Raw genomic sequence first — 72,089 nt, 5'->3', positions numbered from 1 at the left:
TTTTCTTGATACTTTACATACATTATTCCATTTAATTCTCACAGCGTAGTAGTCATTATCATAAGTGTGAAGAGAACATAGTTCAGAAATGTTAAATAGCTTGCCAACTCTTCATAGCTAGCAAAGTTCAACCTGAGTTATATAACTCTAAGTCATGGGCTTTCTACCTCAGCATATGAACGGTCTTTCTTTCTCCCTCTCTTTTCCCGCTGATACCAGAAGGAGTTGAGAAATCTGCATTCTAAGAGACCTATTCTAAGAGGCCAATTAAGAAGGTAAGGAAGAGCAAGTTTTATTGCTAAAATTAAATAAATTGCATTATGCGAAGGGTCTCGCATTGATGAAATCTCACATCGCTTCCCCCAATAATATGCCGTCATTTATTTCACCAAGCTTTTCCAATATACACTGGTCGTTTATAAATTTTAGGATCCTCTTAATAGGATTCAAATGGTAAAATAAACTATCTCAGCAGCTAAAAACACCACTGGCATAGGCAGTTATTGTTTATTTATTTATGTACTTATTTATTTTGTACTGAGGATTGAACCCAGGGAGTTCTTCCACTGAGCCAGAAACCAGCCTTATTTTATTTTATTATCTTAAAAAGGGTCTTACTAAGTTGTAGAAGCATGCCTCAAACCTGCCATTCTCATCCTGTCTCAACCTCCCAAGTACTGGGATTATAGGTATGCACCACCACACCTGGCTAAGTAGTTGTTATTATTAAGAAAGAATTTGTCTAGTGTAAAAATGAAGTATTTGGGCTTTAAGTAAAAGTATAAGGACACATTCTGTTTTAAAAACTGGAGTTATCCAGGCATGGTGGCACATGCCTGTAATCCCAGTAGTTAGAAAGCTAAGACAGGAAGATCACAGGTTTGAAGGCAGCCTCAGCAATTTACCAATTTAAAAAAGTAAAATAGGACCAGGAGTGTAGTTCAGAGGTAGAATGATCCTGGGTTCAATCCCCAGTATTGCAAAAACAAAAAGTCTGGAGCTAATTTATTGGTGCATTATAGTCTCATATAATAATGTAAATCATGTTGACAATGACATACATGCACACAGCACTTGGTGGCCCCCACCTATCCACTTCCCCCCATTCCAATACAGAGTACTGAGGTTGATTACGGTATATTCACATATATTCACATAGTTGATGGATAGTATTTCTGTTAATGAACCTCAGTCTTCCTCCTCCCCTTCCCTTAGACCTCCTTCCTGGCTCCACTGAGATTTCTCCTCCATTATCTGGAATCCCCCTTAGCTCTCAATTACTCCCTAGCTTGCACATATTAGAGAACACAGATGATCCTCCATTTTCTGTGATTAGCTAATTTTACTTAACATAACATTTTACAGGTGCTGAAGTACACTTTTAAAATAATAATAGCACAAATGAATAATTAACATAGCACCAGACGTGGTGGCACACACTTATAATCCCAGTGCTTGGGAGGCTGAGACAGGAGGATTGCATAGGTTCAAAGCCAGCCTCAGCTACTTAGTGAGGCTCTCAGCAACTTAGTGAGACCCTGTTTCTAAATAAATTATAAAATAGGGCTGGGTTGTAGCCTGGAGGTAGAATGCCCCTGGGTTCCATCCCCAGTACTGCAAAAATAAACAAATAATTACCATAAATTATATGATTTAGACATGTATTTCTGCAATAAAATAATTTTTATGTATTAAATACAAATTTTTTTAAAAAAGAGTAGTGAGCCGGGCGTGGTGGCACACGCTTGTAATCCCCGTGCTTGGGAGACGAAGACAGAAGGACTGCGCAGGTTCGAAGCCAGCCGTGCTGGCGTAAGAGACCCTGTTTCAAAAATATAAAATAGGTCTGGGAGTATAGCCCAGAGGTAGAAGGGCTTCCAGGAACCCCAGTACCACCAAAAAAAAAAAAAAAAAGAGTAGTGAACTGGAGCCAGGTATGATGGTGTACACTTGTAATCCCAGTACTTGGGAAGCTGAGACAGGAAGATCACAGATTCACAACCAGCCTCAGCTGCTTAGTGAGGCCTTCTGCAACTTGGTGAGTCCTTGTTTCAAAATAAAGAATAAAAAATATAAATGAGGATGTAGCTCAAAGGTAGAATGTTCCTGGGTTCCATGTCCAGTATAAGAAAGAAAGAAAGAAGAAAAAAAGAAAGAAAAAAAGAAAGAAAGAAAGAAAGAGAGAGAGAGAGAGAAAGAAAGAAAGAAAGAAAGAAAGAAAGAAAGAAAGAAAGAAAGAAAGAAAGAAAAGTAAAGTGGGCATGGTGGCACACACTGCTAATCCCAGTACTTGAGAGGCTGAGACAGGAGAATTGCAGTTTTGAAAACAGTCTCAGCAAGTAGTGAGACTCTCATCAATCTAGGTAGATCCTGTTTCAAAATAAAAATAAAATAGGGCTAGAGTATATCTTGAAGGTAGAATGCCCCTTCCTTCAATCCCCAGTATCACAAAAGTAAGTAAATAAATAATGATGACAGAGAAAGTAGTAAGCCAAAAACTCTACCCTTCCACTGAGAAAATAAAATGAGTCATCTACTCATTGCCAAAAGGGAAAACAGGTCATAAGGGGGTAAAAAAAAAACTCTAAGCTATTCTTAGAATTGTACCAGCAGCCATTAGTGTGAGAAAATAAAAGAATATATAAAAAGTTCTCCATAGAAAAACATGACCCAAGTATTTTACATTGTATAACTTATAGAAATTTATCTACTTTAGTGTCTTTGAAGGACCAAATCCATTAGTCCAATCTTTAACATAGAATCACCATAAATTTTTAACTGGAAAAAAAGCAATCCAACTTGAGGATCATATGTATAATCTGTGTGAAACTCATAGAGGGGCCGTGACAGTATTGCTTACTCCTGTTGTGTTCTCAGGAGAAGAAAATATCATCAGCTAAAGTCTCTAATCCCCATTTCATCACCTAACATATTTCAATCATTAATTGGTTCATTAGTGAAAACAAATGCTATTCCAATCTAAAAGGAAGATTGCTGCAGTGGGAACTGTTAACTTCTTTTGACTTGCTTGCAATAATGAGTATATGTAGTAATCTAAACATATCCAAAGACTAGAAAGAACATAGCATTCCATCAAGAAGCTAGAGTCCTGGAAACACTGTAAAGCATTTGAACTGGAAAAACACATTAGTTGCAGAGTCACCTTGGTCTTTCACCCTAATGAACAAGATGAGTGAAGCCTGGAACCCACATAAGTTCCTGTGGGCCTCCAGGATCTCTAGGGCCTGCCCAAATCCAGCAAATCTGGCCTAAAACATGACCAAAATAGAGAAGAATGTTGTAAAGTGGGTCCCAGAAGATGACTGAGTTCCACGATGGACTCACCATGTTATCAACTCCAGACCTCAGGAGCTCACCAGCACTGACCACAGCTGCATACGCCTAGCTGGTTTGGTCCTTCCAGCCAAGATATGCATAGACTCAGCAGGACACACCTCTGTGAGGCACCAAAAATGTTTGCAAGGACAGAGAAATCTAATGAATCTGCCAAAATGATTGAAACTGCTAAACTTTAGCAAAATGTTTTCAGGATCAAAGAGTAAAAGCAAACTTGACTGCCCTTGTTTCCTGATAGAGATAAAGGTCCCAAAATAATGGCGGAGAACACAAGTTAGTTCTTATGTAAATCACATCAGCAGCTGATGCTGCTGCAGCTATTGCTGCTGCCTCCTTGAGAATGGCCGTGAGAGCTGGGATGGAGCAAGGAGGGAAATGAGGTCATGAAGAGAACAATTAGAGAAAAGCCAGGCATAGAAAGGCACAGTAAGATTTCCATTCCCGAGGGCTGCCCTGCCTTCAAAGGTCACAGGAACATGGGGTATTAACTAAGCTCTCCTTTGTTTAATGATATTAGTTACTAGTTCCCAGCATGCAGTCTTCATTTCTCACTGAGTACAAGAAAACAAAGAAATCAAAAGTAAAAACTTTAAAAACTTTTCCCTAGTTAGACATGAAGGCCCTTGTAATCCCAGTACCTTGGAGGCTGAGACAGGAGAATCACAGATTTGTTGGCCAACTTCAGTTACTTAGTCAGGTCCTCTGCAACTTAGTGAGATTTTGTTTCAAAATAAGGAATAAAAAATAGGGCTCAGGTGTAGCTTGAAGGTAGAATGCCCCCAGATTAAATCCATAGTACCACAATAAATAAATAAAAACTTTTCTCTGATTTATGTAGCAGAACAGTTTATAACCACCTCTAGTTCACTTTTGTAATTCATTAAAATTAAACTTGTTTCACGCTCAGAAAATGTCACTTCAGGGAGAGATGCTAACTATAATAATAATTGCTAAATTCTTAAAGTAATGGTTTTGATCCTGAAAACATTTGCTAAAGTTTAGCAGTTTCGATCATTTGGGCAGATTCATTAGATTTCTCTACCCCTGTAAACATTTTTGGTGCCTCACAGAGGTGTGTCCTGCTGAGTCTAAGCATATCTTGGCTGAAGGACCAAACCAGCTAGGCGTATGCAGCTGTGGTCAGTGCTGGTGAGCTCCTGAGGTCTGGAGTTGATAACATGGTGAGTCTGTAGTGGAACGCATAGTCATCCTCTGGGACCCATTTTACAACATTGGTTGTTAGGTTTGCTCAGTTTAAATGTAAATATATTAAAGTTGGCTGAAAAGGTAAGTCACCACAGAATATGATGATTTTCAAAGATTTTTAACTACTTATTTTGTTTAAAACAGATTCAAAGCAAAAGCACTACTTTGCAAGTAGAAAATGTTCTCAAAGACTCACACTGGGTTGAATCATCTAAGATGAGTCATTTGAGGACTAGATCTGAAATAGAGGTACAACAGTAAGATGCCTCCTACCTCTATGATCCATACACAATATCAGATGCATATGCTATATGGTTAAACTGTGTGGGCTTTAGTCTATATGTCAATGAGAATTATAGAGACTATCTCTGGCTTATGGCCAAGTTTGCATTATCTAACTTAAAATGAGAATTTATTTTCCCATTAAGTAGAAGAAATTAATTTTCTAGCTTCTTAGGTGAAGTTTGATTATTTGGGGATTACAAAGTGTAGGCAAACAAGGTAATATATGAAAAAAATGCAATATAATGTCTTAGAAGCAGTTATGTGCAAGGTGCAATTTATTCTAGATCCGCTTTTAGTAATAAAAATATCTGATATATTCAATATGCATATATTGAATATATATTATTATATCATATTATCCCCAATATTTTTACTGTTCTTAAAGGGCATTCACCAGATTTATCTCCCTAGTGTAAGGATCATTCATTCTGAAAAGATAGATTTATAATGTATTTTCAGGTACACTCATAAAATGTCTTCTTTTTTACTCCTAAAATATTAAAAAAGGAGTAATGAAGCTAGGTTTAAAAAAGACATTTAACTCACTCTGCATATTAAAATTTTCTTTTTGAAGTTATTTTTGCTAATTCGCCATTAGTTATTTTTTCAGTTTAATGGTTATGTTTTTATATTAATTATACATTTCAATATTACTAAGTTTGAAATCACAGTAAGATGGTGTTTCATCAGAAAACAAGTCTATGTATACTATTAATGCTCAGCTGAGATAATAGCTTAACCTTTATTAAAACATTTTGCCATGTTAATACATGATGATATTTCTTTATTTTTATTATTTTAAAATAAAATAATTGAGTAACTATAATATTGTAATATGCAGAATTATTTTTACTTTTATATATCAGTTTATAAAACATGTTTAGACATTGAGTTTAAGTCAACCACTCAAAGTTCCACTTAAACCAGAAAAATAAAATTGGGAAAAAAAACTGCCAGTGCAGTCCTAAGAATGAATATCTTGAGAAATTTGTTAATAGATCATATATTGAACCAAAACTAGAAATATGTACAATTTTCAGGAAATACTTCCTTAAAACTGCCATACTAACTGGGTGTGGTGGCACATGCTTGTAATTCCAGTCCTTGTGAGGCAGAAACAGGAGGATTGCAGGTTTGAGAACACCCTCAGCAAATAGTGAGATTCTCATTAACCTAATGAGACCCTGTTTCAAAATAAAAATGAAATAGGGATGAAGGTGTAACATTGACAGTAGAAAGCCCCTGGGTTCAATCCCTAGTGCTAAAAATAAAATAAAATAAAATAAAATAAAATAAAATAAAATAAAATAATGCCATACTGACTTTATCCTTATCCTCTAGAGGGGTAGCTATCCTCTATAGGGGTAGTTATATCCTTCTGTAGCTCTTTATTGTCACCATTTTTACACTCACATCACTTTTTTTTATTCTTAAAAACAAATCAGAGTTTACATATCCTTACTTCTGGCAGCAAAGAATGCCCCTTCTTTCTTCCTCCTTATTATGACAAATGCGCTTCTACATCCCCTGCTCTAAAGAGGCCTATCATCTACTTTATCACCAGTGCAAATGGCTTCCCTCCATCCCATTACTCTGAAGCTATAAATAGCGTGGACCCAGCCTTGCAGCAGCTGGAAGTTAAAAAAAAAAATAGAAACCAGATAAGAATTTATGGCAGTGGTAATAGGAAGGATAGGCACAGTATATCACACTCACTACACTCACTACATGGCTCAAGGTACAGGTAATCGGTTGAAGGATCATCTATCTCTTAATCCTGCCTGGAAGACCTGCTAAATATTGTCTCTTTGGATTTACTCTAGTGATGAATTATTCAACCACCTGCGCAGTTTAAGGATCTACTCTGAGGGCATCAATTCAAGAGATGTCACCCTTTTCAATAAGATAAAAAGCCTGTACTACTAGTTACATAAAGGTTGTCCTTACAGTTATACATATTACTCTTGCTTTGGCCATAGAACTCTACACACAAATGAAAAATTTTATTTATTTATTTTTGGTGGTACTGGGGTTCCTGGAAACCCTTCTACCTCCAGGCTACACTCCCAGACATATTTTTATATTTTTATTTGGAAACAGGGTCTCTTAAGCCAGCAAGGCTGGCTTCGAACCTGCGCAATCCTCCTGTCTCTGCCTCCCAAGTGCGGGCATTACAAGCATGCGCCACCACACCCGGCCAAATGAAAAAATTTAAAGTAGTAACTAGAATAAAATAAATTATTTTCCAATCTGTTTCTAACTAGTAATGCTACCATAGCTTCATATGGGTGCCCTTGGAGCCCATGGCCTCTCACTTTTTCAACACTTTCTTAAAATATTCAAATCCTTTTTACAGAAAAAAACAAAAGTAATTGATTCCAGCTCTGATTTTATTCCATATGTCTGAAGATACTATATTTTTCCACTCTTGGATCTGGAAATATAATATTTTATTTTTTAGTCTAACTGTAAAATGAATGAAAACTAATAGCTGAGTGGAACTAGACTGTGTCTCATTTTGTGACAGCTGGAAAACTTTATATTTTACACAATTTTATTCATTTGGTTTCTTAACATTTTCATCAGTTTAAATACTGCCTGGAGTAACAAATATCTGTCTTTCTACTACAATAGCTCATCTCAATTTAATTTTATGAAACCTCTGTTTCTTTCTTTCTTTTTATAAAAACCAGGGGCATTCTATCTCTGAACTATACTCTTAGCCCTATTTTCTTTTTACTTTTAAAACCAGGTCTAAGTTTCTGAGAATCTTAATTGCTGGAGTTGGCCTTGAAAGTTCCCAACTTGTCTCAACTTCACAAGTACTGGGATTATAGGCATGTGCCACCATGCCCAGCTCATATGTTAAGGCAAGTGCTCTCCCACAGCTATTCTCCAGCCCTGCCTGTGCAATTTTCAAGCACACATAAATTAATTAGTAGGTTTAAGATGTAGCTCCTTCTTGGCACTAAAAACTTCTCTCTCATAGAGATATCATAAAGAATAAATGAGATAATTACATTACTGTTCTTAGCATAAACCCTGGCATACTAAAGGCACTCAGTAAATATTAATCATTTAGTGCTTAATTCAATTATCCAACAAAACTTTATTGATCTGTTTTAAACACTGGATACAGAGATTGCTAAGATACGTGCTACATTCATGAAGCTCATGGTTTAGTGACGGAGGACATGGACAAAGCCTGAGGAACGGAAGGTTCCTAAAGAGTTCAAGGAGATTCCTTCCTCGGGCTTTGTCCATGTCCTCCGTCAGTTTAGTACCTGAGGTAGATGTTTAAACAAATACAAGCAATGTAGTGAGATTCTCTCATCTGTAGATGAGTTTCTATTCAATTTGCTAGTATTAGCTGAGTATTGCTATGAACCTGGCATTTGTTGTACTTGGTCCTAAAAATAAAAAGGTAAAAAAATCTCAGTTCAGAAGGTTTTCAGTGACTAATTTTATTTCTTTAATAAATGTAAAGGTTTCATATTTTCATTTATATCAGTTTCATTGAGTTTTAAACATGTTTTCCGAATTTTTGAAGTCATTAGCATAAATTTGTTCATAATATTTTCTATTATCCTTTAAATTTCTGTATAATCTGTGATGATGTTCTTATTGGATTTTTTGAAGACTGCGGATTGAAACCAGGGGCATTCTATCTCCATGCTACACCCCAACCCTTTTTAATTTTCTTATTTTGATATAGTGTCTCACTAAGTTGCTGAAACTGCCTCAAACCTGCAATCCTCCTGTCACAGTCTCCCAATTTACTGGGACTACAGGCAGTACCTCCTGCCCGGCTAGGATGCTGTCCTTGTAATCACTCCAGTACTGGACAATTGTGCCTTTTTATTTTCTTTAATTAATCACACAAGGAGTTTATCAAATTTATTAGTCATTTGTAAGCATAAAATATTGGTCTTTTTATTATATGTTTTCTATTATTAATTTGCATAACTCTAGTTAACCTAGTAAGTCTAGGTCTCAAGTGCAAAAATAGGCTATCTACCAGAGCCTAGTTCTTTAACAAATGCTTAACTCTAAATTTAATTCCTGCATCTTCATGATACTTGGAGAAGTTTGTTAGCCTTTGAACCACTGATTCCACTTTTAAAATCTGTCATTTCTTTAAGGAAAAAGTGACCCCAAATTCTCGGTTAATTTTTGTTATTTTCCCTCTACTTTCATAGTTTGGTTTTAAAACATTTGGTAGACTCAGGCATGGTGGCACACCTCTATAATTTCAGTACCTGGGAAACTTAGTAAAACCTTCAGCAACCTAGTGAGAACCTGTTTTTAAATAAAAAATAAAATAGAACTGGATGTCTAGCTAAGAGGTAGAATGTCCCTGGGTTCAATTCCTATTACCAAAATTAAAAAAGAAAAAGAAAAGATAGGAATCCAATACTTTCATGTAAATATTCTTTACTTAATATTTTATTCATATTTTATAGCCATTAGGAATAGAAGACTTGGTTTTAAATAACCTAGACAATTGCTAACAAAACCAAAACTCTCTGATGACTTCTTTGTTTTTATTTTTGTTTGTTTGTTTTTTATGGTGGTGGAGATCAAACCCAGAGCCCCTCACATTCTATGCACATGCTCTAGTACTAGTGAGAATTATGTCAGGATTCATGCTAGTTTTTTATTTTTATTTTTTAGTCCACTGGGTTTTATTAATGCCTCTCTTTCTACTACATTGTGTCACTTAAATTTTTAGCATTAAAAAGAAATCTAGTCAGACTATTGGTACATTTGTACTCACCTTAGGTAGCTCACAATTTCCATATCAAGAATGATCTTGGATTCTGTCCCCAGAACCAAAAAATAAATAATTAAAAAAATAAATAAGAATAAATAAATAAATAAGAATGGAATATGGTAAAATAAAAAGGGAGGATAATACAGCCAAACTCACCAGAATCTAGGATAGTCAGAAACATTCAACATATTTCCTACCATATCTCCTCTGTTTTGTTTCCTTTCTTAAAAAATCTCCTGTTGTGAGAATTCCATGCAACCTACTGTTACTAGGAGTTGGTGCTCTTAGGTTGTGCTGGCTACAGAGACCAGAGCTACCAATCACCAGCTCCACTTGTTCCTTGACACAACTGTGCAAGCAGCTATTCCCATTATGTAAATGGTGAACTATCTCACCATTTACAGAAAGGCAGAGCAATGGAATGAGTTGTGTGTTTCTCTTCACAACCAACAACTATATTCAAACAGGAAAACAACCCTAAAAGCCTATGGTGTGGGGTCAGTCAAGACACACCATTTTGTCTTATGTAACTTTATGCCCTGGCTAGTTGCCCCTTGTGTTCTTATTTGGTGTATAAACAAGACTGAAGCCACTGTACAGACATTCAGATATGTGGATACACAGATTTGGCAGATGTGCTATGGGGAAGTCTGCAAGCACAGCTTCCATGTACCCATTCAGCTGCTACTACTGGGTCTTAGAGCCTAGGCCTTCTACTTCAGCTGGCTGCAGCTAGAATGAGACCATGTCTCCACCATCATGCCTCCTTTTTTTTTTTTTTAGATAGACTCTATCAAACCTGCAACTTCCCAGCCTTAGTAAGTTGCACAACACATGGTATAAACAAAAAGTAAAGCTGATTGAAAAAAAAAAAAAGCCTAGAAGTAGCAGAAATCATATGATCTATCAAGTGTTTTAATCCAAGAAAGGACTATATTTATCGTGCAGAGTAAACCAGGAAAGAAGCCCTTCCTTGCATCCAATCAAGTTTCGTAAGGGGAAAATGCACGCCAAGCAGATTATGTAACAATGGGAACTTCTTGGTTGAAGTAAAGTTGAAGAAAAAGGTTGCCTCTGGCATAAGATAAGGGATTCATTATAGCAGCAGAGCAGGTATCAGTAACAGACCTTGTTCTTCTCCACTGAACAGGCTTGATCCTTCTACTGAACCAAGTTTGTGCAAAGCCAAACGAAAGAGAGGAAACCACAGGTTAGTCACCAGGGCAATCCAAAAGTCAAAGATTTATTTTTCTCAGAGTATTAGCCATACATCTACTATTATGTATGTTGTTTGAATCTAAATAAGCATCTTGCCTTCTGTCTCCTCACTGGCACACTTTAAAATAATGGAAGAGGTAGGACTTGATAAATTTAATTCCAGCTCTGATATTATAACAGTGATTTTGTATTCTCTAATAAGTGGCAGCAGATTTGTATAACACAATTTGCTCTTGCTCTACACCAGTTAAATCAATGGTTCTTGGCCTGGGCTGCACATTAGAATAATCAAAGAAGAAGCTTTTTAGATTTTTCATGATTTATATGTCAAGCATACATAAGTAATTAGAATAGCATATTGACCTTCATGTAACCATCATCTGATTTCAATAATTTTAATATATATATATATATATATATTTTTTTTTTTTTTTTTTTTTTGGTGGTACTGGGGATTGATCCCAGGGGCCTTCTACGTCCGGGCTATACTCCCAGACCTATTTTATATTTTATTTGGAAACAGGATCTCTTAAGCCAGCTGAGGCTGGCTTTGAACCTGCACGATCCTCCTGTCTCAGCCTCCCAAGCGCTGGGATTACAAACGTGCACCACCACACCCGGCCAATATGTACTGATTCTTGTATTACCTATATCTCCAGCATACCCCAACTTTTATTATCATGATTTTAACTGATTTTATGATATATTGAAGTACAAAACTTTTAGCAGTACAATTTTTATTTATTGGTACATTGTAATCATACACAATAGTGAAATTTATGGTGATAATATTCACATATGCAATTAACATACTGACAAATGAAAATAACCATATAACTCACATCCCTGCACAGACAGTCTATGCACACTTACCCAGGAAGCTCCCTCATTGAGATTGTTTTAGAATTTCTTACAAGTGGAATTACACCCTTTGTGTTATTTTGTGTCTGACTTCTTTCTCAGCATTACACCTATGGGATGATCCATGTATTCGTTTTCTATTGTTGTGTAGCTTACCACAAACATAGCAACTTATAACAAATTTATTGCTGCCTAGTTATGCAGGCACTCCAGCCACAGCCTGGCTGCATTCTCTGCACAGTCTCACTGCTGAAATCAGTGTCGGCAGGGTCTGTAAGTTCTCATCTAGAGCAAGCTAGAGGTTCTCAGAATTCACTTTTTTGTAGTTTTAAGAGTCAGGTCACCGTTTTTCTGCTACCTGATGACTAATATCCTTCTTAGCTCCTAGAAGTCATCTGCAGACCCTTTCCCTGCAGACTTACAGGCAGTTCATGACATGGATGTTTGCTTTCTCCCAGGCCAGCCAGGGAGAGACTCTAAATGTTGTATGCAGGTTTTGCGACAAATGTGAGACTTGAGAGTCTAGGGGAATGTACCAATTGAAGCCTTTATTAGCTGGCCAGCCGTGGTGCCCTCAGTCTAGAAATCTGACTGGAGGAACACCGAGGCCAGGCAACAGTAAGCTTTTATAATAACAGAGGACCAACCAGATTAGCCCAATCACCACACGTGCTGTTGCAAACAAGCCAAATACAGAAGCCAATTAGCCTCTAACAGGGGGAGTGGGTGGGAACACACAGCTGCGAGACATATATGGTGATTACTGAAGCCAGTCAGAATGTTGAGATTAGCTACACAAGAACCACATGTCTTAATTCTCACACAATCAACTCCATAAATACAAAATGGAGAAACAAAATGGAGTTACTCAGGTTTTAACTAATTTGTCCATGTAATAGCCAGTCAGTAGCTTAGCCTGCATTGATTGTCAACAAGAGCTGCACCAAATGCTAACAAGAACAAGCCTTCACACTTAAGCAAACAACTTTTAAAAGGGCTAAAAACTCACCAAGGACACAGATGAACAGTACATGCCCCAAACTTCAAAGGGGACATGCATCATGTAATTAGGGCAAACACCTAGATACAACAGATATTTGGACAACACGGAAGACTAGACAATTGAGGGCCAGGACGATGTCTCACCCAGGCCTGTTCCTGGAGTCAGAGTAAGTGGAGTAAGTGGCCGCATCCAGCCTGTCCAAACTCCCCAGATGTTCGACCTACCAGAAATTCAGGCGGCTTCACCAGAGGGCATCCAATCATGAGTTGAGGGCAGTGTTGGAGAGTGAGGTTGAGAAATGTCTTCTCAGGAGCTCCCCTCTATCCTCCTGGGTAGCCTGAAGAACCACAAAAGGTAGCAAATTTGGTCTCTACTGAGAACTCATTTTCTCTCAAATCTTGCTGGGGCCTCCAAATGTTGTATTCAGATTTAGCGAGAAATGAGAGACTCCTAATTCTCATTTTGTGGTTTGTTTTTGTCCTAATCTGTGCTCTCGCTTCACTCGGTTTTACACCATATTTTAGTTACAGGTCAGACTCAGCCCATAAATTCCGATGTTCATCAGATTGTACCTGAAGTCCATTGGCCCCCTGCTCTGTCTACCCTTCCCTTATGCATGTAACATAATACTGCGCTAAACCATAAAGCTGAACCCTGGCAAACAACTTATTTCATGCTCTCGATAGAAAGTTCATGTAAGAGCAGATAAGTATCTATAAGCATGAAAACAATATGAAATTATAGCACATTTCAGTCAAACATTTCTGTTGTCCCAGGTTTTTTCTGACAAGTTTTAGAAGTCATATCAAAACTTAATCAGAATGTCGTTATGTATAAGTTTTATTGTTATAGTATTCAGTTTTGACTTTGGAAATTCATTATTTTGTTGAATAAATGTTTATCCTTTCTTTTAGCATTACCGTGTTAAAAAAAAAAAACTTAATCAGTATTGATCCATAGGAACTATTTTGAGAGGACTAATGAATAAGTCTGTGGCATCATTTGAAATACTAAATATCTATTTGGATCAATGAATATGAACAGCTTAGTTCTTGATAGAGTGTTTGCAACTACTTCATAAAGTGATTAAAGAAAATATATAAAAAATATTCAGCTAAGATCAAAGCAAGGTCATAAGCAGTAATTAATTTTTACATTTCCAAATGCTAATATTAAATTTTTGCTAAGTTGATAATGAAATTTAACCAGTAAAATAAATTCAAAGTAACAGAAAGAAGAACTATCATCAAAAATATGCCGGAAATTGCTCATTTTAATTTCAATCCCATTTTAGCTTTTATGTCAAAACTCTAAAACCATAGGATTGATGTTTAAGATATATTTATTCTTTATGATGTGAGACTAGAATATACCAATAAAAGTATATAAGATAGATATATTTATTCCAACATTTTTAACAACACATTTTGCAAATAAAATGAAGTGGTAGATGCTATCTCTGGAATAACATCATCTCAGACACTACTAAAGTGGGCATTTTCAGAAATATTCAAGACCACCAAAAATGATATGTTGTTAAAATTTTAAAAATTAGGCTTAGTGTAGTTTTCCTGCCACAAACTATGTTCTTATTTTTATACTCCTCTGTAGTCTAAAATCAAGTTCTTACCTCTGCTAAGCTCCACTGGAAAAAATATACGAGATTTTATAAGAAAATTTTATGGGGAAAAAGTTCTGCAATTAAACATGATTGACCCAGCTCTGACCTCTCACCCTGCAACTGGGGAAATCATTTGAAAATTAATTTACATCAGTTTACTTATATGTTAAAAACCACTTGAAAATGATGTTCTTCAGAAACAAAATGCCAAGAAGCTGCTATTAATCTGTAAATACAGTTTTTAAAGTGTGGGAAATCCACCAATGATGGTGTAGAATAATCTGCTCTTAACATTATTGAAACAGAGTCCATACACAAATCATCACAAAAGCACGGAGAGTGATGGAGCTTTAATTTATAGGTGTTGAAGAAACTGGGAGGTTCATTTCCCATCAACTAAATGAGAAAAGAAATGTAATCAGCCTGCCTGTTTCAACTCAGGTATCTACTGAACAAGTATTAATGTTTACTGCCTGTGCTGGCCAAGCTCATTCCAAGCAGAAAACACATTTGAAGATGTGTTAATGGCTATACTATAAAAAGTGTTTTATGTTTATATCACATTGTTTTTAGATGGTTAATGTTTGAAACCATTTTTAGGATGTTTGCTTCAAATAAGTGTTAAAGCTCTATCTTGTAAAAATTTTCTTTCTTTTTTTGTTGTTGTTTTTGTTTGTTTTGTTTTTGTGGTACTGGGGATGGAACCCAGGGGCATTCTACCTCTCAGCTACACCCCCAGCCCTATTTTTTAATCTTTATTTTGAAACAGGGTCTCACTGAGTTGCAAAGGGCAAAGTTTTTTTTTTTTGTTTTTTTTTTTAAAGACTGATATTTAGTTTAAAAAGGAATAGCTATGGAAAGTGCGTGATAAGAAAAAGTTGAAACGTCTTAAATCCTTTTCCCTTGAGCCTGGAAAGCATAAGAATACCGGGGAGGGAAAGGAACATGTTTATATCACTCAAAACATAGCTACAGCTGTTTTGCATCAAAAGAAAGGTTTTAAAAATGTGCTAAAAGCTGAGTTCAGAATATCTAAAAAGTGATTCTCTGGCACTGAAAGGGACACCCAACATCTTCAAACCTTAGTTTTCTAAGTTATGTTACTTGGTAGTGTTTTTTATGTAACCCTGATCTAATGCTTTAATCATAAAAGATAAGACTCTGCCTTTGAAACTTCCAAAATCCTCCATCGACAGAGCAGCTGCGGATGATTAAGAATGTAAATAGGCTCAAGAGACTGATTCCATTTCCAGTCCTCTGTTTATGAATCACCTACCCAGAGACATAATTTTAATGGAAATAGAATTTCTTTCTAAAGCAACAAATAAATTAACTTGCAGGAATACTGCAGCAAGGCTTCAGGTCTTTGAAAGCAGACTCCATTTTCTTCCCTTCAAGCCATTCGTAACAGTTGACATGAAGTCAGGAAACAGGAGTTTCTCAGTTTTTCATTTTCTGGGAAAAGAAAAATATTAGGGTTGCCTTTCCAGTAATTTCAACCTAAACTCTAGCGCTTGTCATGGCAGACAAAAGACCTTATATTAAGGATGTGTTTTGTTTTGTTTTGTTTTGTTATGGTGAAAGTAAAATACATTACTTTAGGCTGTTCAAAGTAGGATTGAACAGACTGGTTCTGTTTAGCTGGCTGCCTTTTGACCTAGATGCATGTGCTTGATTTACAGATCAAGATATAACCAGCTCTAATCTGAAGTTGTAAAGAAATTGGGCTGTGCTCATTAGCCAATTTTTTAACGCTGGAGACCCATTTCAAGTCAGAGAGCCATGTTTTTCCTAAGTGAAGGACAATGATAAGTGAATACCAAGCTGAGTAGAAATAAGTGACCTAAAATCAGAGGCTCTAGCCAAAGCTGAAACTAAAGTAAATTAATTCAAATCCACAGATGCAAATACACTGTCCATTGTATGTAAGCTCTTGTGCCTGGCCTTATGTTCAGTTTTGCTTTTTGCTTCTCAAATGGTGTGATGTGGGGGGGGAAAGTACATAGATAGTATTAAACAGACTTAGCACATTCCATTCAAATCAGACTTTTAGCAAATCTGTGACTACTCAGTCTTGAATACCACAGGATATGAATCACACAAAAGAAAAGCAGCCCAGAGACTAAAAATTAATGACCATGGTGGTCTTTAATAGTCATACTTTAAATTGAAATATAATGAACATTAAAATAACATGATTCATATGCATTACTTTGTCATTTTATCATCTCCCGTAGTTAGTGTTACCTTTTTTTTATACTTTTATTGGTGCAGTAGTCTCACGTCATAATGTGTTCACAGTGAGAGTGATTTACATGCACAGAGCGCTTGCTGAGTTTTCCCAGCTCCCTCTCCACTTTCTCCTTCCCCATAAAGGGTATTGAGATTGACATTGGTATCCTCACATACATACATAACATCAATGGAAGTAATGCCTTCATTGGTTCTCCCTCTCCTCACCTCTCCCCTTGACTACCTTTCCTGCTCCACTGGAGTTTTTCCCCCATTTTCTGAAGTCTCTCTGGTATTCCAATTTAGCATCATCTTTCTAAACACTTGATAGAAACCATGCAGGATACATTCACCATCTCCACTATCCCCTTGACGTTTGGTAGAACAGAAGCACAGTGGCATATACTGATGGGAAGCGCTTCGAAAATCTTAGCATGACCAATCACCCACATTGTCCTGAGACATCCAGTGTATTTGTGAATATGTCAATAGTTTTGATACAACTGGTCCTCTTGACTTTGGTTGCAGAAACCCACCCTGAAATTCTCAAAGAAAAGCAGAAAGACTGAGAGTCGTCACAATCTGAATAGTCTGCAAGATTAATTTCTCAGACTATTTTCATTTACCTGAAAATCAGCATTAACCTATTCTCTTATTTTTGTCCATAAAATTTTCACTTAATAGCATTCATTCTTATTTAGAGATATGTTTTCTTCTATTTTTCTGAAAATCACTGGTATGCTTTTGTTTCAAGAGACAAATAATACAAAATGATACAAAATAAAGCCGGGTGTGGTGGCGCACGCTTGTAATCCCTGCGCTTGGGAGGCTGAGACAGGAGGATCACGCAGGTTCGAAGCCAGCCTCTGCTGGCTTAAGAGACCCTGTTTCCAAATAAAATATAAAGTAGGTCTGGGAGTGTAGCCCGGAGGTAGAAGGCCCCTAGGTTCCATCCACAGTACCAGAAAAAAAAAAAAAAAAGAATATATATATATATATATATATATATATATATATGCAGAATAGAATCTGATCACAGAATTATAGGAATGTGAATTTACATTTTATTGGCTTTTTCATTAATCTACTCTTTCAATAAGAAATGCAAGTCTAATTATCTGTGGGGAGCCATTAAGGCTTTCCCTTTTAAGAACATTTCTGACTGTCCTTTGCCCAGAGCCAATAAGGTTTGGGGTCATGGAAAGTTCAATGTCTGAGAGAAGCTCAGGTGGAATTGATTGCTTTGACCGTTAAGCGCACAGGTGCTGACGGCACAGGCTTGATTGGTTTGACCGTTACGTGCGTAGGTGGTGACGTCACGAGGGTTGGTATAAATAGGACGAGAGCGATAAAACCGGGATCGGTCAGTAGAGATATCGACCCGGGAGTGTACTGCCGATCCTTCCATGAGAGAATGAAGTATTCTATGAATAAAATTCATTGAATAAAATTCTTTTCATCCTCACTCCTCTCTTCAGAACCCGTACTTTTGCCGGCTGGCTCCGGCAATTATCCAACTAGAATTGTTCTACAGGATTCTGTAAAGAATTAATGAAACACATAAATTATCAATAGCTTCCCACTAATACTTTCTATGAGAAGTTTAGAAATGAGAGGATTCTACTTCTGATCAGGAAGAAAGGTAGAAAACTCTCGATAATTGTAAAATTTTAGATTAAAACAATTAATTCTTTGAAAACTCTTCATTTAATTCTAAAACTATAATTATTTTAAGAAAAACTAGAAATATAAGCCTTGTAATACCTGTTTATAAGATTGGATTTATTTGAGACAAGATAATTTAACTAACCAATTTTTAAGTAATTTTCATAAAGGAAATTACTGAAGGTTTATTGTTTACTTTGAAATCACTCAAGCAGGCTAGAAAACCTAAATAATTTCATAACAGTTTTCTATCCAATCCCAAACCACAGATTGATGGAAACTTTAAAATGGAAAGTGGAGCACTTAGAATCTGTTTGCTTAATAATTATATTTCAGGCAGAAAAAATAAAGAGGAAGTGCAATGTCAGGCACCGAATGGAAGAGAACAGTATGAATGCTTCTTTATTAACTTGGAAATATTTTGGACTCTGAAAAATCTTCCTTAAGTTAGAAGCCTCTTGTAGTCTGAAAAAAGTATGAAGTATAACATCCTTCAGGTCAAAGTTCCAACAACATTTTTAAAGACATCCACATATGGTTATAATATGGATAACTTATCTGCATTATTATTTTTATTCCATATAGCCAAGACATTAGTGTCAAGACCAAAAGATATATGATTTGAGAATAAAATAAATGCAAAAAACAGAAATAGAACATTTTAACTCATTTTTGTAAAACAAAATAACAGTATAATGTATCTAAGTACAGAAAGCAAGTGAAGCATTTTCATCAATGATTCTAAAAACTAGATGAAATAGCTGGAATTTATTTTGAACATTTTGAACTTGGTTTTACTTTGGGAGGAAAATACAGACTAGATAATTAAATTATCTCTTATTTTTATTTAATATACACTGGAGTTATCCCATTAAGAAGGGCCAAATTATAAATGATTCTCTAGTACAGCATTGAAACCAAGTATCTGCAGCATTTTTCACTAAGGCTTTCTTTCTTAATCTGGAAACTAACATCTATAGACTTACATTATTAAATATAAAGCTGAATCCAAGGTGACTTTTTAAAATATTTATATGACAAAGCAAAAATTATGTGAATATGTATGGAATAGGCTAAATTTTTATCAATTGATATATCTAATGATCCTCTCATAAAGTAACTTACTTGAATTAAGAATATTTATCTAAACCAGGCATGGTGGCACACTTATAAAACCAATACTTGGGAGGCTGAGACAGGAAGTTACAGGTTTGAGGCCAGCCTTAGCAACCTATCAAAACCTTATTTTAAAATCTAAAAATTCAGTAGGGCTGGGATATAGCCCAAAGGTAGTCCCCTCTGAGTTCAATCCCCAGAACAACAACAACAAAAAAGTATGTAAATTTTTACTATGCACAGAAGGATCCTATAATATCACCTTAAAATAATATAAATCAAAGTACTTTCAGGTTATTATAAATATCCATTTTTAATTAATTTTACATTCGTATTTTCAAATATTTCAGCATAACTAAATCTGACCTCATTTTTTCCTCTCAATTCCCATCACTGAACTTCTCCTTCCCCCATGGATCTATAAGAAAAGCAGCTCAGAGTTCTTTAGGTTCCAGTAAGCCCATCGTATCAGTTCTCACTCCAGTCTGCTACCTGGATAATATATTTCCCTTTCACTTCCTAGAGAAATTCTTTGTCTTTCCACACCCAGCTCCAACAGCATCTCCTCTGTTAAGTCTTCTTAGCACTTAGCTTGCCTTTGCTGTCAGAAATGTTTTATTTGCCATTACAATGATAAATTGCGGCTCAATGTCAATGTGTTATGTACCTAAGTTACAGTGAATGTTTCTTAAAGCTAGGATCTATTTTAATCATATCTTTGCTCCTAGCATACTACATAGATATATATCTCAACAAATATCCTTGAAATAAACATGAGGAAGGAGGGAAAGGATGAATCAAAAGGGACAAAGAGAAAAGTAGATAGGTAGATGTCCTAATTACTCCAGCTTTTTATTCTTTACAAAATGATTAGAAATGTACATGCCTATGTAGTTAGACATCTATTTATGAACTGTCAGCAATGTAATTCATATGCCAGGAGACTTTCAAAGTATTTGTTTTGATAATATAGTACTTTAATATTTAGAATAATACAGTGAGAAGTTAGATAGATGTTGCACAAACACTGGACTATTACTGCTAATCTTTGGGGAAGCGGACATTCAGAGTTGCTACTTAGTGAAGAATATCAGTCAGATCGACTTTGGGTTTAAAATAACTTGCATAATTAGGGTGAATAGCTTTCTGATTAAAGAATAAACAAGGCTTAAAGTTTATAAAAAGGAAAAATCATACTGTTATGAAAGAAAGAATGTCAAGCAGAATCTAACATTTATTTGGGGCATCTGTTTCCCAGGACCGAATTGCTACACACTAGTGGGGTCAAAAACACTAGATAGTTCTCCAGAGGCCCTTCTCTATTCAAAAGGACTTTCAAAATAAAGTGGGAGTCAAAGAAGAGGCTAGGGAACAGTTGCTTCGTGAAGAAAATGCATTCTCAGAGTCCTAACATCTGTTTCAGTTTACATACTTTAAGTATGACTTTACACATGGAAATTGAACTTAGGCATCATGCCTGAGAAGGATCCTGCCTGCAAGAGAGCTAAGTGAACTATCAACAGCTGGAATTTGTATGGGTTCACATTCTATGCAGCCTAATGCAGCCTAATATCCTGCAAATCACCTATGGCCCCATTCTCAAAACACAGGAAGAATGGCACAGAACATTGTCCTAATGTTAATGCAACTTTTATAGTAAGCAGAGAGAGAAAGAGCAGTGAAGAGGAATCTGATTGTAGAAACAGTGTGGAGGGGTACTAGGATTTGTGATGCAAGACATATTTTTACATAAAAATAAATAAAAATCCAAAGATCTTTTTACATCCCCTTATACTAATAAATTCTCATTATATATCATTCCACTAAACTTTCTCATTAATTAGTTAGATATTTGCAATACTTTTCAACTTGCTAAAAAGATAGTTATAATTTCTCCTAGGCTGAAGTACAATGCAAACTTGAAAAAATGATGAACCTTTGCTTCCCCCTCGTGGCAGGTCTGTATTTTTCCAGTTGCAGATCAACTTTTTCTTTTTTCCCTCCTGAGTTTCAAGTGTTTTTTGTTTGTTTTGTAGTGCCAGGGATTGAGCCTAGGGGCATTCTTTTTGTTTTGTTTTATTTGGTGGTACTGGGGTTCCTGGAAAATTTCTACCTACAGGCTACACTCCCAAACCTATTTTATATATTTATTTGGAAACAGGGTCTCTTAAGCCAGTCTTAAGCCATCGAGGCTGGCTTAGAACCTGCATGATCCTCCTGTCTTCGCCTCCCAAACGCGGGGATTACAAGCGTGTGCCACCACGCCCAGTGAACCTGGGGCATTCTACCTCTGAGCTACACCCTCAGCCTGATTTTTTATTCTTTATTTTGAAACAGGGTCTAAGTTGTAGATGGCCAACTAAATAGCTGAGGCTGGCCACAAGCCCAAATCCTCCTCTCTCAGCCTCCCAAGTACTGGGATTACAAGCACCTGGCTCTCAAGTTTTTAAGTAATAGTTTCAAATTTAGTTCTGAAGCCACTATTACCAGCTCCAACCTCTAATATGAAAGTACTATTAAAGTCTTAAAGAACATAGAATCTGCTCACAGATAACTTATATATCAGTTGATCACTAATAAATTCACAGGAAATAAGCCCACAATGAAAAATCATTATATTATGATGTCTAGAAGAATATATTTTCTTGACCTCAAATATAATACCTTATTTAATATCAAAACACAGGTAAATTAAGTATTACTGCACTATAATTCAAGAGTCATAGTAAGTATAATTGGATGGCAATGAGTGGTTAAAAAGAAAGTTTAATTGTTCTAAATGGAAAATAGGAAGGTATGTGAGAATGTCCATGAAAGAAAATTGAGAAGTTGTAGGCTGTTGGAAAGGGTTTAGACATACAGAATGAAATCAATAGGGCACCTCAGGTGAAGGTAATGATAAAGTACATTTAGAATCATAATAGAATGTTCAGAAGAAAGATCTTACAATCAAGTTTATGGCAGCAAAAAAAAGAAAGAAAAGAGAATAAAAAGGTAAATCAGGACTATTTATGATAGCCCTTACTATCAGGCCAAGAATCCTCAGTTTTGGCCTATAACTCTAGTCCTGGGGAGTCACTGATTCAATATACTCATTTCCTATTGGTAGACATAACCCTCTGCCACATAGAAAATTATATGAAAATAATTTGTTTCCCCAAATGAAAGTAATCTAGTAGTTTACACCCTCTAATCTCTCACCCTGTGCAATTTAAGATTTTAGAGCCATGAAATCAAAGTCACCCAGTAAATCACTGCCAAGGCTCTAGGGAAAAAGGTAAATAAAATCTTAAAGGATGATGACTGGACCCAAAGATATGTAAAGCCTTCTGCTTGCTATTTCAAGACATTCTGTTCTGAGAAGGTAGATGTGCGTTGTAGAGAAGAAGTACATAGTTTAACAGAAAAGAAGAAGAAATTTAGACTTTGAGGGCCCTTTTGCGGCAGGCTACACTGCAATTTGTGCCAGGGATTGGGGGGAGAGGCGGTAAGAGGTTGGGCAAAGGACTGAAAAGCTGGGACAGACACAAGCTGAGTGAGACTCAGATCTCTAAGCAAAAGGGAAAACTCCAGTAGTAGGTCTCTTCATTCAAAACAACTGAAATAAATTTTTAAAATAGAAAGCTTTATTGTGGGTCATATTCTCATTGCATGCTATACTGATTTTTTTTTTAACGGAGTCACGGAGCATCATGAAAAATAAAAGATCTTCAGAATAAGGTTCAAATAACAATTTCGTTTTTTAACAGTTTCTTTGTATGTGGGAAATCATGAGTGAAATGTACACACAGCACTCCAGAGGGAAAACAGTAATTCAAAAGATGCAGTAAGAATTCACACTGTAATTTTGTTTCCCTAGTTGTAGCATAATATGCACAGATGTTATTAATCACTACAAAAACAGCTATTTACATTAATATTCAGAATAGCAATGATTTCCTTTTATTCTCCTCCAACTTCTAAACTGATTTCTGGGACCATAAAGATGCCTAAAAATATTTTTGTTCCAGAGTTTTCATGGCCACTTCTTAGACAAATGTCACAGCAATATTAAATGTGAGTCTTTTTAAATCTTTTATTTTGTGGATGTTAAATTCATAGACAGGGCTCAAGAAACCCTCCTGCCTCAACCTCCCACATGCCATTTTAAATAAGGGACATCCAGGAAACCCCTTATGTATTAAAGATTTTTGTATCTGTGGGGTATCCTGGAACCATTCCTATGGATCCCAAAGGACACCTGTAATACACTTCACATAAACTGTAATACACTTCACACATGGCCCACCCACAGATCTACTAAATTGGGGTATTCTTCTCCTATCTCTCTTTGATCATATATGTCCTCACTGAATAAACATAGCTTTATCTAAATCCAATGGCCTTCAGTTTTCTTATCTATATGTAAAATTCTTATGTGAGAGAGTCTGATTGGTTCCTTGATTTAGAGACACTCTACAGTTAACAGTGTCTTGAAAGGATTTCTCTGAATCTGTGGTTTCCAAAACCAGGCAATTCTAAGATGATGACTGGAGGTTTGAGATTTCAACATTATAACCTCAATTTACTTTTATTGCTTATCTTATCCATATCTCACCCAGCAGGTATTGGAGCCACCCTGCTTAAAAGCCTCATGTCCCACAAGAGATGCTATTTCTTGCAATAACTGCATAGACCTTGCTTACCAGGTTCACATGAAGGACATACTAACTTATACAAGAGTTAACACACTCAGGAAAGCCAAAATTATAGCCTCCCCATCGGGTAACTATAAGACATTTAAAGCACCTCCTATCCAGATATGATTTATCATTCAGGGTTCATTTTACCAAGGCAAAATTGCCTGTAACATAGTTGACATTCTATTTCATCTGGTTTCCAGTGAGTAGAAAGTTAACTAAAGGTCACATACTTATGCTAAAAATGAGGACGGGCTTTATTACTTTTTTACCCACACATGCCTCACAGGGAGTTCTTTAATGTACTTACTGGCCTTGGCAGCTTTGACTTAAGTTTCTTTTAAAGATGAAAACATGAACCAGAGCACACTAGAGGAAGTAGGCAAACTCTTCTCCTCTGCAATACATCCACCTTCCAATTTTCAGGATATACCTTAACTGCCCGGAAATATCTTAGTTTGCATGGGACTATTCTACAGGGAAAAAAACCTAACTGTGAATATGGACACATTTGGCAACCTGATGGAAGGATGCAAACAAGGGGTAGGGGTCAAAGGGATTCAGAGTGAAAGGGATTCTGCTGCATCCTGAGAGAAAAATTCTCCAGGACCGCTAACGGTCTATGGAGAACAGGAGTTCTCCATTCTGTTTCAGGCTGTTCCTACTCACCCTCCAAAAGCACTAATGCAGTAAAACAAAAAGACTGCATTGCTAATATAGGATCATATGATGCTCTGGAGTCTCCTGAAAGCACAGGAGAAGGCTGTTCCCTAACGGATGGAAGAGCAGGAAAACATGACTAGAGCTTCAGGGGCCTGAGCACTAGAGTAGCTCCATTGAGGGCAGAGGCTTTGATTATAGAACAGTCTCAAATCCTCCTGCCTATGCTAATGCAAAAAGCAACCTCACCAGGAATGCACAAACTGGTGAGAGGAAAATGCTCCATGATAGGGAGGGAACCTCAAAGAATGATCAGATGTCCTATCTGAGGACATGTACCCTGGAAAACTGCATTTTTCCAGTGGTGGCCACAAAAAGCCTTCCACCCTACAGGCTATTTTACAAGGTGACAGTACCACTGCCCCCAATGAGAGGTGAGTCTCTTTCCCCTCTACTTGAAACAGAGCAAGATTGGGATTCTTCAAAGTCTCCAACTATACTATTGAATTCATCAATTTCTCTTCATGGCTTTATCAGGTTTTGCCTCATATATTTAAGTTGTTAGGCACACAGACGCATTAAGAACTATTATGTCTTCTTGGAGAACTGGTCCCTTTAGGATTTCTTAGGAGTCTTCTTGCTCTCAAGTCAGCTTTGTCTGAAATTAATTCAGCCATTTAAGCTTTCTTTTGATTAGTGATAGCAGGGGTATCTTTCTCTCCTTATTTCTTTATTTTTAATCTGTCTTCATATTTAAAGTAGATTTCTTGTAGGCAACATTTAGGTGCATCTTGTTTCCTGATTCACTCTAATATTCTGTTTTTCCATCATTTTCAGTTGATAAATTGACACCATTAAGGTGTGTGTGTGTGTGTGTGTGTGTGAGAGAGAGAGAGAGAGAGAGAGAGAGAGAGAGAGAGAGAGAGAGAGAGAGAGAGAGAGAGAAAGAAAGAGGGAGACAGGGAGACAGACAGACAGACAGACAGACAGACAGACAGACAGATTGAACCCAGGAGCATTCTACATCTGAGCTACACCTCCAGACCTATTTTTTGATTACCTTGAAGAAGGGTTTTCTAAGTTGCTGAGGGGGAAAAGTCAGTGAACATAGATTGTAATGAGTCCCCTGGACTTTCTGGCACCAGCTCTCCATTTTTTGTGGTCAGTAAACAAATAAGAACATATTACGTGCTTTTGTTTTGATTTTTGTCTTTTGTTGTTCAGTTTGGTTTAGTTTGGTTTGGCATTAAGGATTGAACCCAGGGGCATTCTACCTCTGAGCTACAGCCACAGTTCCCTCCCCTCTTTTTCTTTTAATTTTTGAAACATGGTCTTGCTAGGCTACTGAGAGTCTTACCACATGGCTGAATCTGTTGTTGAACCTGTGATTATCCCATCTCAGTCTCCCAAGTACCGGGATTACTGACATGTGCCACCATGCCCACTCTTTCAACATTTAAATATTTCACTCTACTCTCTTCTTGATAGTATATTTTCTGAAAGAAGTCCAATGTAATTTTTGTCATTGTCCTTCTATATAGGTAAAGTGACTCTTTTTTGTCTTCTAAGATTTTCTCTTTGATTTTTCAATAGTTTGATTCTAATATGACTTGGTATAAATTTTTATATATTTGTTCTTCTTGGTGTTCTCTGAACTTCCAGGATCTGTGACTGAATATCTACCATTAACTTTGAAAATTCTGTAATTAAAACAAATTCTCCTGTTCCTTTACTTTCTGGTATTCCCATTACATGTATGTTACATCTTTTATAATTGTCTCACAATTGCTGCATATTTTATCCCCTTCTTTTCATTCTTTTTTTCTCTTTGTATTTTAGTTTTGGAAGTTTCTATTGACATTTATTAAAGATCATGATTTTTTTTCTTCAAGATCACAAAATACTTTCAAGTATCTAGTCTATTGGTGAGCCTATCAAAGGCATTCTTCATTGCTGTTTTGCTGTTAGTGTTTTTTTTTTTTTCCTAACATTTCCTTTTTTTAACTCCGCGCTACACTCCAAGACCTATTTTATATTTTTATTTGGAAACAGGGTCTCTTAAACCAGCATGGCTGGCTTCAACCTGTGCGATCCTCCTGTCTCTGCCTCCCAAGCGTGGGGATTACAAGTGTGTGCCACCATGCCTAGCTAACATTTCCTTTTGATTCTCTCCTCAAGTTTCCATCTTGCTGCTTACATTTCCCATATGTCCTTAAATGTTGTATATAGTTCCCCTTACCTTAGCATAAAAATTCCTATTTCTCATTCACAAGCCTATGTGTTCCACTACTTTCTTGACCCTTAGTTAAATGACCTCTGTTCACAGGCAATAAAATAATGTATTTCATAGATTTTAATTCCTCATCTATAAATCTAAATATATATATAATTACATAGCTCCAAAAATATATTCTCTAATTATAATATTTTATTTTAGACTTTCATTTGAAATCTTGACTCAGTTATCTGAAACTACATAACAAATTGCCATGAAACCTAGTAGTATAAAGTAATAACCATAATCTTATTTATAATTGCAGGGCTCTGTAAGACATGTAGAGCTCGCTAGAAATGCTCAATGTGGTGTCAGCTAGGTTTGACTGGGATTGAAAGATCCAAGATGGCTTCTTCACACACCTGGGACCTTGGTGTTAGCTGTCAGCTGAGTGCCTCAGTTCTCTCCTTACATAGTCCCTCACCATTTAGCAGCTTAGCCCATACTGAAGATGATGTCTAACTCTGAGAAGAACAAAGTTGAAATCTTCCAGGCCTCTTAAATCCTAGATTCCAAAAGTGATTTAGCATTCTACTAGTTAAAGCAAGTCATGAGGCCAGCCCAGATTCTAGATGAGTGGAAAAGATTACCTCTTGATTTAAAAAGTTTCTAAGTTACACCACTACACAAGAGTAGGATGGAAGGTGTTGTGCAACCAACCGAGGCTGGGAAGTTGCAGGTTCAATCTGATCCATCTGTAAAAGAAGTGAGGCACTGAGGGGAAATGATTTTTTTTTATTTATTCCTACTGAAGCAGCCTGAAATAGGAGGCTTAGTCCTCCATTACCCAGCGGTAGCTGACTGGGCCCTTGGGAGCTCTGCAGGGAGACTTTTCCACAGCACATCAGCTTATCCATACATCTGCATACTGTACAGTCTCAGTTCAGTTTGTATATCAAATCAGAACAAAGTAGCAACTAGCCAGGGACAAAGAATTACATAAGACACTATGGTGCCCTCAAGGACATGCTTAACAATTTTTACATAGAGCAATGGCCTTCACAAGAATGGGGCAAGGAAGTCTAACATCATGTTTTGACCTTACTGGCAGAAAGGTTTGTTGCAGCTATTTTCAGAAGCAATCTACCAGTTTTAGTGAAAAAGCTATTTTATACATAGTTTTATAAAATACTTCTGGGGCTGGGATCTGAGCCTGCCTTGAGGCAAGGCCGGTACTGGGGCCTCTAAGGCCGGGATCTGAGCCTTCTCTGAGGCAAGGCCAGTGCTGGGGCCTCTGAGGCCAGGATCGGAGCCTGCCAAGGGGTGAGGCCGGTGCCAGGGTCAGTGAGGCCGGGATTGGGGCCTGCCATGAGGCAATGGCGGTGCTGGAGCCAGTGAGGCCGGGATCAGAGTCTGTCGGGTGGCCAGACAGAGCCGGGGCTAGCAAGAATGGGATTGAAACTTGCAATGCAGCATATACAGAGAAATATCACGGAAAATAAAAAACCAGATGCTTTCCCTAATATGCAAAAACTAGGAAGAAATGGGTAATAGGAGGATATCTAGTTGAAGAATGGGCCCTATAGAGGAGCAATTAAAGTGACCAATCAGAGGGGATGGGATGGGAGAGGATGGAATCTCTTTAAAACTCATGATGTATGTAAACAAATGTATCAAAGTTAATCACCAATCAAGCATGGGATCGAGGGAAGGGGAGGGAATGGGATGGGGATTGGATAAGGACTAATTGGATGATGTGTGTTTGTATATCCTCACAAGTCTTGTATTCCATTGTGATGTATGACTACAATGTACCAACAAATTTATATATTTAATAAAAAAAGAAATATGCAGAATGCCTTCTGCATAATAGTGGAAGGAATTTGTCCCCAAAGATCTCTTTGTAGAAATGATGCCACCACAATTGATGTTTCAATAAAAATGAATATTTATGAAATGTAAAAAAAATCATAGTATGTATACAGTTTGGTACTATCTATGACTTCAGTCCTCCACTGACGGTCTTGAAACTATCCTCCACAGATAAAGTATCCTCCTACTCAGGAATCATGACCTAGAGAGGTACTCAGGCTCACTGGAGAACACAGTCTGGGCCATCCCCCCAGATAATCTGCCTATACCAGCAACATAGCAGACAAACAAAATCCTGGAGAAGTTCTTGCCATGCAGGGCAAACTTATATGTGTGTGTTTGTAAAAGCATGCATTACAGGTATAAGCATGATATCTGAGCAGAGCACTAGGTGGACTGTACTGGCACTGTGGTGGTCTATCCAGAGCCCTCTGGAGCAGAGGCACCCACCTCCCCACCAGTGGGAATATTGACTGTGATGACTCCTGGCTTCATCCCTTAGTGGGTGGTGCCATGAGCCACAGAGAATGGCCTTGCCCAGCACACCCTCCCAGGAGACAAATGGCACCAGTGGCTGACCGCTACATGGACACAGAGCAGTCCTCCCCTCATCTGCAAAGGATATGATTCAAGACCTCCCTGGAGGCAGAAACCATGGATAATACTGATGTCTAGGTGCATTATGCTTTTTCCTCTGCATACATACCTGTGATGAAATCCAATTTTAAAATTAGGCATAGTAGAGCTTAACAATGATAACTAATTATAAAATAAACCAATTATACAAATCTACTGCAAAAAAATAAAATAAAATACTTCTGGGTATATATAAGAAGGGGAAATTAAATAAACTGGTTAAGATATTCCTTAAACTTCTCACATTTAGACACAAATTCCTTTGCATCTTTTGTCTCAGAGACATCAGTATCTGTATTTTTCTCCCACAGAATAGCCAGTGCTCTCTTGATTATACCTGAAAGATAAACAGAAAACTTTTAAGCAATAGCGAGATCTATATTGCTTTTCCAAAATATCCCTAGGTGGTCTACAGACTGAAATATTAAGGGTGTGTAGGTATTGAGTCACATCACCAGAAATAATAACCAAGCCTATACAAAAATTATATTTTCTCCCTAAAAAAGTAAATTAAGATGCCATAAATTATGATACCTTTAAGTATAAACTTATCCTAATATCAAGAGATTTGAAAATGTTTTGTTATAGGGTGACCACCAGAGAACACTCAGACTTAGTTTAAGCTGAATAGAAAGTCTTTATTAGCCAGCCGGTGACTACACTGCAGGGTGTTTAGTCCTGAGCGCAGCCCGAGTAGTTTCTCAGGGCTCTTTGTATGTCAAAACCACAAGCTCAGGAGTAAGAGTTTAGGTTCCCACAAAATGGACAGTTCCCAACAGTTCTTTCAGTAGGTGTGCAAGTCAAGCAGAAAGTACAGAAACCAGGAACAGTATTTTGCAGGAGCCCAACAATCCCTGTCGATCTCTCCTATTGTCTACCTTTGGATTGTTTTTAAAGATAGAAACTTCCTAACATCCTTTGTTTCTCTGCAGGTGCAAGCTAAGCAGGAATTAATGAAGCCAAACAAGCAGTTATGCGTGACTAGCAAGTTACCTGGTGACAAACATTAGTTCTCAAGCTGACAATCATTAGTGCCTTGAGGTCACCTGGGGTAACATCATAGAGTTACTGAAGCTAAGGCTTAGGCTCACTTTATCACAGTTTCTTACACTTTATGAAATACAATAATGTTTTTTTTTTGTTTTTGTTTTGTTTTGTGTGGTACTGGGGATTGAACCCAGGGGCATTCAACCTTTGAGCTATACCCCCAGCCCTAATTTTTATTCTTTATTTTGAAACCATTATTGGCCACCATGCCTGACCAATAATGGTTTTAGAAAAGGAAGGAATCAAGCCTGGTGAGATGGAGTACACTTGTAACCCAAGTATTTGGGAGGCTGAGAAAGGAATATCACAGGTTCAAGACCAACTTCAACAACTTAGCAAGGCCCTCAGCAACTAAGTGAGACCCTATTTCAAAATTACAAGATCTCAGTTGCTGAGAACCTATTTTTAAAAAAATACGGTTTGGGGTGTAGCTCCAAGTTTAAATGCCCCATTGTTCAATCCTCAGTACCATAAAAAAAAGAGAGAGAGAACGAAGGTACCACCCATAACCCTTTGTGGGGGGTGCGTTTGGGGGGTTATTGGGGATGGAATCCAGAGGCTTCCTACCTCCAGGCTATACTCCCAGACCTATTTTATATTTTTCATTTGGAAACAGGGTCTCATTAAGTTGCTGGAAGCCTAAGTAGCTGAGGCTGGCTTCAAACCTGCATGATCCTCCTGTCTCAGTCTCCTAGGTACTGGAATTACAAGTGTGCACCATCATGCGTGGCTCCATAACACAATTTTAACCAACTAGCTGTACAACTACTATGCTTAAGGGAGTGTCTTTAGAGACTAGTGATAATACTTTTATTCTTCAACTCAAGATTGAGCTGAATCTTATGACCTGTTATTCTGCCTCCCTGACCTTCCTTTCTCACTAAACTAAGCTTTCTCTCACTAAACTGAAAGAAAACTTACATTCATTTTCTGAGACTAGCTAATCATTTGGCACAATATTCTCTAGTTTCACTTTTCTTGCAAATGAAATAATTTTGTTTTTCTTTATGACTAAGTAAAATTCTACTGTGTGTAAATGTTAGAGTTTTATAATCCATGTAATTCATCTATTGATGGATACATAGGCTGGTTCCATAATTTGGCTTTGTGAATTGTTATAAATTGTCATTTACTGCTATAAATATGGATATGGATGTATGACTATAATATTCTAGTTTCAATTCATTTGGAAAGATATTCAGGAATGGTTTAGCCAGGTCATGTGGTCACTAGTGATTCCATTCCTAGTCTTCTGAGGAAATTCCACACTGATCTCCATAGCTCCTGTACTAATTTGCAATTCCACCAACAGTGTTTAAGGGCTCCTATTTCCCTACATCCTCACCAGGGCTTTTTTTTATTATGTTCTTAATGATTGCCATTCTGACTGTGGTTGGATGCAGTCTCGGTGGTGGGGTTTTTGTGGTGGTGGTTGTTATTTTCTTTTGGTTTTGAACTAGGAATTGAACCTATGGGCATTCTACCACTGAGCTATAACCCCAGCTCCACCCCCTTTTAAATTTCAGGTACATACACATGGTGTGTGTGAGTGTGTGTGTGTGTGTGTGTGTGTGTGTGTGTGTGTATTGAAGCCAGGAGTGTTCCACACTCCCAGCCCTATTTTGTTTTTTATTTGTAAATAGGGTCTCCTAAGTTGCTGAGGCTGGTGGTGAACCCGTGATCCTCCTGTCTCAGCCTCCCAAGTACATGTTACATGTATGCTTCACCTCACCAGGCTGGTTTCCTTCCTTTTTTAAAACCATTATTGGCCAGGCGTGACTAGTCTCGTATATAACAGATATACAAGCATCAAGAACTACGAAAACGATAGGCATAACTTTATAACTTTATAGAGGATTGGTAGAGGCATCTACCCGCTCGGAATTCAGAGCTTCTAACCCACAGACGTGCTCAGCTAAAGGGGGAAATTAAAATCAAGGCATCGCACACAAAGCAATCCTTAGTCAGCCAGAGGGCGGCGGCCCAGGTCGAAGGAGATGCCCTCAGGCCGGGAGCTCGCAGGGGAGGATGCTCTAGAATCCCGGAGCAGGAGCCAAATTTCCTACGAAAACAGAAAAGTCCTCGTAGCTGCGGGGATTCTGTCGGAATGTTAGGCGATGCTCACAAAAACAAAACCAAAAAAGACAAAGTAACAGTTAATAGCAGGAGCGAAGAGCTGCGGAAGGCGAGGAAAACCTGCGCACTTCGAGACCCCATTAGGCGACTAAGGAGACAATTGGTGCGCGATGCTTAACGTCATCTCGCGGCGCCCGAATCACAGGGAAGAAGGAGTTCTGAGCCGCTTCTGTCCGAGGGAGTACTCAGACAAAGCCGGAGAAGAATCTCTATGTGATAGTCTCTATATGTAGCGCCATCCGATATAGATTCGCTTTCTCTATGTTTTGCGTAATCTTTTTTACAAGTGTCTGGGTTTGACGTTGCCCAAACTAAAGATGGCGGCACAGGCGCCGGGTGTTACCATAGAGTCCTAGGCCTAGAGGAGCCGGGGCGGGGCCTGCGCGCCGGGCGACGCGCCGGATTGGCTCTCAGAGGAGGAAGTTCGGATCCGGGCCGCCGGCCGCGGGTTCCTGAGTCTGCGCGAAGATGGTGGAGGAGGAGAGCATCCGCGTGGTTCATTGTGGCGGCAGCGAGCTGAACTTTAGGAGAGCGGTGTTCTCTGCGGATTCCAAGTATGGGGGCACCGCGCGTGGCTGGCTTGGTTGAGGGGTGCGAGGGCTCTGAGGGCCGGGGAGAGAACTGTCAGGCGCCCCCAGACTCACCAGCCCACAAATGCGGGTTCCTAGTTGACAGAGACCCTCGGACACCCGAGAGGGAGCCGGTGCCTGCGAGGGGCTGGTGAGCCCCCAGCCCCATGGCGGGGTGCCTGCGAGGGGCCGCTGACCCCCCAGCCCTGTGGCGGGGGTGCCTGCGAGGGGCATCCCCCTTCCTGGACACTAGACCTGCAGGGAGATGGGGCCGGGGGCGGGCCCACGTGTCTAGTCGGTCCGGCTGTAGGCGCCGGGGACGGTGCAGGCGTGGCCGTGCTCACCTCGGCCCCTGCAGTGTCACCAGTGGTAAAAAAAAAAAAAAAAAAAAAAAAAAAAAAATTTAAAAAGTAGTGTTCCGGAATTAGGAAACCTTTAAAGATTCACACACGCAAACCGACATGGTGCGAACCTTTTGTGGAGGTTTGCGTGAAAACTGATGTTAGATTCCGTAGAAAATGAAAATATGCTAAGACTCCATTAGGAGTTGAGTGTAACTGGAAACTGGAAGCCAAACTCTCAGGGTTCAAAACTCAGTTCTTATATTTTGGAATCTTTACAAATTTCTTACTTTCTGCCTCAATTGCCTTATCTGGAAAATGGGGATAGTATTTAGTCATCTGTCTCTGAGGAAGCACTTGGGAAGATTTAATGCCTCAATGCATACACAACGCATACAAAAGTACCTGGCATTTAACGGCCCAGTGGAGTTCATCTGTCATCACTATTGTTAAATTGTATCATTTGTAAATGACATCGTAGTAAGAGGAGGTTTTCAAGAAATTTAAGTATTAGAATAATACACTGTCCTGCATATGAGGTTTGGCAAACGTGTTGAATGTATGCATGAATGAAGGAGCTTACACACAAATCCTGAGGCTTTATAACTAAAGGGGGGTGGTTATTGTAGACATTCATTTTATAAAATAGAGGATAAAGAAGGTTTGAAGAAATTGTCAACGTTCAGCCTTCTCAGACACATACTCATATATCCAGTTTCTTCCTCTAGTGTACTGTTCCTACATTTTATTCAATTTCTGTTTCAGAGTTTTGCCCTGTGGTACTGTTTATTACAAAAATAGTCAAACAAAAACTACACACCACCTTCCTAACCTAGCCACTTTTAGTAATTTAGTCACCCGTGCTATATGGGAGAAAGACACAAATCCAGAAAGATAAAGCCAGCATTCCAGCAACAAGGAGAGGAAAACTGACATAGTGTATTTTACTCTCCTACAAGAGAGGCATGAACTCACCATCAGTAGCAGTCTTTGACTCAGCGTCTGTAAGCTGATGTCCCCATTGAACCATGGAGAGTTTGAAAGCACTGCTATTAACAACACTATTGACGAGTAATAATTAGTAAGCAGGTACTCAGGAAAGCTGTTTTTGCAGAAAGCTTCTAAATTGACACTCTGCAAACAGGCAAGAGATGTGACTTGGGCCTCCTTAATCTCCTGTGGCCTTGGGGGTTTGTTGTTTGTTTTGCTTTGCTAATGGGGGTTGAACCCAGGGGTGCTCTAACTCTAAACTACATCCTCACGCAGGGTGGCACACACTTGTAATCCCAGTACTTGGGAGGCTGAGACAGGAAAATAGCAGGTTTTTGACCAACCTCAGCAACTCAGTGAGACCCTGTTGTAAAATGAAGAATAAATTAGGACTGAGGGTGTAGCTCGGAGGGAGAATCCCCCACACACACACCGGTTCAATCCGTAGTACTACACACACAAAAATAAAAAATAAACTACATCCTCAGCCCATTTTTATTTTGAAACATCTCATTAAGTTATCATGGTGCTGGCTTCAAACCTGTGATCCTCTTGTCTCAGCTTCCCAAGTACTGGGATTACAGGCATGAGCCACTGTCCCAGCCTAATATCTTCTGAGTTAATGAATGAATTGATTTTATGTGCCTCCGTAAACTTAAGCAACACACAGGTTTAAATATAAAGTTCTTAAATTATTTTGAAAGAAACACTTTGTACATTTTATTTTTATAGTAGACCATAGAAAGATTATACTACCTACAGAGTATGTTAAATTTTTCCCCCCTCAGGTATATCTTCTGTGTGTCTGGGGACTTTGTTAAAGTTTATAGCACAGCTACAGAAGAGTGTGTACACGTACTGCATGGACACAGAAATCTGGTGACCGGGATCCAGCTCAACCCCAACAACCATTTACAGGTGCCAGTTTATAACTGAATATTTTAACATTGGCCTTGTTGACCAAAACATGAGTTGATTTTGGCTGAGAAACATTCTAGGGTATAGTCAAGGAAAAGAAACTGCTTTTCTGATTCAGGGTATTTTATGGTTATTTTTAGCTATGAAATTAGAATGATGGCTAACTTACATTCCCCATCATGTATTCTGTGAACTGTTTGCCCCGTTGCTCAGTAAGTATTGCTTGAGAACAGTGTTCTTGGCTGTATGAGTTTTTGAAATTCTGAAATTTAGACACAGTTCTGAATTTTTGGTTTTGGTTCCTCTTCTAGCATTGGCATTGGGAATATCTAAAGGTGTGTCTGTTCTTAAGCTTTATCGAAGCTCCTGAGTTGAGCAACATTTTGCTCTTGCTATAGTTTTTAACAAGTTTTCTTAATTTGGAAGTTAACACTTGATTTTAAAAAAAGGATTCGTGTTACCTTTTACTACATTAACCCAAAAGAAGTAGCATAAACTAACAGTGAGCATTTCTTTCTAAAATGAAATGAGCTGTTCTTAAAAATACAAATTAAGTAGCCGTTTTGCAGGATCTGGGTAAACCTTTTATCCTGTCCTCTGAGGGTTTGACAAAAGTTTATTATGTGTATCATTTGAATTATTTAATGGCAAAAGGTATTCTTTGGTTAAAATTATTCTTTGGTTAAAATTAAAATCTGTAAAGTGTGCGTTATTAAATTTTATAGCCAAACCAAAAAACAGAAAGTATGAAAGAGAGAAGCAATCATATCAGTAGGCTTCACTGAGGTTACAGTGCAGAGACGGTTTAGATGGGAGTCACAGTATTTTGACCGTGAATATCTATTTGACTCGTTTATTTTACTAACCTATGTTAATTATTCATATTTGTACAACTGATGTATATTTCTGGTTATAATTTTTTACTTGAATAGATAATATTGTCTCATACCAATATTTTTTATTTCTTCTCTGAATGCATGTCTTTGCAGAATCTTATAATTGCCACTTTAAAAAAACTTAATATATTGCAAACAAGGTATTTTCACACAACAGAAATGTGGTGTAACCTTAGTAAAATTGAGTCCACTGGGAAAAAATAAACCCATCTGTCATTAAAGCCTTCTAGTGCCACCAAAGTGTGCTCCACAGCTCGTTGTCCTGAGCTGTCAGTTACCAGTATCCAAATGCATAATAATTGTCTGTCCTTTTTTTTGGTGGAACCCAGAGGCTTTCTACCTCCGGGCTATACTCCCAGACCTATTTTTTTATATTATATGGAAACAGGGTCTCACTGAGTTGCTGAGAGCCTCACTAAGTAGCTGAGGCTGGCTTCAAACCCTTGCGATCCTCCTGTCTCAGCCTCCTAAGCACGGGGATTACAAGTGTGCGCCGCCACACTTGGCCTTCTTTCATGTTTTATAAAAATATTGGTTCTTCTTTCTTTTTTTTTTTTTTTGTGGTACTGGGGATGGAACCCAGGGCTACACTCCCAGACCTAACATATATATATATATATATATATATTTTTTTTTTTTTTTTTTTTTTTTTTTTTTTTGGAAACAGGGTCTCTTAAGCCAGTGTAGGCTGGCTTTGAACCTGCACGATCCTCCTGTCTCAGTCTCCCAAGCATTGGGATTACAAGCGTGCGCCACCACCACGCCTGGCAATGGATTACAATTTTTTTAAACAAGCTGGGCATGGTGGTGCACGCTTGTAATCCCCGTGCTTGGGAGGCGGAGACAGGAGGATCGTGCAGGTTCGAAGCCAGCCACGCTGGCTTAAGAGACCTTGTTTCCAAATATAAAAAAGTATAGGATAGGTCTGGGAGTGTAGCCCGGAGATAGAAGGGCTTCCAGGAACCCCAGTACCACCAAAAAAAAAGAAAAAAGAATTTTTTAAACAAGAAATCCTTCAATCATGTGAGAAGCACTCCTTTAAAACCTATGTAAGCTGAAAGCACTATAGCTAATAAGTAGGAACTGAACTCTGAGAGAAATAGAAACAAGTTCTTATACTTTTCATAACTTAATACCCTATGTCACTCTTTAAGGTTGACTTTTTTCTCCTTAGTTTTAGTTAAAATTTGAAACTGATGGATTGTTCCCTCCAAAGTACTGTGATAAGATTGTCTGTTTTGCAGAAGCAATACAAGTTGAGCATCCCTTATGTGAAATGCTTGGGACCAGAAGTGTTTCAGAATTTGGAGGATTTTGTTTGGGAATATTTGTGTAAACCTCACTGTTGAGCATCCCTAATCTGAAAGCCTGAAATACAAGTCTGAAACTTTTTACGCATCATGTTGGTGCACAAAAACTTTTGATTTCAGATTTTTAGATTAGGGATGTTCAACCTGTATAAACTACCCATGCAGGCAAACAATAAATGAATAAACAGGAAATGCTTTCTGTGTCATCTCTCAATCATTTTAGATCTTGATGGAACTCTATTTTAATCGATTCTGTACTACTTTTTCTCTTAGCTGTATTCTTGTTCCTTTGATGGCACGATTAAGCTGTGGGATTATCTTGATGGCATTTTGATAAAGGTATGTGGATGAGTTTGTTTTCCTTATGTAAAAGGTGTGACAGCCTAATGATAGACACGTTGTCTTCATCTAGAAGCTCTGATGTTTAGAGAGACTTCCTAAACAAACCATGAAATTTACACGTCACCAAAAAGTACAATTCGACTATATAAAAATTTTATAAATTTTTAACACAAAAAGAAGAAAATACTTACCAAGAAGTGTTGTTCCCTACTATATAAAAAAGATTTTTCCAAATAAGAAAAAACAAATAGCTCAGTTTAAAAAAAATGGATATAGGTAGCAGTTTATAAAAGCACAGAAAAAGAAATACAAATAGCCAATAAACATGAAGATATGTTAAACCTTGTTAATAATTTAAACAATATAAAACAAATGGCACAGCATCTTTCTCTGTCGGTTTAGCCAAATTCTACATTTTAAAAAAAACCAACATTAGTTAAAGTATAAGAGAAATAGACTTTTTATATAATCGATGAGAGTAAAACTGTAAAGGACTTTCTTTTGTCCTAGTAATCTACCTGTAAGACTGTCATTGAAGCCTTCTTTGATAGTGCATATCTATGATACTTCTTTTTTTTTTTTGGTACTGGGGTTCCTGGAAGCCCTTCTACCTCTGGGCTACACCTCCAGACCTATTTTATATTTTAGTTTTGGAAACAGGGTCTCTTAAGCCAGCACGGCTGGCTTTGAACCAACGCAATCCTCCTGTCTCTGCCTCCCAGGAGCGGGGATTACAAGCCAAGCATGCGCCACCACGCCCAGCTGTCTATGATACTTCTACATGGGCAACTAAGGCAGGAGGATCATAGGTTCAAGGTCACTCTCAGTACCTAGCAGTACCCTATTTCAAACCTATTTCAAATGAAAGAGGGCTGGGAGTATAGCTCAAAGGTAGATTGCTCCTAGGTTCAATCACCTTTTTTTTTTGTGGTACTGGGGTTCCTGGAAACCCTTCTACCTCTGGGCTACACTCCCAGACCTATTTTTATATTTTTATTTGGAAACAGCGTCTCTTATGCCATCACAGCTGGCTTTGAACCTGCGTGATCCTCCTGTCTCCGCCTCCCAAGCCCGGAGATTACAAGCGTGCGCCACCACGTCTGGCGTTCAGTCACCAATTCTAAACAAATCTGTCATTGAAATAATACTTGTATAATTAGTGCTTACAACATTGTTTATGGAAGAAGAAAATTAAGGATAGCCTGATGTCACTTAAAATACTACATTCAGCTGGGCATGGTGGCACACACTTGTAATTCCAGCACTTGGGAGGCTGAGACAGGAGGATTGCGCAGGCTCTCCACAACTTAGTGAGACCCTGTTTCCAAATAAAATATGAAGGGTAGAAAGCCTCTGGATTCCATCTCCAGTGCCACAAAGAAAATAAAAATAAAATGCTACATTGATTCAGTAGGATGCTATACAACCATTAAAGAGTCAGGTAAATCTATATCTTCCACACTTAAAAGATTATCCAACAAATATGTACTGATTGTCCTCTGTAGACCAAGTACTCCTCTCATGTTGAGATTAAAGCAATGAGCAAAACAATTAAAAAGTTCTGCCCCATGTGGTAGTACACACTTGTAATCCTAGTACTTGGGAGGCTGAGACTAGAGGATCCGGGTTTGTAGCCAGCCTCAGCCACTAAGTGAGGTCCTCCACTACTTAGTAAGACCCTGTTTCAAAATAAAGAATAAAAAATTGGATTGGGGTATAGCTCAGAAGTAGAGTACCCCTGGGTTCAATACCCAGTACCACATACACACACAAAAAGTCTTGCCCTGTGGAACTTAATTTTCGACCAAGGAGAAACAGACAATAAATAATGTGGTGCTTTTTATCTTTCAGACTTTCATTGTTGGGCCTAAACTTCATGCCCTCTTTATCCTTGCCCATGCCGAGGATTCTGTCTTTGCTATAATAAACAAAGAAAAACCAGGTATAGTATAATGAACTTGTTTCATTAAGGACTTTGGAGGCTGAGACAAGAGCTTGCAGATTTGTGGCCAGCCTCAGCTACTTAATGAGGCCCTCTACAACTTAGTGAGACCTTATTTCAACATAAAAGAATAAAATAGAGCTGGGAGTGTAGCTCAGAAGCCAAGTGCCCCTGGATTTTCTATCCCCTATACCACAAAAAAGAATAAAGAAAAAATTTGTATATTCAAATGAAGAGTCCAACTTTATGGCATTTTGTTCCAGATAGCGTACAATTATCTTAATATTCTAGAGTTTCATACGAACAAATTGCCCCTGTTCACTTTCTGCAGACACCTTTATAATAATAATGATAAACCTTCTTTTGACTAGATATATTTCAGCTGGTTTCAGTAAAACTGCCTAAATCATCAAGCCAGGAAGTAGAAGCCAAAGAGCTGTCTTTTGTTTTGGATTACATAAACCAATCGCCTAAGTGCATTGCCTTTGGTAATGAGGTACGTTTGTTTTGTTGATTTTTTTTTTATTATTACTTTAGATAAAGTCTCTTACCTGCAGTCTCTCCTCAACATTTTATGTTGTAATGACTTTACATTGCCTTAAGTGATTACATTTTGGTATCAATTGAAAAGTCTGTTCTCTTTAGCATACATTTACAGTATATATGTTCTGTCCAATTGCTCATATAAACCCTCTTATATTTTCAGAATAATAGTGTTTATTCTATGTTTCTTTTCCTGCATAATATAAAAACTACTCACCTTGTTTCACTTTAGACTATATACATTTAGAAAATAGGGCCTCTCTGCCCATAATTAATATGCCCATTATAGGAAACTTGGGTATCACAGAAAAATATAGTGAGGAAAGAAAACCTGTAATCTCACCAGGGATAATACTTAAGGATACCCTTTCTAGATTTTTTTTCCCTCAACATGTGTAAAGTAACTTTTCCCAAAACAAACTAGGGCCAGAAGGCTTTTTTCTATATCCTACCCCCCCCCACACACACACACTTAACAGTACAACATAAGTGTATACTAAACTGTTTTCCTTAGATACTTTGGGGTATTCATACCATGATTTATTTAGTCACCCCTTGTTAGTAATGAATTACCTTAATTTTTTTTTTTTTTTTTAAGATCAAATACCACCAAAAAGACCCTAGACATTGCTGGAATACCAAGTTTCTTTAGCCTTAACTTTTGTAGCATTATTTTGTTACTCTTCTAAAAATCAGGGTAAATTTCTCAGAGTAGGGGGAATCTTTTTAACATTATTAATGGCACCATTCCTCAGCATCATCAAATAAACACAGTAAGATACCACTTCATATCAACTATAGCTGCTAAAATTGGAAAGATATGGAACAAAGTTAAATACCTGTAACCAATTAAAGCATAACCACAAAATGGTGTGTTTTGGAATGGTTATTATGTATAGTAACTCCAAAATGTAAATACCCCGATGTTCATCAACCAGTGAACAAACAATTTGTTTATGCATTTATTCAGCAGAATGTTACTCAACAATTGATACATCTATAAGAGTATGCTTATAAAAATACGCCTCAAAAAGATTGTATTGAACAGGAGGCCAAACACAAACAGGCAGAGAAATAAGCTACGGTAGTAGAAGTGAATAATTGCTGGTGAGGTGGGGACACTAAAGAATGACTGGAGAAGACAAAAGGCATTCTCGAGGTTGCAGGAATGTTCTAGATTTTGATTGCATTGGTGGTTATGTGGACAAACATACATGCTGAATATTGTGTTTTATTGTAAGAAAATTATGCCTTAATGGAAAAATTTAAAATCATTATACTTAGTGCTAGGGCATCTAGTTTTAGGATTTAAGACTGCGGTTTATCCTGTTTTAAAAATAAGGATAGCCGGGTGTGGTGGCGCACGCTTGTAATCCCCGCGCTTGGGAGGCAGAGACAGGAGGATCGCGCAGGTTCGAAGCCAGCTGCGCGCGCTGGCTTAGGAGACCCTGTTTCCAAATAAAAAAAATGTAAAAATAGGTCTGGGAGTGTAGCCCGGAGGTAGAAGGGCTTCCAGGAACCCCAGTACCACCAAAAAAAAAAAAAAAAAAGTAATAAGGATATCCTTTCCATAGCCAGAGTAGAACATATCATATGATGTATTCATTTATATTGCTATACTTTTAAAGAGTATTAACTATTTTTGTGAATGTTATCTTCTCTTTGAAACACCAGGGAGAATATGTTGCTGCCGTACGGGACTTTTATTTGTCTGTTTACTTTCTCAAAAAGAAAACAACATCAAGGTAAAAAATTGCTTTTTGTTGACTTTATTTGCTCAAGAGTTTGTTCCAATTTTATTTCAGCCTCATTACCTGTAAGCTGTTTTCTAATCTCATATTATATGATTGTGAAACCACAAGATACAGAGTTATAGAATTTAACTCACAATGGGTAGTTAAAAACCTCAGGGCCTTTTTCAGTCCAAAGCCCCCATGCAGATACCTAAATTCTGATCCACCTACTTGCTTTCAGAAGTACTTGTGCAGTAAAAGCCTTTGCCAGATGATTCCCACTACTATTTTATGGCTCTGCGAATGAATGTAAGCTTTGGGGTTACATTGTTAAAATGGGTCAGATTTAGTCCATTTGAGCCTCTATATTCTATTACCAGAACTGGAGATAATATCTGCCTAATAGAGTTGTAAGGATGAATAATAAGATGACAAATTTAGAGAAACTTCTGCTAAGCATTGAGTATGAAATCACTGCTCAGCACGGGCCCCTCTTGCCCTTTCCCTGTTAGAATGAGCATCTGTTTACTTTGCAGTAAGAGGGACCTGACTTCTACAGGGACAGATTTACAGTCAGCTCAAGAATGGGAAGTACCTTAGTTACAGCAGGTTGAGTTATCCCTTTGAATTTGCCCCTTACACTCATCAGCCAGTTGTCTCAGATGTAATTTATTAGACTTGTTCATACCTCATAAAACTTAAATGCATTAAGAAATTTAACAAGCTGTGCCCAGGCCAAAAATAGCCGCTAAAAGGACTGTTGTTCCATTACTTAAAAGTCATGGCTTCTAGAGACAAGTTATGGTTGGATAATAGTCATTTGAGGTTTATATTGTATACTAATTATGTTTATAAAACCAAATGCTTGACTCTCAAAATTTTCTTTTTAAAAAAGTCACTGAAGCTGAGCATGTAGCATATGCCTGTAATTCCAGCACCTGAGGGTCTGAGACAAGAGAATCACAAGTTCAAGAACAGCCTCGGCAAGTAGTGAGACTCATCAACCTAGCAAGGCCCTGTTACAAAATAAAAATAATACAGAGCTGGTTGTGTAGCTAAGAAGAAGAATGTCCCTGGGTTCCCTCCCCAGTACTAAAATAAATAAAGTCACTGATAGCCGGGAATAGTGTGTACCTTTACTCCTAGTACTTGGGAGTCTGGGACAGGAGGATCTCCAGTTTGAGGCCAGCCTCAACAACTTTGTGAGGCACTCAGCAACCTAGTGAGATTCTGTTTCAAAACAAAAACAAGGACAGGGGTGTAGCTCAGAGGTAGAGCACCCCTGGTTTCATCCCCATTACCACAAAAACATTTAAAAATAAAAAACAAACCAATAAAAAAAAGTCATTGAATTCTGAGAGCTCGCAGAGTTTGGCTGTTAAGCTATATTTAACTACATCACTACTTCCAAACAGACTTTAATAATCAAATGAAGATTTTCTTACAGGTTTACTTTATCATCATCAAGGAATAAGAAACATGCTAAAAATGAGTTTACGTGTGTCGCATGCCACCCAAAGGAAGACTGCATCGCATCTGGTCACATGGATGGCAAAATTCGTCTGTGGTCAGTGAGCACTTGGGAAGCATGAGGGTCACTGTGTACTATTTTATATTAATCCTGCAGTGGGCTATTTCTGAGTCTAGGAAAAAGAGCCATACTGAAAAGCCACTATTGGTATTAGAAATTAGGCTCCATCTTATCATGGAGCCTAATTTCTACTAGTTCTTCCTTTCATACTTACTGTCTTATAATTTCTAGCCTCAGCCTTTTCTCAAGAAGAAAAGAGCAACACCAAATATCCAGTGCCTACCATGACCCATTGTCTGTAGAGTGACTCTGGTTAAAAATAATAATGTACTTTGGGCCCAGAAAGACCAGAAAGCTTAGTGTTAGGATTTATTACATTTGGCATGCTATTGTTTTCCCCTAATTTCTTCAGTGATCAAATTAAGAATTTTGCTTCCTCCAATAGGAGAAATTTTGATGATGACAAGAAATACACATACACGTGTTTACATTGGCACCATGATATGGTTATGGATTTGGCCTTTTCAGTGACAGGTAAGTACCAGCGTAATAGCAAGAGCAAACCTTTATCAAGTATGTGAATTAAGTGTTTTAATTCACTACACTTACTGTTTGAGAGGTTTTTAAGTTGTTTGGACTAAATAAATTGTAAACACTTGTTTATGACTCCCATGTCCGAGGCTTTCCTCAGCATAGGACTTCGTGGTGTAGAGGTGAATGCAGGCCTGTGTTCCAGTTAAGTTACCTGCGAGCGTGGCTGTAGTGAGGAAAAGCACGCACTTGACATTCTGTCTTCAACAGGAACATGAAGCAGGACCTGCCTTGTTCTCTTTGGTCACTTATCACCCTCACGCCCACGTGGTGAAAGTCATGTCAGCGTATCGTGATAGTATGCTAGAGAGAATCGGGTACCTGGAAAATGAGAAGGCAGGAAAGTGATTTTCCTTCCTGTAGGTCTTGGAGACTCGAGAAGTCTTAGATTACCATGAACTCAGGATTCTTAGAAGTTTTCTTGACTTTAACTCGCTGGAGCCCCAGTAAATAGGAAGCTTCTCTCACCTACTTAAGCTGTGGATATGAGGAACAGTGACCACTGTGTGCAGGCGAGCCCCACCCAGCACAGAGAAATCCAGCCGCACTGTTGAGACGTGAACTGAGACTGGAGGAGAATGAAGAATTCATCCTGTGGATAAGAAATGTCGTCTACTTATCTGTCTTCTCTATCTTTTCTACCCACCTCTCAGAGCCGCTAACGTGTGTTTGCACGATGTGCTGGAGTGTATGTGCGTGTGTCATGGCCTGCCTTGTATTCCCTCCCTGCCCTAGCTTATTTCCTCTGACCAGTTGTAAGCATATATTAGTATACAGGATAAACATCATGTGACTAATATTTTACCATGAGAAGTTGTTTGTGGAAATCTCTAGCATTTAAAAACAGTCCTCCTAAGCTTTTTTTTTTTTTTTTTTTTTTTTTAGCTCAGGTACAGTCTGTTCAAACTCTTCATTTAACCTATGTTTTAGTATCAAGTATGGATGAACCCAGAAAGATTATATCCTCTTTGATAATACTGATTTTATTTCCTTTGAGTATATACCCAGTGATGGAATTACAAAGTCACATGATAGTTCAGGTTTTGTTTTTTTAGAGTGTGTGTGAGTGTGTTAGGTTTTTCTTTTCTTTTTTTATAGTGCTGGGAATGGAACCCAGGGGCATTCTACCTCTGAGCTACGCCCACAACCCTACTTTTTATTTTTGAAACATGGTCTCACTGAGTTGCAAAGGGCCTCACTAAATAGTAGTTGAGGCTGTCTGTGAACCGTGATCCTCCTGTCTCATCTTCCTATATGCTGAGATTATAAGGATGCGCCACCACACCCGGCTCTTTTTTTTTTTTTTTTTTTTTCTTTTACTAGGAGTTGATCCCAGGGAGCTCTACCCTGGGCCCATTTGGTTTTTTATTTTGAAATGGTGTCAATAAGTTGCTGAGGCTGGCCTTGAACTTGAGCTTTTGTTTTGCATACTTGTTGGCCATTTTCTATGTTTTTTGAGAACTGTTCAGGTCTTTTCTCATTTCCAATTTTATTACTGTTTTGTGAATGTTTTTGGAGGGGGGGTATTGTTTTGCTATCAGTTGTTTGAGTTCTTTATATATTCTAGGTATTAATCCTTTTATGAATAGTTTGCAAATAATTACTGTTAAGTCGTTGATCCTTAGCTCTGTTGATTGTTTCCTTTATTACACAAGAGTAACAACAGCTAGTAATAATGTATACTATACATAAATATAACTTTTTTTTGGTACTGAGGATTGAACCAGAGACATTCTATTTCCGAACTATACCACCAGCCCAATTTCTTTTTTCTTTTCTTTTTCTTTTCTTTTTTTTTTTTTTTGTGTGTGAGAGAGAGAGAGAGAGAGAGAGAGAGAGAGAGAGAGATAGAGATTAAAGCTATACCCTCACCCTAATTTTTATTTTGAAGCAGTCTCGCTCACTGAGGCTGGCCACAAACCCACAATCCTCCTGGTTCAGCCTCCCAAGTATTGAGATTATGAGCGTGCACCACTCACTACACCTGGCTCCTCAAGTCCTTTAATTTTGAAACAGGTCTTGGTAGGTTGTTAAGAGTCTTGCTAAGTTGCTGAGGCTGGTCTCAAACCTGCAATCCTTCTATCTCAGCCTACCAAGTACTGGGATTACAGGTGTATGCCACCACACCTGATTGTACATATTTCTATATAGCTAGAAGATAATATTTTTAATATTTTACCACAAAGAAAAGATAAATAAGTTTGAATGTTTGAGTTGATGGATATGCAAATTGCCCTGATTTGATCATCACTCAATATACTGTTTGTCCTGATTTGATCATTATACACACACACACACACACACACACACACATAAAACATAGTTTACCCCATCGATTTGTACAATTGTGTCAATTGTATAAGGCAGGGGAACAGGGTAGTATACAGAGTTAAATACCAAGTGATGCGTGAACTTGTGTTTGGATCACTGTGAATCTCCCTATAATGTATAATTACAGTGCACCAATAAAAGTTTAAATAAAATAAAACAAGACTTTAAAAATATTTAAAAAAAATTTTTTAATGGTAATATATTTGTATTTTTAAAAGTTTATTTCTCTACTGTGATAGGAAAAATGAAGTATTAATTATATTTTTCTACTTTTCCCCCCATTCCCGTCTTTCCATTTCCTCGGGCGGATGTGAAGGCAGCAGTCTGCTGAGTGGCGGGCGGGAGTGTGTGCTTGTGGAGTGGCGCGACGCAGCAGAGAAGAACAAGGAGTTCCTCCCTCGCTTGGGAGCCACTATTGAACACATCTCTGTCTCACCTGCCGGGGATTTGTTCTGCACTTCCCATTCCGATAACAGTAAGTCTAAATTTATTATGAGAAAATATAATTTGTATAATGCCGTGAATCAGCCAGCTCCTGTAGGAATGGAAAATAAACCTAAAGCAAAGGATGATGGTATCAGATTAATGAGCATTCTTCTTTCCGTTCCTCTTTTCTCCACCTTCTTTATCACAAAATGCCACCAGATCGTTTTCAGAACCATTTTTATGAAATTGGAGAACTGTGTTATTTCTGTGCCACTTATCTTTTCAAAATCTTTAAAAGTGGGATGATGTGGAGAAGTCAAGGCATGGTTTCAAAGTACACATTAGTGCTTCATAATGACATTTTCAGAAGGATACTATGAGATTCTTTTTTGATAGAGCCATTAGCTCAGTATCAGAGTCCTGTGATTCTAATAGAAGTAGAGGCAGTCTTGGTATTTCTCCCAAACTTTGCTCATCTTTTTCCTTCTCAGCCTAGATCAGGGCCTCTTTGTGAATCCAATAGCCGATAACGCTCTTTCCTTCGTAAAAGGATGTAACTATGAGCAGTTCTTTAGTGGCATGACCTCAATGTTAAACTGTCTTTTATATGTACTCTTGATCTATATAGTTTCTCATTTAACACAGTGTTCATAGGGACTGTTTATAAAATTTAAAGACTAACAGAGAAGCTCCCATCCCCACCCCTAATTTTTCAACGTAAGTCATAAAAGATAGTCCTGATATTTCTGGAATTAATTAAACTTACTAGACTGTTTTATATTCTGTCCTATTTCTAAATGATATAAATTCAGGTGACTTCTTAAAGTTCTGATATATTTATGCATACATATTTGTTGTTGTTTACCCACAGAGTTAATGATCATTCACCGAAATCTTGAGGCATCTGCAGTAATTCAGGGCCTAGTTAAAGGTACTGTGGCATCCAGCAGATTTAAAGTTATGTGCATATTTTTTAAGAGTGAGTGTTTCTCTGACTCCAACCGTTGTTTACCACTTCTTTTACAGACAGGAGTATCTTTACTGGTTTGATGATTGACCCAAGAACTAAAGCTTTAGTTTTGAATGGAAAACCTGGTCATCTGCAGTTTTATTCTCTCCAGAGTGATAAACAGTTATACAATGTAAGATTTTGATATACTAACCAGCCTTATAACTAAAGAGAGTTCTTTTCAGTGCTGCTGGAATTAAATAATTTGGTAGCTTATACTGCATGGTCCTTTGCCTATGTCTACATGAACATAGCAATATTATCTAAATTTACTTGGTTCAGATATTTGGAGCACAGTTCTAAGGAGGCCACAGTTGCAGGCTACATGTAAGCCAGTTGGCACTCTTGCTTTTTTTTTACTTTGTTTCAGAATGCACTCCAGTTAGCTGTCCCATATATTTGTGCCTTTGAATCTCACAGATAAAGACATGAGAATGTGTGGATTGGCAATACAAATCTCTCTCTCTCTCTCTCTGCTTTCTGGTGAAACATTGTCATATTCACATACTGAAGATAAAATTTTCGGTATAGACTAAAGAGGAACATTTCTTATAATCCTGATAAATTGAATCCCACCTTTTCCTTGTCCCTCACAGAGCTCTCTGTAGATTTCTGTCATAGTAACTATAACACTTTTTCTTTCCATGTCCTTTAAACCCATCAAAACATTCCACATCTAGGACACTGCCTGGAAATAGTGAGCACTTGATACTGTAATTCAGGTTGAGCGTCCTTAATGTGAAGTTTTTTGAGTGCTGATAGGAGACCACAAGGGGGAAACTCCATATCTGATCTGATGTGGCAGATCCCATCACAACGCAGGTGACTAAAAATACTATATAAAAGTGTCCTCAGGCTGTGCGTTTGTAAGGTGCATGTGAAACAGAAAGGAATTTTATATTAAGACTTTGGTCCCATCTTCAAGCGTATCATTTTATATATAGGCAATTACTCCAAAAGCCAGAAAAATCTGAAACACTTCTGATCCCCCAAGCATTTTAGATAAAGGATACTCAACTTATCTTAGCCATTTTGTTTACTTAGTTAAGTAGGCAAGGGTATGCAATTTTAAAACCACAAGTAAAATGCTGGCCTACTTACTTAGACCATTACTTACTCTTTTTTTTTTTAATTTCTTAAATATTTTAAGTTTATTTCTACCTTTTCATATCCAATGATACTTAGAGAAAAGCACTACTATAAGTTAAGGGTTGTTTGTTTGTTTGTTTGTTTGTTGGTTGGTTGGTTGGTGGTACTGGGGATGGAACCCTTCTACCTCTGGGCTACACTCACAGACCTATTTTATATTTTATTTGGAAATAGGGTCTCTTAAGCCAGTGAGGCTGGCTTCGAACCTGCGCCATCCTCCTGTCTCCGCCTCCCAAGCGCGGGGATTACAAGCGTGCACCACCACACCTGGCTATAAATTAAAGTTTAAATGCATCATGTAATGGTTCTTAGTTATCACTAATACATCAAGGTCACTGAAGAATAATCACTACCATATTGCTACAATACCATGTGTTCCTCCCTTTTTAATGGTAATTTTGATGTTCATATTACCAATTGGCTTATTTCCCCTAGTATCTAAAAATCTCTTACTGTGGATTCTAGAAATTTTCTTGGATATAGTTAATTATTCCTCGAATGCTTTAACATTTATGTATTTATATTAATAAGTACCTTGGGGTTTTTTTTTTTTACCCCATCAGTTAGATATTGTGCAGCAAGAGTACATCAACGATTATGGTCTTATCCAAATTGAACTAACAAAGGCTGCATTTGGCTGCTACGGTAACTGGCTTGCAACAGTGGAACAACGGCAAGAAAAGGAAACTGAGCTTGAAGTACAAATGAAGCTGTGGACATATAATAAGAAAACACAAGGGTAATTTGCCTGTTTAGCCACCTCTTAATTTCAGAGTACAAAATATTTGAGTTCCTATTAGACTCACTGCTTTTATATGCATTGTCTTATCAATTTTCAAAAGAACAATGTAAAATAGGCCTCTTGTCCACAATTTACAGGTGAGGAAACAAGCCCAGAATTAAGTCATTGTCTCTAGTTGTCCCTCTTGTAATCTGTGCATTTTAAAAAACACAACATTATGCTGCCCTGAATTTTTTGGTACTAAACCCAGGGAAGTTTTACCTCTGAGCTATACCCCCAGCCGTGTATGTCTGTCTGTCTGTCTTGTCTGTCTTGCCGTTGTTCCACTGTTCCAAGTGAACTGGGGATTGAGCTCAGAAGCATTCTACTTCTGAGGTACAACTACAGCACTATTTCTTTTTTTTTATTATTTGAAATAAGGTCTCACTAAATTGTGGAGGGCTTCACAGTTTCCCAGGTACTGGAATTACAGGCATGTGTGCCACTGTGCCCAGCTTCTATTTTTCATTTTGAAACAGGGTTTCACTAAGTTACTGGGGGCCTCACTGAGTTGCTGAGACTGGCTTCAAACCTTTCATCCTCCTTTCTCAGCCTCCCAAGTACTGGGATTACAGTCATTCACCACCACGCCCAGCACTGATTTTTTTTGTGTGTGTGTGGTGGTACTGGGGTTTCTGGAAGCCCTTCTACCTCCGGGCTACACTCCCAGACCTTATTTTATACTTTTTATTTGGAAACAGGGTCTCTTAAGCCAGCACGGCTGACTTCGAACCTGCGCAATCCTCCTGTCTCCACCTCCCAAGCACGGGGATTACAAGCATGCACCACCATGCCCAGCCCAGCACTGATATTTTTTAAAGTAAATAGTACTATATTTTACTTACAGTATTGCCCTCTTAAGCTGAGAACAAGCATTGAGAGGTAGTTTTGGTGACTGATCATAGTAGATAATGACCAAGGCAGTTTTGTTAGGTAGTATTTATTTATTTATTTATTGCTAAAATTGGAGTCTTTCACAGCTGTTTGTTTTTGTTGTATATAAGAAATTCTCAGACTTATGTTACAGTATATTGCTATCCAGATGCAAGAGTAAATTTGTGGTTTTCTTTTTACTAGGTTTGTTCTTAACACAAAGATTAGCATGCCACATGATGACCACATCACAGCTCTCTGTTTCTGTAATGCAGAAAAATGTGAAACCCCCACCTTGGTTACTGCTAGCAAAGATGGTCACTTCAAAGTATGGATATTAACAGATGATTCTGATATTTACAGTAAGTTTATTAAATATACCATGTTCAAAGTGCACAGTTTCAAAAATTGGTATGCTTATCTCATGACTTGATCCACCTTGGGGAAGATATTTTTACCTTTTTGAAGTCTGTACAATTACTTGATTTTAATAGATTTAAGAGATTACATTTTATATACCTTTTTCCAAATCTCTTTTTTAAATTCTTTATTAATAATGTGCACGTTAGTTTGTGAGGGTACAGCAAAAAGTCCTTTTCTGTTCCACTAGAGGGAGATCAAGGTCTCTAGAAAGTAGCATAAATTTCAACAGTCAATACCTTGCAGCATTTTAACTTAAAGTTATGGGGTTTCTGTTGTCTTTGTTTCCTAACCTTTACTGCTTATAAAATCCATACACTGTTATCTAGCACTTATGCCATTTTTAAATGTTATGACTTATATTTTCACAGAGAAAGCTGTTGGCTGGACCTGTGACTTTGTAGGTAGTTACCACAAGTACCAAGCAACTAACTGCTGTTTCTCTGAGGATGGCTCTTTACTAGCTGTTAGTTTTGAGGAAATAGTTACCGTATGGGATTCAGAAACATGGGAACTTAAATGTACATTTTGCCAACGGGCTGGTAAAATAAGGTAGGTAAATCATTTAGGTACTATATGGTACTTTCTTAAAATTTTATTTAAATAAGTCTTTAACTATAATTTAAGCTTTTCTTAAAGTCATCCTATAGGTTAGAGGTGTAAGCAGCTAACCAGAATGTTGAAAAGTTAAGAACTTGCATAAATTGTGTGCCAACATTTCTGAAATTAGAACTGACAGTTCTTTTTTTTTTTTATTGATGCACTGTATTCATACATCATAGTCGATACAAACTTTTGTAGACATACATGCACACATTACCTAGTCAGCCCCCACCCGATCCCCACCTCATTCTCTCCCCATCCCTCCCTCCCATGCTTGGCTTAGTGGTTGACATCTAGTATTATAGCAATTTATCCAAAATTAAAAATGATAATCTCACATAACAGTTTCATTTGTCTCATACCAGCTTTTGATGACTTAAAGATAACATTTCAATATTTCTTTTTACTTTCTTTCTTACCAGAGAATATTTTTTTTTCTATTTTTTTAGGTGAAACTATCATATATTTATATATTTATTTTTCAGGAAAAAAAAATCTTTCCTAATATGGAAAATGGACTCTAGATACCCAAAACGATCTTGAAAAAGAACAAAGCTAGAAGATATATATTTTCTGATTTCAAACCATATAAAGCTACAATAATTGAAACAGTGTAGTACTATTCTAAAGGCAGATATATAAACCATTGGAATTAAATAAAAGCCTAGAGCTAAATTCTTCCCTATATTGTCAAGTTATTTTTGACAAGGTTTCCACAAACATTTGGTGGTGGAAATAATAATCTTTTAACTAAATATGGTTGAAACATAATAATTACATGGAAAAGAATAAAGTTGGACCCTTACCTAATCCCATATACAAATATTAACTCAAAGTAGATAAAAGACCTAAATATAAATCTTAAGAATATAAACTTTTAGGAGAAAATTTGGGTCATAAAACCTCACAACACTGAAATTGGCAGTGATTTCTTGGATATGATTTCAATGGCACAGGCAACAGAAGAGTATACAAACTCCCTAAAAAATAGAAAAAAATATTGTATATCCAAAGACAATGTAAACAGAGTTAAAAGTTACTAACAGAATTGGACAAAATATTTCCAAATGCTATATCTGAAGGTATATTAATATTCCAACTAGAAATCCTAAAAATTAACAACAATAAAGGCAAACAATACAACTTAGAGATAGGTAAAAGACTAACATAAATAATGAATCTCCACAGATAACCAATCTTAGTTGTCTGTTGGATGTAAACTCTTTTTTCTCTGGTTCTGGTGAGTGTTACCTATTTCTTCTTTGTAGTTAATCTCTTTGAGTATTTTCTCTAGTGCTGGTTTTGAAGACATAAATTCCTTCAGTTTCTGTTTGTCATGGAAGCTTCTTATTTCTCCATCTAATTTGATAGAAAGTTTTGCTGGGTAGGAAATTTTTGGCTGGAAGTTGTTTTCTTTCAGAGTTTGGAATATGTTACTCCAAGCCCTTTTGGCTCTCATGACTTGATTTGGGAAGTCTGGAGTGATTCTAATTGGTTTGCCTCTGAATGTCACTTGGCCCTTTGTTTTTGTTGCCTTTAAGATTCTCTGCTTGGCTTCCACATTGGTCATTTTGACAATTATGTGGCGTGGGGATCCTCTTCTCCGATCCTGTCTAAAGGGAGTTCTATAAGTTTCCTGGACCTGTGTATCAACCTCTTGCTCTATGTTTGGAAAATTTTCTTCTATTACTTCCTTGAAGAGATTGTTGATCCCTTTGGTTTCACTTTCTTTTCCCTCCTCTATTCCAATTATTCTTAGGTTAGCTCTCTTAAAATGGGCCCATATTTCTTCAATATCAGATTCCTGCTGTCGGATATTTTTTCCTAGATTAGAAACTATGCGTTTATTTTTGGAATGATCATCTTCTAAAAGCGAGATTCTGTTCTCCATGTGGTCTAATCGGTTGTTTGTGCTTTGAATTGAGGCCTTTACTTCATTAATTGCATCCTTTATCTCTTTTTGGCTCTCTCTGAGTTCTTTTCGAAGCACCTCTATTATTTCTACAGTTATTTTCCTGATTTGATCTTCTAGAAATCTCTGATTTTCTGTTTTATCAGGTTCTGATGTTGTGGGGTTGTGGGCATTCCTTGCTCCAGTATTATTCCTCTTTCCCATGATTTTGGAAGTTTGTGCCTTCTCTGGGTTCTTCCCTTGGGTCACTATGACTTCACTTAAGGTATTCTGGATCTCAAGTCTGTAGTATCTCAGACCCCACTACTCCTTTACTGGGTTGTATCACAGAGTCTCCGACCCAGGGAGTCGATAGAGGCTGCTTTAGACTGTGGGGGATGCCAGGTTGCACGTTCTCCTATGGTGTGATATCTCTGCCACTGCCCTTCCCCCACTGGGTCAAGTCCCAGGGAGTACAGTACTGGGATTTCTCCTCTGTGGCCCGCAATTTGACTCACTGTTCTTGAGTACGCAGATGTAGCTGTACTGGATTCTGTGAATTCTCTGTTGCTGCCGCCGGTGACAATATGGCGCCGCTGTTACACCTTCGGCCGTGAGGCTGGCGTATTTCTTCTTGGTTTTGATTTCCACTCTGAATCCCTGCAGCGTGTGCTGAGCTCAGCCACTGGGAGCTTTAGATTTTACCTGCGGCGAGAAATCCCGCCTGACTGTTCCGCAGCGGCTCACCTCGGCTTGCTGTAGCCATCCGGTGAAGTCGCCGCTGCCGCCGGCAGTATGGCGCTGCTGCCGCGGCCTCGGGCGTGAGGCCGGTGTATCTTCTCTGTGGCTCTGAGCTCTGTTCTCAGTCCGCTTTCTCTCTGGAGCTTGGTGATTTTTTTGTTTCTCTGGTGATGGTGTTTTCTGGCTATGAAAGGCGCTGATTTTGTGGTAATGGAGATTAGTTGTTAGCGGGGCTCTTAAGCCCCGCTTTTCTCGGTCGCCATTTTCCCGGAACTGACAGTTCTTTACATACAGATCTTTTCTCCATAATAAATACTTCTGTAGATATGCTGTAAAATAACAAAAGCTATACAAAAGCCTCTGTGGATTCAAACCGTGCTCATATTCTATGTATCCAATAAAACCCATGTTAGACTCAAACTTCATTGTTTCTGAGAAGGTCAGCAAAACATAACAGTGTCTGTTCCTCAGTTTACTTCAGGTAACTGGGCTTGAGAAAAAGGATAGTCGATTGTTAGTAAAATTGTTTCAAATTCCCAACATACCTGATTATGAATTTACTCTAAAACTCTCCTCAGAAATCACATTGTATGTTTTTCTCTTTTAGGTAAAAAGCATAAAATAAGGTTTTTGTTAAGTGACTTCGGATTTTACATAGATATTCTGTTATTATTACACTGTACAACATATTAGGGAATTGATCATCAAACTTATTTTCCTAAAGAAAAAATACCCAAGTAAACCATTTGTTTTATACTCCTTACCCATGTTTCTTCAGGATAATTATAAACAGAAATATGTATTTTAAAATGTAAGCTGGAAGCCAGGCATGGTGGTGCATGCTTGTAATCCCAGTACTTGTGAGCCTGAGACAGGAGGATCACAGGTTCAAGGCCAGCCTCGGCTACTTAGTGAGGCTCTCCTCAACTTAGTGAAACCCTGTTTCAAAATAAAGAATGAAAAATAGGGGTGGGGTGTAGCTCAGAAGTAGAATGGCCCTGGGTTCAATCCCTAGTACTGCAAAAAATAAAAATAAATAAAAATGTAAGCCAGGGATGGTGGCACATGCCTGTGATTCTAATATTCAGAAAGCTGAAAAAGAAAATTCAAGACTAACCTCAGCAACTTAGCAAGATCCTGTTTCAAAAAAAAGTGTTGGAGATATAGCTCTGAGGTCGAATGCTCTAGGTTCAATCCCTAGTGCCAAAAACATAATGATGATGATAAATTAATAATTAACTATTTCTACATTGCATGAAGCAAATACAGTGCTTTGATGTTTTTAATCCTTTGTGACTAATATGCTAGAAATAACTCTTGCTAATTTCCTTATGATTTTACCCTAGGCACCTTTGCTTTGGGAAGTTGACATGTTCAAAGTATCTTCTTGGTGCCACTGAAAGTGGCATTCTTTGCTGCTGGAATCTGCTCAGTTGTGCATGTAAGAGATTTTTACTCTAAAATGACTTGGAAAAGCACAAAGAAGTAGTTGTCTTTGAACTTTGACATTTTAGGAATTAGGGATCATATCTTCATATCTATCTAAACAATATAAATTTTTCACATGACACATTATATTATGCCACCAAAATTTGTAGTGGTATAGCTGTAATTATTTTAAAACACCAGATTATCAGTAGATCAGTTCCCATTATCTTAACCCGTCTCCACTGTCTTCAGAATGTAAAACCTTTTGTTGCCTTGTTTATAATTCTTCAGGCTTATAACAATCTGAGGACTGTTTCTACTGATTTGTAATATATATTATTTGGTATCACAGCATAAAATTTGAATATAGTATTCCATAATCCTCCTAACCGATGAATTGAGTGGCATTTTACTTGTTTGTGAGGAGGGAAGGGATGGTAGTTGCTTCGTGATGAATGCATGTGATACTCTTCTATCATGACTAACATTTCACATACGTTTAGCAGTTGCAGAAAAAAGTCTCAGTGGAAGAATAACTTGTAGTATATGGAAAAATACTAAAAGTTATTTCCTGGTTCCTGTTCCTCACTTTAGTGCACCCCCTCCACAGGCAACTTCAGTGTGTTTTTATTATTAATTAAAAGCATAAAAGTCTTTCTACCTAAGAATAATAGAAGTAAAGATTAAGACTCTTTGCTTTAAGTAATTAAGAATCCTTTAAGAGCTTTTGATGATAGAATTGACTATTCCAATAAAGATTAAGACTATCTGCTTTAGCCGGGCGTGGTGGCGCACGCTTGTAATCCCCGCGCTTGGGAGGCGGAGACAGGAGGATTGCGCAGGTTCGAAGCCAGCCGTGCTGGTGTAAGAGACCCTGTTTCAAAAATATAAAATAGGTCTGGGAGTGTAGCCCGGAGGAAGGAGGGCTTCCAGGAACCCCAGTACCACCAAAAAAAAAAAAAAAAAAGACTATCTGCTTTAAATAAATAAGAATCCTTTAATAGCTTTTGATAAATCTCTTCTTAGAAGGTTATCACTGTTTTTGTTTCTCTTTGTTTTTTTCTCAGTGGATTGGAGTGCAAAATTAAATATTAGAGTTATGGAACCTGATCCTAATTCAGAGAACATTGTTGCAATCTCTCAGTCTTCAGAGGGTTCAGACTGTAAGTACAAACCACATTTTGACAGTAAAAGGAAATTTGTTACCTGAAGATTCTTTATGTTGTTGTTAATATGAGTCAAACTTGCCCTCAATTCAGATGTTCATTTGAAGCCCTTTTGCCTGTGGCCTTTCTCTTTTCTTGCTCCATCACTCTATAATGTATACATTCTTACGTAGTTCGGGAGAACTTCAGTGCACCTCTTATTTTTCCACAGGCCAGTTCCTACTCATTCTTCAAAATCCAGTAGAGCTCTCACCCCTTTGAAGCATTCCCAACTCCCCTAAAAATTTTAGCTGGCCCTCTATGTATTTGAAACAGTTGCTTACATACTGCTTTTCTGATACCTAAAATAAAATACTTCACTAATATTTTGGTGTTCGACTTCTATAGTAGCTCCTAGTATCTGCATCGGATCCTTCTTTCTGTTTTTCAGGTTCATAGTCTTCATTCTCAACCAGTTTGGTACATAGTTGGCCCTCAGGAGATACTTGTTGAGTTAGAACCTTAGATGGTCCTGAGCTGGGTCCCAGGATTAGTGTGGTCTTCCAGTCTATGGCTAGAACTAACCTATGCAAGCAAAATATAATTGTCTGTTTTTTTCCTGTAGTGTTTGTATTTAAGCCTAGTGAGCCAAGGCCATTGTATATTCACAAAAACATCTGCAGAGAGGAAGTCCAGTGGGGAGTGTTTGTTCCACGAGACGTCTCTGAGTCATTCACCTCAGAGGCTCACCAATGGCTAAACAGATCTCAGTTTTACTTCCTAACAAAGTTACAGGTAATTAACTCCCTTCTCAAAAACGGTGATCACTTTGCACGTGTAAATCTCAGGAAACACAATTTTATAACTCTCACAGGGATTATTAAACAAACTTTAAATCTTCTCTTTGGGCACATATATATAAAAATACAAGTGACCTTACTTTTTGCACCTGTATGACCTTATTTAGATTTGCACTCTACAGTTTAACTTTTGCATCATTGATTGATCTCTCTTTTTAGAGTTTATTAACACTCAGTACAAAGTCTCCAGAAGAGAAGCTCACACCCACAAGCAAACAGGTATGTTTGGCCATTCATGGTGCAGGCTGCATCACCTCCCTCAAAAGATAGTTGAGTATCAGAAAAATGTTTAACCTGGCCATCAGATGGAATTTTAAACCACACTGTTAAAAATTGATGTGCCATGTTTGAAACTGCTTTTTTAAGTTGATTTGAGAACGTCAACAATAATATGTTTAATTTAAAGAGTAAAATACAGTTGGTCCTCCATATCCATGTGTTCCATATCCAGAGAGCCAATGCATCGTGAATCAAAAATATTAAGAAAAAAGCCAGGCATGGTAGTACATCCTGTAATCCCATCACTGGAGAGGCTGAGACAGGAGGATAATAGATATGAGGCCAACACACAGTAACTTAGTGAGATCTTGTTTCAAAATAAGAAAATAGAAGGAGCTTGGGTTTCGCTTAGAGGAGTATGCCCCTGGGTTGAATCTCTAGTACTGTATATACACACCAAAAAAATTTAATACTCAGGAAAAAATCCTGAAATATATGGAAGGATATGCATAGGTTGTATTTAAATACTGTACCATTTTATATAAAGGACTTGAGCATCCTCAGATCTTCGTATCCACAGAGGGCTCTGAAACTAACCCCCGATGGATACTAAGGAACAGCTATACTACTACAAGCTTCTTAGAAAAAAACTTGACATGCCACCATTGCACAGAAAAACATTTGCTCCCACCATTTTTAGTTGAAGTTTTCGTTTAACTTCATACCCCTAAGAGACATGTTTATGTTGCTAATTCTGGATTTTACAGATCTAGGTATTACCCATTAACTCTAACCTATTGATGCTAAAATTGTATTTTTGTACCACCACTCCCAATGTATATAAACACATATGTTCCTTATCTGTCCCCTAGATTCCCCAGTACAGCTAAGTCTTCAGTTGAGTTTCATTTACTTCTCACCTAGGTCAACCCCAACAGTATCCAAGTTATGTGAGTCTTCTCAATATTTTCTGGCACGCTGGGTATTCCTTGGAATCATGAAGTACTTCCAGGAGCCTCTGACGTGCTTCAGCCTGGACTGGAGGCTTTGTCCATCTGCTGCACAGTGCTCATCTTAGTGGTCCACAGTCTTCACCCCTACTGCAGTAGATCCCATAGTTGCCCCCTTGCTTTGCTGAAGTACATTCTGTTGGTGAATGGAAAGTAAATTAAAGACCTTGCATGTTTGGAAGTATCCTCACTTCCTTTATCCTTTCCTCTGAAAGGTTTATTTTTCTCTGAAAACTCAACTGAATTTATTCAAAAACTTTTTTGTTGATCATCTTTTAATCATCTAGTATATGTCAGGACACTTCTAGACACTTGGAATCCCATTAGTAGACAAAATGGTCAAGTCTAAATTTAGGGTATTTATAGCCTTCAGAAAAATACAAGCTCTAAATAAGTAGACTGTATAGTACTTTAGAAGATGATAAGAATTATGGAAGGGCAAGGGATACAGTTAAAGGAGGTGAAGTATTGCTTACAGCTTTAAATGGAAAGTCAAGGTAGACTTTACTGGAAAGATACTTTTCCTGAGTGAAATATGGAGCCCCTTAGAGGGCTTTGAACTATAGAACTGGCTAAGCAGGAATCCATTGCTTTCCCTCTTACTTCTGTGTTCTTTTTATAGGATTTCAAATATTTAGTTCTGAACCTTTAAGAATGGTGCTGTAGTAGTATTATATTTTTGCCTGTTTTTCAGTCATTTGCATTTCAGTCTGTTTTGGTAGCAATCTTTCGTTTTCAGGTTTTCAACAGAGTCTAATTTTTCTTGGATGCCTTTATTTATAAAAGTGGGTACAAAAAGTTGTTTGGAGCCCTCAGCCTGTGTAGAATCTGTCCTCTTCTGGCTGAGCTATTTTATTGAGGAAATTTCTTATGTCATTATTTTAGGTCTTAAGGTAATCAAATTGAGCAGATAAGATTCTTCTGAATTCTTTCCTGAAGGACTTAAACTTACCTGCCACTGTTCTGAGGACTACCCTGTGTGAAGGACAGCTGCCTTCACCTGTGGAAAGGGCACCACCTGCCTCTCCCAGTCTAAAGACATAATTTTGTTCTGTTTTCCACAGAATATGCTTTGAGTCCTCTGCTGAGGCTGAGGGAGAGATGTGGGAATTCTATACTGTGCATTAGGGTTTCTTGGCTTTTTCCCACAGCCAGCTTAGAATTTTGCCTTCTCAGCTTTACTAAGTAAACATCCTTTAACCTGGTTTATCCTTCCAACATGTTACTATTATGGCCTTTTCCCGCACTGTGAAAACCCTTTGTGTCATTTTGTAGGTTTAAGCAAAGAAGTCATGGTAAATGCCTTATAAGTAGGATGCTAGGCCTTGATTGATTTGCCTGTAAAATTAGACAGCCATACTAATTAATTAGTAAAGCTCCTTCCATCCCAGGCATTTTATGATTCTGTAGTATTAATTATTGAGCCAAAGGAGTTCCTCCTTTTTACTGAGCTAATTTCCCATTTTCTTAAATCCTTACAGCTGTTAGCAGAAGAGAGTCTTCCAGCAACCCCATTTTATTTCATATTGGGAAAGCATAGGCAACGACAGGATGAAAAATTAAATGAAACTTCAGAGAACGAACTGATACAACTACCCTTAACAGAAAACATACCTGCAGTCAACGAGGTAAGTCAATAGTAAAGCAAACCTTGGGAAGCAAGCAGTGAAATGCATTAAAGCCCCTGAAGTTGGAGTTTTTGTATGTGTAATCTGTGACAAATAACTTTTGAGTAATTATTTGTATGCCATATGATAATGACCCCCAAACTTACATAACCTTATGCTTTGGAGTTATTTTGGCCTGGACCAGAGGTGAGGAGAGAGGGGATCTGCCTAAGTTTTGGAAGGCAGAAATATTTTTTTCTTGGTCTTTCTGTGGAAACACCTTTTTTGTTTTATTCTTGACACTTAAAAGGTACTGAGGACACTAAAAACAATAGATTTTGCCAAAGGATGATCTTGTAAGTGAAACCTGTTTCTCTGGCTTTTGCCCTAGCTGCTTCACACTCCAGCCCACGTACTGCCATCTGCTGCTTTTCTCTGCTCCATGTTTGTGAATTCACTATTGCTGTCTAAGGAGACTAAAAGGTAAAGTATTTCTTAAAATAACGTTTATAACAGCCAGGCGTGGTGGTGCACGCTTGTAATCCCAGCACTGGGAGGCTGAGACAGGAGGATCACAAGTTCGAGGTTAGCCTTGACAATATAGTGATACTCAGCAACCTAGAGAGACTCTGGGAATGTGGCTCAGAGGTGGAACTCCCTGAGTTCAATCACCAGTACCAAAAAGTAGAAACATAACGTGTTTCTAATGCCTATAATCACAGAACATGGGAGACTGAGACAGGAAGATCACAGGTATGAAGCCAGCACACAGTAACTTAGTAAGACTCTATTTCGAAATAAAAAACAAAAAACCCTAGGGGTGTAGCTTGAAGTGTAGAATACCCTGGGTTCCATCTCCAATACCAAAAATAAAAGTTATTTTATACTCAAATCCATTTGAGGAAGCATAGTGGATTGTGTTTTCCTTTATTAGAATAGTCGTCCAGTCATTAATCTTAATTTTGGCTCTAAAATGTAGTTAGGGAGCTGAGCATAGTGGTACATGCCTGTAAGGGAGTTGGAGGCTGACACAGAAGGATTGAAAGTTTGAGGACAGCCTCAGCAACTTAGTGAGACCCTGTTTCCAAATAAAAATTTAAAAAGGTTGGGGTATTGCTCAGATGTAAAATGCTCCCAGTTTCAATCCCTAGCACCAAGGAAAAGATATAATTCAGGACAAAGGATTATTGAGTCAAGTAAAATACGTTGAAAATAATTCAGAAGAGAGATATTTTGTATGTGTGTGTGAGGACTTGGTATATAAATTAAATTTGTACTTTTTATAAATTCACCAGCTTTTTACAATAAACTATAATTTTAAAAATAAACTCACTAAGATTTTTTCATTTGCTTTGATTATATTTCTGTGTAGGGATCTTGAATCAGAAAGTTATTTTTAGAACAACTCTTAGTGTTGTTTATATTTTATTCTGTTATTGTTAAAGTGCTGAAGAAGTTCCTGATGATGTAGACATGGAAGAAGAAAAGGAAAGTGATGATTCAGATGAAGAAAATGCCTTTACTGAAAAGGTCCAGATTACAGATAACACAGAGGTGGGAGAAGACATCATACATCAGTTGTCAAAATCCGAGGAAAAAGAACTGAGAAAATTCAGGAAAGTAGACTACAGCTGGATGGCTGCTCTTTAGGCCCTGGAGATGGGGTGGGCTGGGAATCTTGCACTTTGTGTTTTATTGTATATTGATGCTTCAGATATATTTTTTAATGTTTCTGTTATTAAAATAAAATATCAAATATTAACAGGCTTTATTTTTTAAGAACTGGTAATACTGCTGGGTGTGGTAGTGCATGCTTGTAATCCCAGTACTTGGGAGGCTGAGACAGGAGGATCATAGGTTCACAACCAGTCTCAGCTACTTAGTAAGACCCTATTTCAAAGTAAAGAATAAAAAACGGTAACTTGATTGTGTGTTGTCCCACAGACCCTGCCATGGCTAGCATATAATAATATGTGCAGCCTAAAATGAGAGCAATTGTAAATTTAAATCAAGGTCGCTGGGTGTGGTAGTGAACTCCTGTAATCTCAGTTACTGGAGAGGATGAGACCGGAGGTCCAAGGGTGTAAAGGCAGCCTCAGCAACTTAGCAGGGATCTCAGCAACTTAACAAGACCCTGTTTCCAAATAAAAGTAAAATCAGCTTGAGGTAATACCTGAGAGGTAGAATAGCTTTTTGGTTCAATCCCTAGTACCATAAAAAAGGAAAAAAATTACAGTAAATCCAAATCGTCTGCCTTAAAGTTCAATTGGTAGTGTAAAAGCAACACCCTATTTTGCATTAACAGAGTAAAGTTGTGGTATCTTAATTACTTGACAAGTTGAGTTTCCCATTTTCCTGATAATACTTTTGTAGAATTTCTTTTAAAGTTCACATAAAAACAGTAAAGGTAAAGCCAGGCATGGTGGTGCACACTTGTAATCCCAGTCTTGGGAAGCTGAGACAGGAGGATCCAGGTTTATGCCCAGCCTTAGCTACTTAGTGAGGCCCTGTTCAAAATAAAAATAGGGCTGAAGGTATAGCTTGGAGGTCGAATACTCCTGGGTTCACTCCTCAGTACCACAATAAAAAAAAACACGTATACAATTAAAAATACATCTCAATGAATACTTAGAAAATTGTTACAAATGGCTTTTTAGTGTTTATAGATGGAATGTTTGTGTCCTTCCAAAATTCATGTTTAGAACCAAATCTCCCAGCCTCCTTTTAATTGCTTACCACAAAAATTCCATTGTTATAAAAACACCCTGAGACTTGAACTTCCCCTGAACTGTATTTCAAATAATGTCAATATTCTCTAATCTTAAGGAACTGCTGCTTTTCCCTGGTGTAATGTCAACCACTGCTCCAAAACTGGGCAGGTACAAAGGCCCACGTCTCTGACCCCTGCTTCCCAAACAGCAGAAGCAGAAGCTCTGTTCTTGTCTCCTGGCATTGAAATTCTGCCCTATGAGGACAGTGGGACGAAGGCAAACAGGCCTCCAGTATTCTCAGCCTACCTTTAGGGCAGAAGCTGTACTCTTAAGAGTGTAATAAGAGTGTAAGCTTGGTGAAGAGAGACCTGACCTCTCAGCCTGGAATTTAATTCCACAACGTGGACCTGGCATAAGAAGAAATGCCTGAAGCCTACCCTTGGGAGCTGAGGGGAGAGAGAATGAGCTGTCTTCTTAGCCATCCCAGCCCAGAACAGCACCCATCACATGGAGTTGGGTTGGAAGGTGCGGGCAGCTTATGGCTTGAGAGAGACACATACAGGTATTCCACAGACTTACTAGATTTTACTCAGTAAATTTTCTTTATTCAGTAGGTGCCCTTAGGAAAATTTCTGGAGACTTTAAATGGTTTTTTAAAGTAATTTTTTTCCCAATTATGATTGTGTGGAGGAAAAAGTTCATGTAGCTCCTATTGCCATTCTTTAGTCTCAATCTATATCTTCATCTCGCAAGTTCAAGGCCAGCCTCAACAACTTGGCAAGCCCCTGTTTCAGTAATTTTTTTAAAAGTGCTGGGGGTATGGCTCAGGTAAATTCCCAAGTCCAATCCTTAGTACCCAAGGGAGAAGAAAAAATTGTATAATTGGTGTTGTATCTAGAATATTCAATTGTATAATACAAGTCCTAGGGCCAGTTTTTCTAGTAGTTAAAATAATCAAATGAAAGTAATGCTCATATATTTTATTAAACCCCCAAATTAATGCTAATGACCCCATGTACCTACAACACTATTTCAACATGTAACCAGTGTTTAAAGTATTCACTGTGATGTTTTACATTTTTTTCCATACCAAGTCTTCAAAATTTAGTGTATGCTTTACACTGATAGCCCATCTCCACTTGAACCAGCCATGCTTACATAGTGCTCAGTAGCCATGTGTCCAGGGGCTGCCATTTTGGACAATACAGACCTACACTTGATCAGATTAACTTGGAACTTATCACTAAAAGTTTGTGCCATTTCATTTTGGCCTTGTCAGCTCTTTGCCTTCTTCCTAGGGGCTGTAGGACTTATTGGCATAGTCATACATAAATTTTACCTTTTTGCCATATTTAGGTACTGACATAATACCCAAGTTCAAGAAATACTTATTGGCAGTTATGCATAAAAGTCCTTATACTTAAAATTCAATTGACCTAAAGTAAACTTGGGACATGTCTTTCTGAAGTAGCAATTATTGTGTAACCTAAAAAATAACTTGGCAAATATGGATTTAATTACTTCATTACACCAAAGCCTAATAGGCTTATTGGGGGGTTATTTTAATTCCTCCTTTAATTCTAAAAGCCTTTTTTTTTTTTTTAAGCAAACTATTCAGGTAAGGGACATGGCTGCTCAGTTCCTTAAAACCTGGATTTCTGCCCAGATCTATTTGCAGTCCTCCTGATTTTTCCCACGGGAAATGTTCCATCACAGTTGATGAACTCGCTACTTCTCTCCTTTCTCACTGTTCTTGTACCAAGGCATGAACCTGTTAAACTTAGTAGTGTTCTCACTCTTGTGCCTATAATTCAGGAAACAGATAATCCCAACCCACCAGTGACTGGACCACAGGCTAACCCTGCCTATGCGTCATGCATTTCACACAGCACACTTTGTCTGCAATTCCATGTCAGGTGTTATCCCAATTTGACAAAGGAAGAAATGGACCCCAAAGGGATTATGTAAATTCTACCTGGATCACTGTGCTATCAGAAGAGCCAAGACAAAAGAAACCTGCCTGTCAAATTCCAAATTCTATACCCACCTAGAATAAAATCATTCCCTTCCATCAAGAATAAGATTATCCCTTATAATAGCTAGTTAGCATTTGGATAGGAAGACTAGCTTATTTGTAGCACTGCAGGGTAACTGGTTTACAACAAAAAAGTGAGTAGGGAGAATTTTTTTAATGTTCTCAACACAAATAATAAATGTCTGACAGATATGCCAATTACCTGGACTTGATAATTGCATGTTGTATACTATATTGGAATGTCCCACTGTAGCTGGTAAGTATATACAATTACTGTGTCAATTAAGAATAAAAGTAGAGCCAGGTGTGGTGGCACATGCTTATAATCCCAGCATTTGGGAGGCTGAGACGAGGATCTGGCCTTAAGGACAGCCTCAGATACTACTTAGTGAGACCCTATGTAACTCAGTGAGACCCTGTTTCAAAGAATAAAAAATAGGGCTGGGGGTGTAGCTCGGAGGTCGAATGCCCCAGGAGTTCCATCCTCAGTATCACACACACACACACACACACACACACACACACACACACACACACAAACAAAAAGTATGTTAGGTAAATAAAAGAAAAAAGTGTCCCAAAGAGGCAGGTGGTAGGGCAGAGTGGACGAGCACGGTGGGGTGGTGGGGAGCCATTTGTACAAAGGTGAAGTTCTTGTGTTCGGCATTCTGGGCGCTCCTGCCTCGCTGCAGATCCGGAGCTCGCTCTCAGGGGACGTGAGAACTGTTTACCATCCTCTCTAGGATAATACTTCAGAATAATGATACTCTACTTCCCCTCTTCACCTTTCTTCTTCCTTTCCTAGGAGTCTTCATCAACTGCAGTGCCTCCATTTGAATGGTGTCTTAAAGCTTTTAACCCACTGAAAAGCTTTGAAACACTGAGCATTTTTTTTTTTACCCTTTTAGATATATAACTTTTTTTTATTTTTATTTTTTTTAATTTTATTTTATTGGTGCACTGTATTCATACATCATAGTGGGATACAAACTTTTGCAAACATACATGCACACATCGCCCAGTCAGCCCCCACCCGATCCCCACCCCATTCTCTCCCCATCCCTCCTTCCCATGCTTGGCCTAGTGGTTGACATCCAGTATTATAGCAATTTATCCAAAATTAAAAATTATAATCTCACATAACAGTTTCATTTGTCTGATACCAAGCGTTTGATGACTCAAAGATAACATTTCAGTATTTCTTTTTGCTTTCTTTCTTACCAGAGCATATTTTTTTCTGTTTTTTTAGGTGAAACTATCATATATTTATATATTTATTTTTCAGAAAAAAAATCTATCCTAATATGGAATATGAATTCTAGATACCCAAAACGATCTTGAAAAAGAACAAAGCTAGCAGATATATATTTTCTGATTTCAAACCATATAAAGCTACAATAATTGAAACAGTGTAGTACAGTTCTAAAGGCAGATATATAGACCATTGGAGTCAAATACAAGCCCAGAGCTAACTTCTTCCCTATATTGTCAAGTTATTTTTGACAAGGTTTCCACAAAGATTTGGTGGTGGAAATAATAATCTTTTAACTAAATATTGTTGAAAAATAATAATTACATGGAAAAGAATAAAATTGGACCCTTACCTAATCCCACATACAAGTATTAACTCAAACTAGATAAAAGACCTAAATATAAATCTTAAGACTATAAACATTTAGGAGAAAATCTGGGTCACAAAACCTCACAACATTGAAATTGGCAGTGATTTCTTGGATATGATTTCAATGGCACAGGCAACAGAAGAATATACAAACTCCCTAAAAAATAAAAGAAAATATTGTATATCCAAAGACAATGTAAACAGAGTTAAAAGTTACTAACAGAATTGGACAAAATATTTCCAAATGCTATATCTGAAGGTATATTAATATTCCAACTAGAAATCCTAAAAATTAACAACAATAAAGGCAAACAATACAACTTAGAGATAGGTAAAAGACTAACATAAATAATGAATCTCCACAGATAACCAATCTTAGTTGTCTGTTGGATGGAAAATCTTGTTTCTCTGGTTCTGGTGTGTGTTACCTATTTCTTCTTTGTAGTTAATCTCTTTGAGTATTTTCTCTAGTGCTGGTTTTGAAGACATAAATTCCTTCAGTTTCTGTTTGTCATGGAAGCTTCTTATTTCTCCATCTAATTTGATAGAAAGTTTTGCTGGATAGGAAATTTTTGGCTGGAAGTTGTTTTCTTTCAGAGTTTGGAATATGTTACTCCAAGCCCTTCTGGCTCTCATGACTTGGTTTGGGAAGTCTGGAGTGATTCTAATTGGTTTGCCTCTGAATGTCACTTGGCCCTTTGTTTTTGTTGCCTTTAAGATTCTCTGCTTGGCTTCCACATTGGTCATTTTGACAATTATATGGCGTGAGGATCCTCTTCTCCGATCCTGTCTAAAGGGAGTTCTATAAGTTTCCTGGATCTGTGTATCAACCTCTTGCTCTATATTTGGAAAATTTTCTGCTATTACTTCCTTGAAGAGATTGTTGATCCCTTTGGTATCACTTTCTTTTCCCTCCTCTATTCCAATTATTCTTAGGTTAGCTCTCTTAAGATGGGCCCATATTTCTTCAATGTCAGATTCCTGCTGTTGGATATCTTTTTCTAGATTAGAAACTATGCATTCATTTTTGGATTGCTCATCTTCTAAGAGCGAGATTCTGTTCTCCATGTGGTCTAATCGGTTGTTTGTGCTTTGAATTGAGGCCTTTACTTCATTAATTGCATCCTTTATCTCTTTTTGGCTCTCTCTGAGTTCTTTTCGAAGCACCTCTATTATTTCTACAGTTATTTTCCTGATTTGATCTTCTAGAAATCTCTGATTTTCTGTTTTATCAGGTTCTGATGTTGTGGGGTTGTGCACATTCATTACTCCAGTGTTATTCCTCTTTCCCATGATTTCGGAGGTTTGTGCCTTCTCTGGGTTCTTCCCTTGGGTCACTATGGCTTCACTTAAGGTGCTCTGGATCTCGAGTCTATATTATCTCAGACCCCACTACTCCTTTACTGGGTTGTATCACAGAGTCTCCGACCCAGGGAGTCGATAGAGGCTGCTTTAAACTATGGGGGGTGCCAGGTTGCACGCTCTCCTATGGTGTGATATCTCTGCCACCACCACTCCCTCACTGGGTCAAGTCCCAGGAGGCACAATACTGGGATTTCTCCTCTGTGGCCCGCAATTTGACTCACTGTTCTTGAGTACGTAGATGTAGCTGTACTGGACTCGGTGAATTCACTGCTGCTGCCGCCGCCGGTGGCAATATGGCGCCTCTGCCACGCCCTCGGCCATGAGGCTGGCGTATTTTTTCTTCTCTGGTTTTGATTTCCACTCTGAATCCCTGCAGTGTGTGCTGAGCTCAGCCACTGGGAGCTTTAAATGCTGTCTGTGCCGAAAGATCCTGCGTGGCTGTTCCACATCGGCTCACCTCGGCTTGCTGTAGCCGTCCGTTGAGTTCGCCGCTGCCGCCGGCAGTATGGCGCTGCTGCCGCGTCCTCGGGCGCGTGTGTCTCCTCTGTGGCCCTGAGCTCTGTTCTCAGTCCACTTTCTCTCTGGAGCCTGGTGGTTTTTTTGTTTTTCTGGTGATGGTGTTTTCTGGCTATGAAAGGCGCTCTTTTTGTGATAATGGAGATTGGTTGTTAGCGGGACTCTTAAGCCCCGCTTTTCTCGGTCGCCATCTTCCCGGAAGTCCCCAACACTGAGCATTTTGAGATGACAGTAAAAATATATGTTAATTTAAACATTCTCTAGCTAGAAAAATAAGGTCCAGTTGACTGGAAAAGGAAAATAACATCACTTTAGATAATTCATCTTATTTATTTTTGTTGTTTCATTTGTTTTGCTATGCTGGGGGTCTGGGGAATGGACATCTTATTTCTTGGAAGCCATATTAGCTCAGAAGCAAAGCCAATGTTTGCTCTGTTTAATAAAAGGTATTATTTTAAAAACACTAAACTATATATAAACCCTGGGAAGAATTTATGATCATTGGTAGATTTCTTTTAACTGATGAATAACTTTAGAATAAAAACAAAATAGAATAACCCGCATTTCATAGTAGTATACTATAGGGAAGGGGGGGAATATAATAGAATCAAAAGAACTACTCAATTATAGAGATGGAACCAATGATTATATTGCTTAAATTGCTTTTGTTTTCCAAAAACCATGAGCAAACCACTTAATCTCTGAGTCATAGTTCCCATAGTTCCTTCCTGTAAGTTGTAGAATTGATGAAATGACTCCTTGAAGCTCTCCTACTCTGTAACCACTAAATGAAATTTGATGTCAGAGTGATGGGTCTGGACCTCAGCCCCTTACAATGTCCCCCATGCCAAAAACACTAGTCTCACACATACTAAATATATGAGACATGTGTATAAATTGTAGAGATATGGCAATCTTAGTTTTCCATCCTTGGCAAACCTTTGGCTTAGAAACTCCTTGGGAGGACTGGGGATGTAGCTCAGTGGTAGTATACTTGTCTAGCATGTAAGAGGTCCTGTGTTCAAACCCCAGTGCCAAGAAAAGAAAAAAAAAAACACTTTTGAGAGATCAGAGCACTTGGTTTACAAAATGAAATAATCAGACATAAAAGTGCACTAGTTCCTCACATTGTTTAGTTGAGTTTTGATAATCCTGGGTCTCAGTGGTTACCTATTTTGGCGGAAGGATGAATATGTGCTTTGAAAGCAAGCACTTAAATGCAAATATTGATATTATGCCGTAGTTCACAAAAGAAAGCAAATTTAAACATCTTTTCCTTCAGAAATTCCAGCTTGTAATTGTGAAATCTGCATCCATTAGCTCCCTTCTGTCTGGTGATCAGTATCAGGAGCTCTTTTTTTGACTCAAATTGTGATGCTCCAAAGTTCTCAGAACTCTGCTGGCCATCTCCAAAAGCGTGTGTGTGTGTGTGTGTGTGTGTTCCTGCACAGTAAGAGAGGAACCAAACAGCTTCAAAGACTACAGACCAAATAATGTGGGTAGCAGGGAGGGGAAGGAAACACCAAGAGATTTTGTGTACATATATGAATGTATCGCTTTGAATTTCACTATGATGTATAATTGTATTGCACCAATAAAATTCCAAAAACGAAAAAAACCACCTTTCTGGGTAAGAGAGAAGATCCTGTGTTCACTGAGGCCTGAATCTCTGCAGCCTACCCAGAGAGCGGGAATGGAGTCAGAATTCCCTGCTCACAACACCCCCAGTCAGGGTGAATGTGAAAAGCTACAGTTTGTTTCAAGCATAGCTTACGTAATCCTCTTTTTATTTTGTCTGTATAGACTTCCCCTCGTCCCAATCTCTTTGAATTTGGCCCTAAATTTACCATTGTGTGAATATTCCTATTATGGTGTTCTACCATTGTTACTCTACCATCGTCAAAGAAATATCGTTTCTTGGTGACTATCTCTGACTTATTTATTCATCTATTTTAGAATAACAGATTTCAACAAGGTAGAGGAACATGGACCTCCCTCTACTTCGGGCTGCCTCTGCCTCCCACATTTTGCTGTTTGGAGGTCTGGGAATACTGTCAGTGGCCTTCTAGGGTTCCAGGGCTCCAACTGTTGCTTTTGTCAGAGTTTGGGAGCCTGGGAAGTCCAACCCCCACCAGCAGGTTCTATGTCTGGTGAGAGCTTGCTTCCTTGGGGAAAGCCCAGGTTGGCTCATCCAGCCTGGATGAAGGTATTCTTATTCATAAGGATCCCATCCTTATTATCTAATCACCTACCAAGGCCACACACATTAATACCTTCACATTATGGGTTAGGATTTTAACACATGAATTCGGTGATGAATGCAAATATCCATTCTACAGCGGTGGCTCTTTCCTCTGTCTCTCTCCTGCCCTGCTACTTCTTTGAAGACTCTTGAGTATCCCACTAATTATATCTGAGGACAAGAGAGTGGTGGCTCCTTTGACAATGGGGACTTCCCCTCTAGAAGACAAGTCACCCAAGAGTTGATAAGATTGTCGGCTTTGAGCTTGGTTTTATCTTTTGCTTTTTGCTGGTTTTATTTTTCCATTTTTTTACTCCATTGCATGATGGAGCCAAGAAAAATGACTTGGACTCCCACTTTGGACTCAGCACTGGAGGTCTCTCCTTTGGGTGATGATGGTTTTAAGCCTCTAGATCTTCCTCCATGCCTAGAAATTGGAGCTCCTGGACATATCCCCACGTCGGAGGTGAACCTGGAGCTGGGGACCTAGCAGGAAGAGCTGCTTTCTCCCTTGGCTCTTCCTGTAGAGCCAGGAAGAGTCTGGCTCTAGAAGAAAGTCTGACTCTAGGAGGAGCTGCTGTACAGGGAAAGGAGCTTCCTCAGACCTGTAGGGACCACACTCACCTTACTTCTGGGCTTCTGGAAGGCTCCACTCCACCGCAGGGTATAGCTCCTAGAACAGCCGTTACCATTGTTCCCAAACCTCCAGGTCTTTCAACCCCAGGCTCCTGGATTCTGTTTAAAATTGTCGCCTTTTTGCCGGGTGTGGTGGCGCACGCTTGTAATCCCCGCACTTGGGAGGTGGAGACAAGAGGAT

The 72,089-nt window shown here is 38.1% G+C and overlaps 1 protein-coding gene across 1 annotated transcript; it reads left to right on the top strand.

Annotated features, from left to right (window-relative positions):
• Window positions 1–33,051: 33,051 nt before the first annotated feature.
• On the top strand, window positions 33,052–62,432 carry WDR75 (WD repeat domain 75; the record flags this gene model as incomplete). The annotated part of the gene is made up of 21 exons (XM_080690129.1): window positions 33,052–33,137; window positions 35,272–35,401; window positions 37,881–37,946; window positions 39,801–39,891; window positions 40,263–40,387; window positions 42,109–42,179; window positions 43,615–43,734; window positions 44,144–44,236; window positions 46,941–47,095; window positions 47,918–47,977; window positions 48,073–48,188; window positions 49,768–49,943; window positions 51,063–51,220; window positions 51,650–51,830; window positions 55,860–55,954; window positions 57,009–57,104; window positions 57,712–57,881; window positions 58,106–58,165; window positions 60,657–60,803; window positions 61,174–61,265; window positions 62,228–62,432. The coding sequence occupies 21 exons, from the start codon at window positions 33,052–33,054 to the stop codon at window positions 62,430–62,432; spliced, it is 2,493 nt and encodes an 830-aa protein (XP_080546255.1).
• Between the last annotated feature and the right edge of the window lie 9,657 nt (window positions 62,433–72,089).

This window comes from Muscardinus avellanarius (genome assembly GCF_963383645.1).
Source record: "Muscardinus avellanarius genome assembly, chromosome: 2".
In the NCBI taxonomy this organism is placed as follows: Eukaryota; Metazoa; Chordata; class Mammalia; order Rodentia; family Gliridae; genus Muscardinus; species Muscardinus avellanarius.
The sequence above is the reverse complement of the archived record's forward strand: the minus strand, read 5'-3'. Positions and strand labels throughout refer to the sequence as shown.